Genomic DNA, 72,089 nt, shown 5'->3' with positions numbered 1-72,089 from the left:
ACATGCTTCCTTAATAGCAAAGCTCTGTTAGGGTTAGGTTTCCTTTGGTAGTGATGTGTTGTTACTGATGATACTAATTACAAAGAAAAGCTCTTAAATATATTTTATTTGATGACAAAGTTCAAGATATGAATCATATATGGTGGTAAGTTCAAGATACGAAGCATAAAATCCACGCCTAGAATATAGTATCTAAGCATATATACATTTACTTTGGAATGACTTAAATTTAGTGGTTGAGTGTTATTATATTCCTGAAGAAGTTTCATTTTTCTTGTTTGACGTGTGAGTGACATGTCCCACACATGCAAGGTGTTTTGAGAAATCTAATTTTTGCACACACAGTCTTATACTCGTCACTCATAAGAACTACATTTCTATTTATTTATTTTTTTGAAAAATCCTACATTCTATTTATAGGATATGGAAATTGAAATTTTTTTTGCTAAGCAAGGAGAAAGGACAGGCATCAGGAGACATCGTCGACATCCCAACCAGGTTGGCACCCCGAGACGCCTCCATCCTCTACCGCCAAACTCAGAGAAATTTTATTAAAAAAAATGAAAAATAATTACAGAAGGAGGGGGGACTAGGCCAAAACCCTCAGAAAAAACAGCAGAAACAACAAAAACAGAAACATACAAAAAAAAAACAGACTAAGGAAATCTGTAGTTCTGTAAACCACATCTGTCCCGAAAGAACTCAAACGAAATAGCATGAGGGAGAGTGTCAAGCCAAACCGAGCCAACCACAGAGTGACCCAAATTTGACAAAAAATCAGCACAACAATTACCCTCTCGGAAAATATGCGAAGCAATCACCTGAACCCCAAGATTTCGAGCATTGTGCCATCGGTTACGTAACAATACGGGCACCAGATGAGGTTTCGAGAAGATCATGATAGCACTAGTAGAGTCACTCTCCAACCAAATATTCCTCCAGCCATGTCGATCAGCGAATTCAATGGCAAAAATAATGGCCAAAACCTCTGCATAAAAGACCGAATGCATGCCAATATTACAAGCATATGCACCAAGAAACGTTCCCCGGTGATCCCGAAACAGCCCCCCACAAGCGGCATAACCACCAACTACCGAGCCATCCGTATTAACTTTTAACCACGGGGCGGTGGGAGGCTTCCAAACCACCGGAATAATGTCCTTAACCTTACGGCAATGGGGAGAAACCATGAAAGAATCAAGCAAACCGGAGTCCGAAGGAAGGCAGTAACCCGTAGAGATGTTACCCGACATTGTTATATATGAATGAATATGTACCTTAGCTGAGTGTAAGGTAGGCGCATGATGTAAGATTTTTCCTACATGTCATATAACTATGTACACGTGAGTATATATAGGATCGTTTCCACAGGGAGTTACGTTTAATCATAAGCATTTACACAATCGTTCACATTAAGGGTTTGGATATAATTTGTTTGTTTGTAACACTATATCCATATTTGACATTTAAGTAAAAACGAGAGGGGATCGAACTATTTCGCTTGCGGTATAAGATAACGAGCAAGCATAACAGCAGCAATCTCTCGATCGATTAACAGACTCTAGCTTTATAACCAATATTATTACAATCATTTCTACAATATCCTTCGTGTCCAAAGCGACATCGTTATTTCCAAGTTAGCGTTTAAACATTCGTGTCCAAATTCCTTAAACGATAACAAAGTCGATCGGATGACTTAATCGACCGTGTCCAGCCTGATTAAGTATCCGAAAGCATTAAAAGCTTGATTAAAAGTAATTATCAAAGGTTTACAAACTTGTCAAGAGTGATATAACATAAGATAGATTGTTATTCTAGTTCTAGATTCAAGGGTTTGTGTCCAAATCATCTTGAATCTCTTTGAAAGCATTAAAAGCAAGAATAACAACAATATTGAATCATTAAGCTAGAACCTTATATATTAAAAGATCAAAAGATTACATAATAGCTTGATTGTTACCTCAATACTACATAGAAGGTGATAGTTACATATAGACATGTAAACTAATGCAAGGAAGGAAGGAAAGATGAAGATTCCATGCCAAGATCCTTGATGTCTCAATGAATCTAGGGTTGAATCTACTCCTTAATCACTTGCTTTGTGTTTCTCTCTATGAAATAGCTCTAACCTCTCTCTAGAAATGTATAAAATGTTTCAATGGAATAGTGAATAATAGTAGAGAGAGGGAAGAATGCTATTTAAATGGGCCTGCATTTTTACACCTGCGCTAATAGCGCAACTCACGCTAATAGCGTGGTAAGGCGGCCTATAATCTGGCCAATAGGAGAGTGCCACGTTGTACTTGCCCTGCTGCTACGCTCCAGCCACGCCAATAGCGTATCTCTCTGGAGTATTTACGCTAATAGCGTATTTTACGCCAATAGCGTAGTTCTTCTTGACTAGCTACGCTCCAGGTGCGCCAATAGCGTAGCTCTCTGGAGCTTGTACGCTAATAGCTCAGAATACGCTATTAGCGTACTCTTCAAGAGTTTTCCAAAACCTACGCCCCAGGTACGCTAATGGCGTATCTCTCTGACCTTGGCCATTTCTTCTCACGCTAATAGCGTAGGACACGCTAATAGCGTAGGACATTGAACTTTGACGTTTCTTGCTCCTTGCTTGTATTTTCCTGCACAAAAAAGGGTAGAATAAGGCTCAAAAGCATAAATGACATATTTACACAATAATTGGAGTTTTCCATAGAGAATCTTGCAAAACAAGTCACTAAAATGCCTAAACTCCTATATGAAATATATCACTTTTAAACACTTATCAAACTCTCCCCAACTTGGCTTTTTGTTTGTCCTCAAACAAATCAATTGAAAAGGAAACTAACAAGGCTTTGGACAAGGTTTTCAACATGGTGTCAAACAATTCAAAACAAAAAATAAACAAATGGTGATTCAAATATGATCGCGTGGATAAGCATGAGGTCCTCCGCTACTCTAGGTTCAAACTAAGAATGCGAAAAATGTCCTAAGCACAAACTATACATCATAAACTTCAAAACATAAACATATCTATCTATGAACCACACCTAACACACTTCTTTGAAAGTAAATGCAATATAATGATAACAATGAATGAGGTAATGAACACACATCCAACAATCATGCTAACATCCTATTTAAGTTAGGTGTCCATCCAAATCTCGTCTCAAAAAGCATAAAAGCATGGATCAAAAGGTCTTGCAAGGGTTATAACTTGGCCGGGCTACAAAAGAAATGTCATATGTGGGACAATTGATCAGAAAGCCTATCAAAGAGGAACATTTTTTTTTTCACAACTTGAAATCCATATACTTCCCTACCAAGAATTAAAACCTTTGGTGATTAACAATCAAACTTATAACCTTGACAACTTATTCTCTTTTTGATTTTTCTCTTTCTTTTTCTTTTCTTTTTCAAATGTACAATTTTTTCTTTAATTCAATGTTGTCAGGTTATTTTACAACTTCACCATAACTTAACATATAATGCCTCCTTTTCCTCCCCAACTTGAATACAACAAAACTCTAATTGAATGTTCCCCTATCCTAAGGCAAGGGACAAAGTACAAAAAGGTTAAGGGTTCAACAAAGTAAAATTATCAAAGTCCTATAAGATTCAACCATGAACTGGATTTTTGAAAAATTTCAGGCAAATTCAACAAGCATTGTGCTTATGAATATTGACAGTTCATGTTTGAGGACTTGATTCATTTGGCTCAGATTGGGGTATCGGATACTCGCTCTTCTCACAGGTAGGCTTTATGTGGTCAAGTAGGTTACTCTCAATTCAAAAAGTTCCTTGATCCTTTCCATGCTTTCAAACAATTCAAAATAATTATCAGATTTAACATAACTAAAACAAGTTAGACGATGATTATCGGTCTCCAGCATATATACAACAGATTGAAGCTACCTCACATTTAGGTTAAGTACTAAGTGGTTCAAAGATATTTATGTTTACGAAAAGACTTACATGATATATATTTTGTGCAAAGTACAAGTTTCAAATTCTTATTAAAAACCTAGAATAACAGGAAACCAATACCTTGGCCTTACGCTTTCTCACAAGTAATATCATTATCACTCACCTGCTTTTGCTCAAACATGGCTCGATGGAGCACTTTAAAATTTATTGTTCATGAGCAATTTTCTTTTGAGAGACACAAGCAAGATGTAAACAAAAAATTTCATCCAAAGCATAAGTTATTAAACCAAAAAGCTAAGTTATTAAACTAAATATAAAGTAACAAAGTAACAAATCAAGCACTAAAACCACAGTGCTTGAAGAGTACAAAATACAACCAATTAAACAACTGTTCCAACATGAAATAAAAACATAGAGTTAGAAAGCAGAAAGAAAAACATCACTAAAAACCCAGATCACTGATCATCCTCTCCAGCATCATCCATATCAAGATCTTGGTACACATCATCATCACCCACAACTCCAGCATCATCAGGTGTCGCCTCATCATCAACAGCATCAGCCACCCCCACATAAGGATTTGGCCTGCCCTCAGGCCAATGAACATAAGCCTGGTACTGCTCAGGAGTCATAACCGGGTACTCAGCATTTCCCGGATGCATGTGAGCATTGTAAAGGTCCTGGTGTATGCCCATGTTGCTCCTCCAAATTGCCTCATTCTGATCCATTAAGAAGCTGTTCTGGTCCCTCACGTACTGGTTATGCATCTGCTGCTCCAGCATAAAGGTCTGCAAACCTGAAAAGTCAAAAGAACCAGCACCCTCAGATGGGCCACCTTCATCATCAGAGAAATGGTATTGGGCTGCCCTCTGCTCTGTTTTCTCCCAGGTGCGAATATGAGTGTCAGTAATGGCCCCTTCAATATCTTCATCATAGGGTCCAGAAATGGGCACTCCATAAGCCTTAAGCAATCCCATAATCAAACCCGGGTAGAACAATGCCACCTTCTTAGCACCCGTGGCAACTTTCAAAGCCACAGCCTTCATCTCATTGGCTATGATGCGAGCAATATCAACAGGCACTTCTTTTAATATGCACCAGATGAGTGGTAGAACGGCTTTTGGGGCATCGGATGTATGGGCTCTAGGAAGGGCATTGTGGACAAGGAATTGGAAAACTAAGCGGGCAGTAGCGGTCATCTCCTTGGTAAGTGCATGCCTAATCTCTCCCTTGTCATTCTTTACAAAGCACCTACCCTTGTTCATGATATCACGCTCAATTTGCTGAAATTTCCAATTGCCTTGAGCGTTTCTCTTAGCATAGGTACACAAGGTGGGCATTGTGGGGTCCTCAGATGGCTCAAGGTTTAGGGCATTTTCAAGGAAATCATTGATTGCATCCCTATCAAATGGGATTTGCTTTCCTCGGACATAAGAAGTCCAAGAGAAAGTCTCAGCAAAGGTAGCAGGTGAGGCATCAGGGACAGCATTACAATAGAACTCCTTAATCAGGTCGGTGTTAATCTCGGTTGCGGGCACAAGGAGTTTGGTCCATTTGCGACCAGTGAAAATGTGGAGCATATCAGCATGCTCACCACTAGGGTGAATGTCAAAGGTTTTCTCGTGCCAGGTTTTGTACTGTGCCATCTTCTTAAACCTGGCAGAGTGGGCAGGGGTGGGGAAACGGTTTGGGATTGCAGGTGCAGCAGAGGTAGAGGCACCTTTGCCTCGTGGACGTTTGGTCCCGATAGTTTTTTCAACATTTTTCGGTGCCATCTGCAACAAAACCAGGAAACACCAACATATTGCATAGAAAATATTAGCACAAAGCAGAATTGGTTATTTAAAAACATCAAAAATTTTGAAAATCTGGGCAAGTATGAAGATCTACGCTATTAGCGCCAGCCACGCTAATAGCGAAATTTTTCTGGGAAACTTTCGCTATTAGCGTAGGGTACGCTATTAGCGAAATTTTTCTGGAAAAGTTGCGCTATTAGCGTATATTTCGCTATTAGCGTAGTTCTTCGTACCTGCAATTTTCAAATTTTCAAAATCTTTGTTCCTGCAATTTCACAACACCAACCAGCAAATTTCAACCCTAGGTTTCATCCTATGTCTCTAAAACACAATAGAATCATGAAAAGGAATCGGAATCACAACATTGGTACACAAATCATTCAAAACCCTTATTTTTCAAATTTACAAAATGGGTCAAAATCAAAAGATGAATGTTTGTTGCATGTGGGTTATGATTATTGTTCCTTTTCCAACTATTATCAATGAAGAACAATCTCTATTCACAAATCAAAACTCTAACCCTAACCTAACCATATCTAATCATGTCAAAAACATGGATTTTTTTTAAATTCAAGAACAAAGATAGGAAGAGAAGATCAAACCTTGTTAATGCAGAGAGAAGCAACACAAATGCAAGAAGAAAAGATGCAAAAATGGATGCTTGAAACCAATTGAAACCTTGTTTGTGAATTAGGGTTATATGTGAGAGAGAAGTTGTTTTGTGTGTGAGAGTGAGAAAATGAAGGAGTGAAACCGTAAAAGGGGAAAAAGAGGGGTTGTGGGAAGTTATGGGGAGTTAATCCCCTGGGCCCACAAAATTTTTTTTCTCCCACGCCAAACTCACGCTAATAGCGTGGCTCTCTGGAGCTCTCACGCTAATAGCGCAAATTTCGCTATTGGCGTGAGGCTTCAGGATCAGTTTTTTCAAAGTCTTTCATTTCTGCTTGTAAATGTATATGTACTACTCTTATATGCAAAAAACATAAAAATACTTACAAAACTGGGTGTGCCTCCCAGCAAGAGCTTGTTTTACGTCCTTAGCTTGACGCATTTTGAAGAAATCAAGGCTCGACTAGTGAAATCGTCGTCAAACACCGATCAATTTCACCACCGAAGTAGGGCTTAAGCCTTTGCCCATTAACAGTCCAGTTGGCTTTGGTGACTGGGTCCTCAAGTTCAACAGCTCCATACGGTTTGACCTCTTTAACCATGAAAGGTCCGGACCACTTAGACTTCAATTTGCCCGGAAACAATCTCAGTCTTGAATTAAAAAGTAATACCATTTGCCCCGGCATGAATTGTCTCAGAATGATCCTCTTGTCATGATACTTCTTGGTCCTTTCTTTGTAGAGCTTTGAAGATTCATAAGCTTGATTTCTCAATTCTTCAAGCTCATGCATTTGAACTTTTCTTCTTTCACCGGCCTTCTCTTGATCAAAGTTTAGGAACTTCAACGCCCAAAAGGCTTTATGTTCGAGCTCGACCGGTAAGTGACAAGATTTGCCATAAACCATTTGGAAAGGAGTAAGGCCTATAGGAGACTTGTATGCAGTCCTATATGCCCACAAAGCTTCATCAAGTTTAGCCGACCAATCCTTCCGAGATGTAGAGACCGTCTTCTCAAGTATGCGTTTGACCTCCCGGTTAGAAACTTCGGCTTGTCCATTCGTTTGCGGATGATACGGTGATGCTACTTTGTGCTTGACTCCATAATGATCAAGGGCCTTGGCAAGTTGTGTGTTGCAAAAGTGTGACCCTCCATCACTAATGAGAACTCTTGGTGTACCAAACCGGGTGAAAATATTCTTTTTTAGGAACTTCACTACCGTCTTGCTATCGGCTTTAGGCGATGCTACGGCTTCCACCCACTTTGAAACATAATCAACAGCTACCAAAATGTACTCATTTGAATATGATGAAGGAAAAGGGCCAACAAAATCTATACCCCAACAATCAAACACTTCCACTTCAAGGATGAGTTGTAGAGGCATCTCATTTCTTTTTGACATTGATCCGGTTCTTTGGCATTCATCACAATACTTGCAATGTAAATTGGCATCTTTGAAAAGAGTTGGCCAATAGAACCTGGATTGAAGTACCTTTGCGGCTGTTCTCTCCCCGTTGAAGTGACCTCCATAGGGCGAATTATGACATTGCCATAGGATCTTCTTTGCCTCTTCATCATCCACACACCTACGCAAGAGATTGTCCGCTCCAATTTTGAACAAATAAGGCTCATCCCACACAAAGTGGTTAGCATCATGAAGGAACTTCTTGCGTTGTTGCCATTCAAAATCTTCCGGAATGAACCCGGTTGCTTTGTAGTTCACCATGTCGGCAAACCACGGTCTCACATTGATTGCTAGCAACCGTTCATCTGGAAATTCTTCACGAACCTCCGGTTCATTCTTGGTTACCTCATTGTTTGTCAACCTTGAAAGGTGATCAACTACAAGATTCTCCGTGCCTTTCTTATCCTTGATCTCTAAGTCAAACTCTTGAAGCAACAACATCCAACAGATGAGCCTTGGCTTTGAGTCGGACTTAGTAAGGAGATACTTGATAGCTGCATGGTCAGTGTAAACAACAATTTTGGAACCTACAAAGTAAGAACGAAATTTCTCCATTGCATAAACTATTGCAAGTAACTCTTTTTCAGTTGTGGCATAATTGATTTGTGCCTCATTTAAAACCTTACTTGCATAGTGAATAGCATGAAAAATTTTATCCTTACGTTGACCCAAGACCGCACCAACAGCATAATCACTTGCATCACACATTAATTCAAAATTTAAATCCCAATTAGGAGCAATGATTATTGGTGCGGTGGTCAACTTTTCTTTTAAAGATTCAAATGCATCAAGACATTCATTATCAAAAACAAAAGACTTATCTTTGTTGAGCAAGTTGCTCATAGGCTTTGCAATCTTTGAGAAGTCTTTGATGAACCTCCGGTAGAACCCGGCATGACCAAGAAAACTCCGCACACCTTTGACATTTACCGGTGGAGGAAGCTTTCCTATGACATCGACCTTTGCTTGGTCTACCTCAATACCCTTAGCAGAAATCTTATGACCAAGGACAATACCCTCGGTAACCATGAAGTGACATTTCTCCCAATTGAGCACCAAGCTAGTTTCAATACACCGCTTCAGAACGGTATCCAAGCTATTCAAACACGTATCAAATGACGAACCGAAAACCGAGAAATCATCCATGAACACCTCCATGCATTTTCCAATAAGTTTGGAGAAGATTGCTTGAACACACCGTTGAAAAGTTGCGGGTGCATTACACAAGCCAAATGGCATTCTTCGATAAGCAAAAATACCAAAGGGGCAAGTGAAAGCCGTCTTCTCGTGATCATCTGGATTCATGGCGATTTGATTGTAACCGGAGTAACCATCTAGGAAGCAATAAAAGGATTGACCGGAGAGTCTTTCAAGCATTTGATCCATGAAGGGCAAGGGGAAGTGATCCTTCCTTGTTGCTTGATTGAGTCTTCTATAATCTATACACATTCTTCATCCGGTGACGGTTCTAGTTGGGATCAACTCATCTTTATCATTAGTGATCACCGTCATTCCTCCTTTCTTGGGAACTACTTGAACCGGGCTTACCCAAGCACTATCCGAGATAGGATAGATCATGCCGGCTTCAAGCAACTTCACTACTTCCTTTCGCACCACCTCTTTCATATTTGGATTTAAGCGGCGTTGCGGTTGTGCTACCGGCTTGAAGTTTTCTTCCATCATAATCTTGTGCATACAATAAGATGGACTTATCCCTTTCAAGTCGGATAACTTCCACCCTATTGCTTTCTTGTTGGCCTTGAGAACCTCTACCAACTTGGTTTCATCATCGATGGACAAGGAGCTACTAATGATCACCGGTTTTGTACCATCTTTCTCAAGAAAAACATATTTCAAATTAGATGGCAAAACATTTAATTCTACCTTGGTGTCATCAACTTTGGCTTCTTCCTTGGATTCTTCTTTCAAATCTTCAAGTATGGCTTGATTAGGAAGAACCTCCTTCAAGGAATCTAGCTCCTTCAAACACTCTTCAATGGCACTTGCTTCGTCTTCATCAATAGCATTGAGTGCGTCCACCAAAGCACTCTCAAGGGGTGTTCTATTGTGCATTTGCTTCCGAGTAGTCAAGATGACTTCTTCGGTTGCATCCATTTTGAAACACGCACCCTTGTCTTTCGAGTACTTCAAAGCTTCTCGGATGTTGAAGGTAACCTCTTCATCATTTACCTTGACCTTCATGATGTTATCATCAAGATCAATCATCATCCGAGCCGTTTGCATGAAATTCCTTCCCATTAAGATAGGCACATCCTCATCTTCTTCGACATCCATAACCACAAAATCAGTCGGAAAAATAAATTTGTCCACTTTTACAAGAACATCTTCGGCCATACCTAATAGTTTTGCAAAGGATTTGTCGGCCAATTGCAACATCATCCTAGTCCGCTTTATACAAAGGTCACCAACTCTTTTGGCAACGGACAAAGGCATGAGATTGATGCTTGATCCAAGATCAAGTAGTGCTTTACCTACATGTGTTGTGCCAATAGCTACCGGTAGAGTGACTCTTCCCGGATCTTGCTCTTTCTTTGGCATCGTTCTTTGAATAATAGCACTACAATTGGCATCGATTTGGATCGTCTCTTCATCGTTGATTCTTCTTTTCTTGGAAAGGATATCTTTCATGAACTTCGCATAGACCGGCATTTGCTCCAAGGCTTCTGAGAATGGTATATCAATTTGCAACTTCTTGAAGAGTTCAAGAAACCTTGCATATTGCCGCTCTTTGTCTTTCTTCGATGGAGCATGTGGGTATGGTAAGTGTTGAGCCACCACTTGCTTCTCAACCACTTGTTTCTTCCCTTTATCTTTCCCCACATCTTTATTCTTCCTCTCCATCTCCACTTGTACCTCAAGATCTCTTTTTTGATTTTTTTCTTTTTCAACTAATGCTTCTTTATTCTTTATATACACTTCCTCCTCTATCTCTACACTATCCTCCTCGAACTTCTCTTTGTCCTCCTCATTGACAACTTCATCATCCTTCTCTTCAACAACAATATCATCACCTACCCCTATACCTACTACTCTCCCACTCCTTGTAGCTATAGCTTTTGACTGCTATGCCTTGTGGTGCTCCTTAGGATTTGGTTGAGTGTTAGCGGTGAAAGCTCCCAATTGCGGAGGACCTTGAGCCATTTGTTGTGCTAACTGACCAACTTGTGTCTCAAGGCCTTTGATCGACGCGTCGGTGTTTTTCTGGTTAGCCATGGACACTTGCATGAATTGTTTCAAGACCTCCTCGGTGCTTTGGGAATTGTTAGGTTGTTGGGGGTTATTTGGTGGTGGGAATTGGTATTGATTATTGAAGGGTTGTTGGAATTGGGGAAAAGGTTGTTGGTAGAAATTTGATTGAGGATATTGGTAGTTATTGTTGTAAGGTGCTCTCCACGGTCTCTGAAAGTTTTGATTGGCCGGATATCTTCCTTGAGAATTGGAAGTACCCGGATTTTGGGATTGTTGTGAGGTTCCGGCTTGTTGTGGTTGGTTAGGCCTTTGTTGGTTTCCCACATAGTTGACCTCTTCCTCTTCAAAAGAACCGGGTTCGGGACAATAGCCGGTTGGATGATCCCCCGTACAAAGTCCACAAGTATTGACTTGAGCGGTTCCTCCTTCTTGCTTGAGAGATTCAAGAATTTGTTTAGGCATAGCTCTCATCTCCTTTTGCTCCTTGCTTGTATTTTCCTGCACAAAAAAGGGTAGAATAAGGCTCAAAAGCATAAATGACATATTTACACAATAATTGGAGTTTTCCATAGAGAATCTTGCAAAACAAGTCACTAAAATGCCTAAACTCCTATATGAAATATATCACTTTTAAACACTTATCAGCGCACCATGGGAAAAGCGAACAGAATTCCGAGCCCACCAAATAGAATGTATGGTGTGTAATACCGCTGCTATATAAATATCCGACACTTGCGAAGAACATCGAGATGGTCTACAATATAGAAGAGAATCTACAGTAGAACAATCAATAAAACAATTAAGCTTATTACCTATCCAGTCCCAAAGCTGATTGGCGAATGTACACGTAAGAAACAAGTGCTCCGAAGACTCATCTGTGGCCATACACAAGCTACAAACCGACACTACAATGCATCCTCGACGTCTGAGATTTTCATCCGTTGGCATTTTATTATGGTGAAGCCTCCAGTAAATACAAGAATGAGAGGGAGGGATTGCTGAGCTCCAAAGATGTTCGGCCCAGGCATAAAGGGAGCCCGAGGTCTCATAAAATCACAAGCTTGCTTCGATGAAAGTTTCCCATCTGAACTGTGTCGCCACACCAATTCATCCGGGAGCTGAGCTGTTGGTAAAATTATGTTGTCAACATAGTTTTGAATGTCCCCAACAGCTGTGAGAGTGGGTGGCAGCCGCAAGACTCCATCATCAATAACTTCTGACACCGTTCCTTTAAGAGTAGCATGAAATAATACATTAGGAGAAAGGTTAAGGAAGTATCTATTAATCATCAAGTCAATTCATTTGATGTCTTAGTTTGAATGAGTGAAATGAATTGTCCAACCATGAATATGTCATTTTTAGGAGTTTTCATCTATTTGTAATAAAAAAATTTACTTTTTTTTATAAGAATCTGAAGAAAAAAAATTAAAAATTGTATCAAATAAGAAGTTGTTTTGAGTAGCTTCTCTTGAAGAATTTTTTTTTTTTTTATCTATTTCTTTCTTTTTAAATAGTGATTTTTAGAAATGCAAGTATTGAAAGAAAAATAAGGAAATATTTTAGAGATGATGTGCCATTAGAACCCTTATGGATTTTGAATATAGTATATATGGTGGAGTCAAATACAACAAATACAGTGGTTGATATAGTTTTTATGATTAATGGACCCCTTCCACGCTTCAAAAGGTCTAACACCTTCACCATTAATTTTCGTATTGGATTTGCAAAAGATAGTGTTAGAATTACTGTTAATTCTATTGACAAAAGTGAAAATAAAAGTTGTAACATTTTTGTAGAACTACTTGAATATCAGTTTCAATGGTGAAAATGTAAGAAGTTTGAATCCTCCAAATCAAACTCTTATTTTGTACCTTCTTCTTAGAGGTTGCTTATGGAAAGTGAAAAGGTTTGGTAAAGAATTATGCTATGCTTTCCTTTTTTACAACCAAGGAGGCATAGAATTACTTCAATCAATAGCATCATCTCTAAAAATAAAATAAAAAGTTTGTGATTGAATTCCTACCTTTTATCGAATTACTGTTTTTTCATATTTTTACTCTAGAATATTTTTAGCACTACTTGTCAGAGGTTTTTTTCAATCAATTTTTCTCCTATTTTTTTTTCTTTGGTTAACTGTTTTTCCTTTAAAAGTTGTTCATATATGAAGATAAAATCAAGTTTGATCATTCAACTTAACATGGGTATAAATGAACCAACAACTATGTTTTATAAACGAAACGAAATTTTAAATGCATTAAGGTTTATAATACCTTGATTTAGAATTTTCTAGTAGTTTTTATCTTTTCAAAAGATGTTACAAACAATTTTAAGTTTTGGCACAACACACTTACTAAATTAAATTTTACACATTAGGAATAATTTCTTGTTTTGACTCCAATTTATCTTTTAGGGTGTTCAAAATTGTGTAATTATTTTAAGTTGTTGCAAATTTTGGTTCTTGAATAAATTAACCGTATAGTTACCCTCTTTTCAAAAGACATAGCAATTTTCATGTGAGTTAGTATTCTTTTAACGTTATTCAAGATTAAAAAAAAAGCACAACACCAATTGTATCACCACATAAACTACGCCATTTCGCTACTTTAATTTTAGGATATCTTCTCTTCAATATTAAGTTATTAAATAAAATCACATTGCAACATTTAAACTAGCGTTTTGGTTTTGTGTGGTTTATGTTCTAACACATTACACATGGCAAGTCACATTTTAAGCAAAATATTTCTTTTCAAGTCCTTTTTTCTCCTAATCTTTATTTAACTTCTATCTCAATTTGAATTGTTTTTCCTTTGTAAAGTATATTATTTTTTAAGATAAAGTCATGTATGGAGCATTCAACTTAACATTGGCTTAAATGAGCAAACAATCATTTTTCGTAAACAAAACAAAATCTCATATGCCTCGAGGTTTTTGATAACTTTATTTATAATTTTCTAATGTATTTTTCATCTTTTCATAAGAGAAAGCAATTTTCATGTGACATGAGAGAATCTTTTCCCAAATTACGCTTGTATTTTATCATATTTTAAAGATTCATCATCAATTTAACTAAAAAAACACACCACTAAGTGATCCACCTAGTTTCTTCGTTTGTGTGTGTTCAAAGTTTTAACAAAATACACGTGATAAATCACATTTTACGCAAAAGCAAAAATTTCTTGTTGTGACTATAATTTTTCTTTCATTGTGTTTAACATTGTGTTATTATTTTAGGTTGTCATAAAAATGGTTCTTAATTAAATTAACCGTGTAAAATAAATCAAGCTAAAAATAATTTATATCTATAGTTATTTATATTTAGATGTATTCATGTAAAGCTAAAAGCCTCGAATCTATATTACTTTCACAGAGAATTTTCTAAGGTGGTTACATTGTTTTCAAAAGACAATGCAATTTTCATGTGGGAGGAGAAAATCATTTCTCAAATTACGTTAGTACTTTACCTTTTTATAAGGATTCATATTCACCTTTAAAATAATTGAACTAAAAAAACTCACCATTAAATATTCCACCTAATGTTAAAAGTATTTTCAAGGCACACATTTTCTGCAACAGTTATAATTCCAATCACGTTTTCTCCTAATTTTTATATAGCTGGACAATTTCTTTTAAATTGTTTGTTTGAAAATATAAAATAAAGAATGATCATTCAACTTAAGGTGGTTATATATGAACCAATAACTATGTTCCGTAAACAAAATGAAATCTCATATACTTTAAGGTTCAAAATAACTTGAATTAGAATTTATAATACCAATTATAGCTATGATAAAAAGCCATTTTTTAAGTAGTTTTTTTTTTCCTTTCAAATTTTCATTTTAGTATAAAACTATAAAAAAAAATACATTTGAAATTTTATAAAAGTAATTATTTTTTCAAAAAAAAAAATTGTGTAATCACATAAAAGTGAACTATACACATCTAAAATCAATTTCGAATCTTTCGAAAATGGAATCAGACATATATTAGAGTTAAAGCAAACAAAAATCAAGGTTGTCATCTCTTACATGTAAGAAAAACATGACCTTCAAGCTTGTTACAAAAGCTATGATCATTTCACTTTAGTTCTTATATATAGAGGTTTCCAAATCGTAGCCTTCTCATCACAAAAACAAAAAGCATAGCATTCTCACGACTTTCAAAATGAGAACTCTAGCAAAACAGTTAGTGCCAATTGTGTTGCTTCTTGTGCTTTTAATTGAAATAGAGGGAGATCTGATTTCAACAACTCCGAAAGACAACGCGAACAAAAATTTCACCAACACCAGTGTTGAAGTTGAGGTCGTTAGTGAGGATCAAGAATCACCTAACTGTGCTACACAACCAGAGATATGTGAAACAGAAGAACCTCCACCAAGACGTGTATGTTGTAGAAACCGGTGTGTTGATGTTTCTTTTGATGCAGACAATTGTGGGTTTTGTGGACTTCCTTGCCCAAGGTTTGGTAGTTGGCATTGTTGTTGGGGTGTGTGTGTAAACACAAATTTTAACCCTTTAAACTGTGGTGCTTGTGGAAGGCCATGTCCTCTTGCGACTCCATGCATTTTTGGTAGGTGTCTTTTTCCAAGACCAGAACCACCGGCACTTCTCTCCTCTGGGTCTCCTGAGGAGAACTCACCAAAGATCCCTGATCATTAGTATGATCAATATCATAAACACCCTCACCCAACATTGAGAGTGAACTTATTTATCATTTTATATCATAAGATTATTATTAATTGTTGTTATGTACTTATGAATGATGTTGTATTCTATGTTGCATTAAAGGAATGAATGATTTCTATGTTATAATTAAAAGAAGCATGTTTATGTCAATGTTATAGTATTAAATTTATATGTGACAAATAACAACAAATATAACTATGGTTTTGTTTTTAATCTTAAATTCTTATAAACGCCAACAATTAATGTTGTTCGATCTTGTTTTGCGGAAAGATAAAAAACACGAACAAGATTACGGAAACTTTTTGTTATATTAATTTTTTGGTCCTGTACATTTATGTTGAAACATCAACCTACAAGACTAAATAACATGACTCAATACTCAATATTTAAGCTCATATTCCTTTTCTAAGAATTTTATTTTTCTTCTCTAGTTCCACATCCCATCTTCATGCCAATCCTCTTCCACTTTTGTGCATCTAAAGAAGTAGTGTCACTCATTCTCGATTTCTTGTCCCATATAACACATGTAAACCATCTAAAAAAAATCATCACAAATTTGATCAAATAACGTTGATTCATAATGAGTGGAAGATGGAAAATTAACCCCCAGAAATCAATTTGATGTCATCAATAGAGGAGATGTGTAGTTCCACATCCCATTTTTATATTTTAACCATCTATGTCATAAATATATAATGACTCATCTCCTTTCTACAATCTTTAAAGCCCTTCTTAAATTTTAATTTTAATTTCGGTTGTTTGGTATATCTAATTCTCTAAGACAATGGTTCAGTTTCTCTAACAACTCAACATTAACTTATTTCTTCCATCATCCTAGCACAACATTGTTTATTTTGAGCTATTCAAACCATGAATTTTTTTAACCTTAAAACTCTAGTCTTGGTTGTTGAATTGAATATACAAACTATATCATGATGGGGAATGGTTTGGTTGATCATCTATGGCCTTTAAGAATTTATATTGTGGGAAATTGTGAATCCAAATAACTAAAAAGATCACATGGTTCTGTACATTTGTCTCTCTTATTGAAACATATAAATCTTGAGGATGACTAGTATGGATGGCTAATCCTCACATTTATGAAATTTCATGAGTAATTGATCACATGAGAATCTATATGCTCTTTCCACATTGATGTTAACCCATTGCTACAACGAATTATATTGACAAAAAAAAAATATGAATGAAATCCCATTCTAGAGAACCAATGTTTCACCCAAACCTTCTTCTGGCGATCAACTCTTAATTATGGACCCCAATCTCGCTTGCCACCATGTAAATATGTTTTAAATTCTATGTAAATATGTTTTATGGGAAAAACTCAAATATGTATTCCAATAGAAAAATTAGCAATTATTCAAAATCATGAACCTTTTATATAAATTTTCTCCATAAATATTTGTGAACTTACAATAATTCAAAATATACGTAATTTTTTTATTACCAACATCATATATAATAATTATTCAATTAAATAAACAATTATTTTCCTAAAATAATGCACATATAATATGAGATTATCAATTCTTTTTTACGAGATTATCAATTCTTGATAAATATAATGCAAAATACTTTCCTTTCAAAAATAAATAATGCAACATACTTCCAACATTGTGTAATTATCTTGATAATGTATAATTATCATAAATTGTATTTTATTGCTGGAAAAGAAAGGCAATTCCATAATTTAAAGACTTTACTCAAGCTTTTCATTCCCCTTTTCTTTTGAAGCACACTGCATAAATCACGTAACTATTCAAAATGACTTTTGAATTTTCAATTTGCATATTTGATAAATGATGATAAATGATATCTAAAAAGGTGTGAGTTTGTGTAGATATCTAATATGGATGATTAGTATGTACCAAGACGTTTCAAAAAATTTATCTCACCTGAATAATATCAATATAGTTCCATTCAACACTGATGAATCCAAGAAAGTTCTCGGTTGAATTACACCAATGATATTAGGATAGTTATATCGAGCCTTCATGGGTCCAAGTATTCTCCTCCATTAGCACAGATCTTGTCCTTTTTTCCATCTGCAAGCATAAAAAAGACCTTAAACTAAACTTTCTTCCTACAAACCAATTGCAAAATCTTGAAAAGCATCATAGTGAGATTTTCCTTGTAACAATAAACTAAAGATTTGTTTTGACAAATAAAGAAAAAAAATTATAAGCATAAAATAATAGAAAATATATAGAATGAAAAAAATAGTTGCAGAAAAGGGAACTACAATCATAATATAGATAAATCAACAAAGATAAAAATCCTATGTATAAATCAAAATAAAAAAACATTCAAATTTAAGGAAAGGAAAAATTACATACCAAGCAAAGAGTTTTGTCATTAGATGCTTCCATTGAATTTGAATAATAATAATAATAACAACAACAACGACGACGACGACGACGACGATGATGATAAATAATCACACTTCAAGATCTACAATCAAAACTCTCACCGAAAAATACACAACAAATCAAAAACAAAAAATTGTAAAATAATATAGATTGATCTATTTCAAACAACCTCAATCAATTCTTACTCATCAAACAAATGTTCTCTATTTTCACAAACATAATCATAAACATAATCAACCGAAAGAAGTTCAAAAAACTTCCAATCAAATCCCTCTTCTCCTTAATTAAAAAAGGAGAAACTCGATACCTCAAATAAAAATTTACCATTTTTTTATTTCAAATCATAACTTGAGAAATGAAAGAAATTCAAACAATAAAAAGATACAAATCTCTCTTAAAAATGGTGAACTTTAAAAAAAAAAGTTTAAATAAAAATTGGGGAAAATTAATTTAAAGGAGAAATTGATGAAGAAAACTCGCCAAGAGTAAAAGAAGAAGATAACGTAACTGCTAAAAACAACTCTGATGCAGGGGAGGAGATTTTCTACCAAGTGGTGGAAGGTGAAGTTTCTTTTATCAATAATTAAATTTTGGCGTTTTAATTCAGACCTCATGGGTGAGAAGATGGTCGGTTTAGTTTCTCAATTACGGCTTACAATGGCTAAAATTTTGTTGTGAAGGTGGTTATGTAATAAGCAAAAATGACAGTTCTATAAGATGAATGGATGGTCTTTATAGAGGATGGCGTGAGGATTCCAACGATGGTTTTGTTTATGTGCGGGGAGTCCAGGGTTGACCGTAAATGAAGTAAAAAGGTAAACGTAACGTGGTTTCGTGTGGGGAGGGATGAGTTCTCTAGTTTTATTTTTTAAGAGGAAGAGATAATGGCGAGGAAACTTACTTCCGTGAAAGATAATAGTGATGAAACATTTGCAATATGAGTTAAGAAATTAATGGAATTATTATCTTAGCCTAATTTTGATTAGATTTTTTTTTTGTTTTGAAAATAGGACATTGTAGTAACTTGATTTATGTAATGATGCGGGCTAAAAGACCCGACCCAATTATTCACTGTGTCATCCAACATCAAAGTGATCGCCTTGTCAGTCCATGTGGTGCTACATAGAGCCCGACCTCTTGCACCAGTGGTGCACAAGAAGTGATAAGCATCTATTTTGTCCTACTATAGAACCACTTCAAATATCACTAGAGCACATGTGTGCTCCACCGCCTTGACGACTAGGGTTGGGAATAGGCCAGGACGGCCTACAGGGGCCTACGTCCTGGCCTGCTTAAGCCTGACTTGGCCTGGCCTGTTTATAAAAAAGGCCAGGCTTAGGCTATCAAAAAAAGTCTATGAAGTCTGATAGGCCGACCTATTTATGCATATTATTAATATATATTTTTTATTTATATTAAAATATAATTTATATTAGAATAAAAATCAAGAAAAAACTAAAATAATGGACTTTTTAAATAGGCTTTGAGGCCTTATAGTGAAATAGGTTTTTAAGGTCTTATAGCAATAGACATGTCTTACGATGAAATAGGCTTTAAGGCCAATTTGGCCTATTTAGAAGTAGACAAAATTGAATATTTAATTACTTTAATAAGAAGTAGGCCTGTAAATAGACTTCCAGGCCATGTCAGACTTTTCAATAGGACAGGCCAGGCCTATGAAAGGTCATAGGCCAGGCTTAGGCTTGCAAATATTTTCGAAGGCCAGGCTCATGCCTATCAAAGCCTGACCTAGCCTAGCCTATTCTCATCCCTATTGACGACAATTACCACTTTCTTGGTAGCTACCAAGTTATTCCTATATACATGAACTTGATTGGCACCCCCTCCTATCTCGGGATCTGTTACACTAAACATACTCACATATATACACGAATTGTTCCTACTTATAGGGGTTTCAATTAAACCATCTTGTCAACTCCACTTATCTCAGGTTGGTTACTCAGATATCCTCATTAACATGAAATAGAACTAGGTGAAAGCTCTCGTAATTGGAGTTTACCCCAAAAAGGCAAAAAGACTCCGTAATTGAAGTTATTGGGTATAGTATATTTTTAGTTATATTTAATTGATTTTAAGATTTTTCTTAACTTATAATTTCATCTTAATTTGTGATCTGAAATGTATAAAAAACGATGAAGCTCCTTTCTAATTTCATCTTGAAGTTTGTGTCGGTGTTTTATTTGTTGGTTTTTGGATACCGCATATTTACGATGTCTTGTATCTTCTTTTTATCCTCTTGTTCATCTTGTGCGAGTGTAGTTAATATATATATCTACACCGTGTTAATTGAAATGGTTTCTTTGGTGTTACTATGAGGAACTAATTGAAACTTTTGAATTTAAAGGACTAATTTGGGAATTCTATCAAACTAGGACCAAAAGTGATATTTAAGCTAATTTGTTCCATAGTTAGCCGTGGACATTGGTTATACTTGTGATTAGCATTATCCGTAAAAAAAAATTAAAAACAAATAAATTAAATTTTGCAAAATGACTATTATGCACATAAAATTAAGGAAATCATGAGTTTTTTAATAAGAAAGATTATGAAATTTTGGTGTAGTTCAGTTTTTATATATTGTTAGTATATATTTTTTTAACAAGATATATTGTTAGTATATGTTAGTAGATGCGACAATATAATTATCCGTAATTAATGTTTAAAAAACAAATAAATCAGTTCCATAGTTATCCCATGTGATGAGCATTTTCCGTAATTAATTTTTTAAAAAACAAATAAATTAAATTTGCAAAATTATTATGCACATAAATTAGGGAAATCATGGGTTTTAATAAGAACGATTATGAAATTTTGGTGTAGTTCAATTTTTATATATTGTTAGTAGATGTGCCAATCATCCGTGATTAATTTTTAAAAAGCAAATAAATGAGTTCCATAGTTATCCCTTGTGATGAGCATTATCCGTAATTAATTGTTTAAAAAACAAATAAATTAAAGTTTGTAAAATGACCATTATGGACATAAAATTAAGGAGATCGTGAGTTTAAATAAGGATGATTATGAAATTTTGGTGTATTTCAATTTTTACATATTGTTAGTAGAAGATGCGACAATATAATTATCCGTAATTAATGTTTAAAAAACAAATAAATCAGTTCCATAGTTATCCCTATGTGATGAGCATTTTCCGTAATTAATTTTTTAAAAAACAAATAAATTAAATTTGCAAAATTATTATGCACATAAATTAGGGAAATCATGGGTTTTAATAAGAACGATTATGAAATTTTGGTGTAGTTCAATTTTTATATATTGTTAGTAGATGTGCCAATCATCCGTGATTAATTTTTAAAAAGCAAATAAATGAGTTCCATAGTTATCCCTTGTGATGAGCATTATCCGTAATTAATTGTTTAAAAAACAAATAAATTAAAGTTTGTAAAATGACCATTATGGACATAAAATTAAGGAGATCGTGAGTTTAAATAAGGATGATTATGAAATTTTGGTGTATTTCAGTTTTTATATATTGTTAGTAGACAAGATATATTGTTAGTATATGTTAGTAGATGCGACAATATAATTATCCGTAATTAATGTTTAAAAAACAAATAAATCAGTTCCATAGTTATCCCATGTGATGAGCATTTTCCGTAATTAATTTTTTAAAAAACAAATAAATTAAATTTGCAAAATTATTATGCACATAAATTAGGGAAATCATGGGTTTTAATAAGAACGATTATGAAATTTTGGTGTAGTTCAATTTTTATATATTGTTAGTAGATGTGCCAATCATCCGTGATTAATTTTTAAAAAGCAAATAAATGAGTTCCATAGTTATCCCTTGTGATGAGCATTATCCGTAATTAATTGTTTAAAAAACAAATAAATTAAAGTTTGTAAAATGACCATTATGGACATAAAATTAAGGAGATCGTGAGTTTAAATAAGGATGATTATGAAATTTTGGTGTATTTCAATTTTTACATATTGTTAGTAGAAGATGCGACAATATAATTATCCGTAATTAATGTTTAAAAAACAAATAAATCAGTTCCATAGTTATCCCATGTGATGAGCATTTTCCGTAATTAATTTTTTAAAAAACAAATAAATTAAATTTGCAAAATTATTATGCACATAAATTAGGGAAATCATGGGTTTTAATAAGAACGATTATGAAATTTTGGTGTAGTTCAATGTTTATATATTGTTAGTAGATGTGCCAATCATCCGTGATTAATTTTTAAAAAGCAAATAAATGAGTTCCATAGTTATCCCTTGTGATGAGCATTATCCGTAATTAATTGTTTAAAAAACAAATAAATTAAAGTTTGTAAAATGACCATTATGGACATAAAATTAAGGAGATCGTGAGTTTAAATAAGGATGATTATGAAATTTTGGTGTATTTCAATTTTTATATATTGTTAGTAGAAGATGCGACAATATAATTATCCGTAATTAATGTTTAAAAAACAAATAAATCAGTTCCATAGTTATCCCATGTGATGAGCATTTTCCGTAATTAATTTTTTAAAAAACAAATAAATTAAATTTGCAAAATTATTATGCACATAAATTAGGGAAATCATGGGTTTTAATAAGAACGATTATGAAATTTTGGTGTAGTTCAATTTTTATATATTGTTAGTAGATGAGCCAATCATCCGTGATTAATTTTTAAAAAGCAAATAAATGAGTTCCATAGTTATCCCTTGTGATGAGCATTATCCGTAATTAATTGTTTAAAAAACAAATAAATTAAAGTTTGTAAAATGACCATTATGGACATAAAATTAAGGAGATCGTGAGTTTAAATAAGGATGATTATGAAATTTTGGTGTATTTCAATTTTTATATATTGTTAGTAGATAATTTGTTAGTAGATAATATAATATTTTAAATAATAAACTAAAACATATATAAGTACAACTCAAATAATAAAATAATGTAAAAAAACGTTTGATAATATGGAAGAAATTGTTTGATATGCAATTCTCGATTTGGGAGTTTCTTGGCTTCATTCTTTAATTGTTTACTAAAAAGTAGAATAAATAATTTAAATGAAGTACACATACAGACATGTTTAGGAGAAGTACACAGATATATCGTTCATTCCATTTAATTATCCTTTTTCTTCTCAGTTTCCTCTATCTCTCTTCTCTTTGGAGGTTCATGATTGTAGCTTTGTTTCTTTGATTTTTCCACATTCTTCCTCAATGAAGTGATCTCTTTAATATAGTAGTGTTGCCTATCGATCATCAATCCAAAGAATAGAGAGAAACCTGTGCAATATTCCCATATTTTATAGGATATGGAAATTGAAAATCATTATATTCTTCAAGTCATATTTCAAAAAAAAAAAAAAAAAACTATTCATCAAGTCAATCCATTTGATGTCTTAGTTTTAATGTAGTAGTGTTGCATGAATATGTCATTTTAGGAGTTTTCATCTATTTCTTATAAAAAAAAAAGAATCTGAAAGAAAGAAAAAAAAATTAAAAGTGATTTTTTATAACAAACATGTACAAAATAAATTCTACCTTTGAAAAACAATCTAAATTATTGAATACATAAATTATTTATTTTTATAATCCATGATAAATGCATCTTTATGTTGTGTAACACAATAGTAATGCTAGTATTGAAAGAAAAATAAGGAAATATTTTAAAGCAATTTACCCATAAGAGATGCTTCTAAGAGATGATGTGCCATTAGAACCTCCTCTGTTGGATTAACCATGCCAACATCCATTGAACGTTTATGGATTTTGAGTATCGTATATATGGTGGAGCCAAATACAACAAATACAGTGGTTGCTATTGTTTTTATGATTAATGGACCCCTTCCACGCTTCAAAAGGTCTAACACCTTCATCATTAATTTTCGTATTGGATTTGCAAAAGATAGTATTAGAATTACTGTTAATTCTATTGACAAAAGTGCAAATAAAAGTTGTAACATTTTTGTAGAACTACTTGAATGTTGGTTTCGATGGTGAAAATGTAAGAAGTTTGAATCCTCCAAATCAAACTCTTATTTTGTACCTTGTTCTTAATGGCTGCTTATGGAAAGTTAAATGATTGGGTAAAGAATTATGTTATGCTTTCCTTTCTAACACCCAATGAGGCATAGAATAACTTTAATCAATAGCAACCTTTCCAAAAAAAAAGTGTATGATTCAATTACAAGCTTTTACCGAAATTGATTTTTAACAATCTTTATATGTTTAAAATGAAGATGATTTGTTTTTTAATATAAGTACTCTAGAAGCAAGCTATACTTAAATTTGTGTGTGCCATTTTCAATCTAACCTAAAATCTATTTTATCACTACTTGGCAGAGGCTGCTTTGAAAGAAAAAAAAAAAAAAAAAGAATTCTGATACAAAGTAAACCAAATATAACAAAATTGGAATTTGATTGTAGGAAAATCACGTTTACATTCTGAATCATGCATCAACATGTCCTAAATGAGAGGTATAAAGCGGGAACAGTTTTTTTATACAGATTTGTGGACTTAAATCAGAATCAGATTGAAATAAATAATTTGCTCATTACAAACTACTCCCTCCGTCCCTTAATGTAACCCCCCTTTGCATTTTTCACATTTCTTAAGAAAAGTTGTCAGTGTAATTAATGTGTCTGTTTTGTGTATTAATATTACCAAATTGTCCTTTGTTTGTATGTGTATTAAATTTGACTATTCATATTTCAAAACAAGTTAGTAGTATTAATTAGGGGTATGTTTAGGAAAAAAGTAATAAATGCATCTAGTAACTTGAAAAGGGGGTTACATTTAGGGACAAAAATAAAATCAAATGGGTGGTTACATTAAGGGACGGAGGGAGTATTATGAATCGCGACCAGCCATAATTCAAGATTCAAAGTTGTGAGTACTCATTATGTTATTTAAATTATACATCGTAAATTTATTTCACTATGATATATATGTCTAGTAGAATATTGAACTAAAGAAATTGTTTAGTAGAGATGTTGCTATATTTATTTTTTTTGAACCGAGTATCGTAATTGTAAAGACAAATCTCTGAGTATGACCTTTGTGGGTGGCAAAAGCTCTCCCTCAAGAAAGTTTAACACTACTGTAGGACCTCTAGCCGAGTAGGACCTCTAGGGGTGACAAATCCCTCGAGCCGAGTAGGACCTCTATGCGTGGCAAAAGATCTCCCTCAAGAAAATCTAAGACTACTGCATTCTCGAACTAGATTCAAACCCAAGACCTCTTATTAAGATGAAGACATATTTTAAAATCTCATTCAAGTGCTCTTGGATAGAGATGATCTATATAATATAAAGGAAAACATATATTTTAGGAAACTAATTTAAAACAGCTAAACTCCTTTGAGCCATAAAAATAGGAGATATTTTTGTGTACATATGAGTCTCAGTGGGTGCACCAAGTTTACATTCAAATAAAGTCCTTAAAAGAGTAACAATACTAACCCATGTTCCAATCATTTTCCATCATGCCTTTAGTTTTTATCTTTTGTCCAAAAAGTACCAAAAGGAAAAGCTATTTTAGGTAATAATCAATATTTATAGCCTTATAGGATGAGAAGAAGTCCCTAGAATGGTGCATGCATAATCTTCAACATCCAAAGAATTGTCACAAGTTCCTACAACATGTCTTTTCCCTTTTCCACTCATGAACAATACTTCAAAATGTTCAGCATCATTGTTGAATTCACAATTGAATGATTGTTCATTCTTCTTCAATCTCTTGGTCTCACTCTCACCCTCTTCAACGACTAAATCTTCACCTACAAATACAATACTACTATTGCTATCCACTTCCTTATCCTTGCTTTCTTCATTGGTTGATGATTTCCTTTTTAAACCACTTTCAACAGAGTCAATTGATACATGATTTTCTTCTTCTTCTTCAGAATATTGCTTTGCAATCATCACTACATCTAACATACAATTTTTATCAATCAACAAATCAGAATCATCCATCTTTGATTTCTTCCACCAACTGTGATATTCCAATGACAAACAAGGCTTGTAACATCTTGCAGGAACATAAAAGCTAAATTTTCCCTTGTAACTTGAACTCAAAACAGTGAACTCACTAGGTGGAACATCTTGATCCATTCCAAACTGCATTCCCACCCTCTATGGCATATACTTCTCAACACAATCCAAACCAACAAGCTCATCAGCACACAAACACACTCCAAAACACTTCAACTCTTCTGCTAATTCAGAATTTGAACCATCAACATATTGTTCATTTTCTTTGTAATGTGACACAAAGCACCAATTTTTCAAATCAACAACATAAGGACACCACCGAAAATTCTCTCTTGATTCCAAAACAGACAAAATGAATTCAATACTAGCATGTTGATGATTAGAGTTTAATTTGTGCCACCTTGCAGCTCTAGGTTCACCCTTCTTTAGTTCATTAGGACAATTAGGTCCAAGAATTGGAAACCTTTCAAATAACCATTGTTGCACAAGTTGAAATAGACCATTAACATTCAAATTCAAATCCTTCACAGAAGAAGAAACTAGTTTTTCTTTAAGCAAACTCAAGTTATGATAAATACTAGCAAGAACAGAAGGTGCAAGAGCCATTCTTGTACCTTTAGACAAATGAATGGCAATCGGAAAAACACGCGGGTCGATAATAGAATCAGAAGAAGAAGAAGGAAAAACAAACCTTGATAACCATAAACAAAGAAAACCCACATGCTCAATTTCAAAAAGTTTGTCACTTTCTGCATCTAACCCCTCTTTGAAAAATTTTAACCAAGCATTATGATCTGCCTTTTTGGACTTGCTTTTCGACACACTCCTTCGAATCTCGATTAATTTAGCTTCTATTGAAAGCAAATCAGAAGAAAGAGGAAGTGTTACCGGTTCACCAAGAACTGAAAATCCACCAAGGATCATAACATCTTCAAGTGTGATAGTTGCTTCACCCCATGGAAAAACAAAAGTGTTGGTTTTTGGAGACCAATATTGTACTAAAGCAAGAATCAAAGATGGGTTGCGTGGAAAATTGTATAGAGAAGACAAAAGGGCATCACAGAGACCTGTTTGGTTCCATGTGAAACCGTGTTTTCCTGTTAATGTTTCAAACCAATCACCCCATTTTGTTTGAGGATTTTTCCAACCTTTGAAGTTAAGTTTCTTAGGATGAAGATGGTTCATTTGAGACACTGTTTCAGAATGATGCAATGTTGGAGTGTTTTTGGAACAGGGTTTAAGGAACTTTGCTAGTGTTTTTTGTATTGAAACTAGTTCTTGTGAGTTTGGAGAAACCAATGTTGCAATACGAGAATCGTATATGCAGAAATTGTTTGGTTCTTTTGCTGACATTTTTTTTTCTTCCGGATGAACGAAGGAACACGAACTGTCAGGCAAGTACACAGAACGTGTGTTGGGCGGGAGAATGAGGATGAAAAGTGTACCAAAGAAGCTTCTTTCACATACGTCACTTTGTATTCCACGTGATACAAAACAGGATTAATAAGCCCAATTAATAGGGAAAATTGTTTTTCTCACTTCAAAAGTTGCTAAAAAAATACATGAAAATGACCAAAATATCTCAACGGAAGTTAACTACCGTTTGCTCGAAATGAAAAAATTAAGCAACGAACGTAGTTAACTACGGATTGTGTAGTTAACTACAATTGCAGGTATTAAATTCATTTCCATGTGCTTTTTAGCAACCTTTGAAGTGAGATAAACAATTTTTATTAATATCATGTCAAAAAGAGAGGCTCAATCAACAATTCAACTTTGAATATTGCACTTTAGACACTCAGTAATTGCTCACCTTAAAATTTTAAAATTACCTTCAACGATAGTTAACTGCAATTCACTATTGAACGATATTTTACTATCGTTCGGTGCAAGAATAATATTTGTTGGTAACTGCTTTCAAATGCTCCAAGCCAATGGCCAACCATGATTTCTTCACTCAACGATTTATAACTCTTGTTTAGCAGCGAACGGTAATTAACTATCGTTGGGGCCATTAAAAAAAAAATTATCGCTACGGATACTTTCTAAAATTCAAGGTGCTTGTGAGCAATTGATAAGGGCTTAAATAGCAAATTCCTTCAACACAAAGGCTAATATAAGCAACCATTAGATTTAGACAAACAAAAAGCAATTAGATTGATGCCTTGCATTTCAATCTTAGGACTTGTTTGATAAAAAAAAATAGTGGATAGTTGATAATAGAAAGTACATGAATTTATAGTGGATAGTGAATAAGATATTTGACATTGGATAAGCTAGTGGATAGTGAATAAGATATTTGACATTGGATAAGCTAGTGTGAATTGAGTTTACAATGTCAAATATCTTATTCACTAATGTGAATTAAGATATTTGATAAAACTAATGTTGCATTAATTTATAAATATGAAATGATATGAAAATATTTTGTTGATTATTGTTTTATTTTTACAACGAAGAAAATAAGAGTAAAATTAAAAGTTTGTCAAAAAAAAAAGAGTAAAATAAAAAGAGTAAAATTAAAAGAAAAATCGACAAGTTATAATTTGTACTAATAGAGCCCTAGAAAAACAGCTTGTCTAAAAACGTGATAAGCTAGTAAAAGAAAAACTCATTAAAGCAGCTTATCAACTAGAGCCTTAGTCTTGATCCCGAATTCTAGAGTATTGCAGCAGATTAGCAGCCTCAATAAATTGGGTCGTATTATTACGATAAGTTATCTACACTTGCTTTTTGTGATTTTACCACAATGTTGTGATTTTACCACTTAGTTGGGAATAAAGTAGCTCTATTAATATAGTAACTTTTATGCCTATATCTGCAAAATAGTTGTGATTTTACAACTTAGATGGTCTTACATTAGTCGAAACTCATTGAAATATATAAAATTCCTACATTAAATTTGTACCACTATTATTTTTATTAGAATTTTGTACATTGAGAACTATACTAAAATACACTTGAGTGTGTTTACGTTCTCCAATTCCCAACAAAGAAAGAGGGCTGGGATAGTATGTCCACAAAATCCAGTCAGTGGAGCTTAATTATCGTTAATAACAGAACTAGAATGCCTTAAAAAAGTAGCATGTAGCATAAAACATACCGGCACATGGAATTTAAATAAACTTAATTGCAGAAGAGGGTAAAAAAAAATTGGGTTCCATGCCATGGTTTCGTTACATTAACACCCCTTACATGAGTCATATCTGATGATTCAGGGTGTTGTTTAAACATGTTGGGAATTGTGTGAAAAAATATTTGTGAAAAGTACAAAATGAAATTAAATCCCATTATTACTTCAGGAAGAATCCCATAATATGCATCGTAGTTGTTTCATACAATTTATGAGGCAAAAATTGTGACCCTCTAGTTTTAGAGGGATAGGTGAAAAGGAAGTACAAACATGCTTTATGTCAAATAACTTGAGATTTGATCCCAAGAGCTTTGCTCAATAAAGACTGTAAATCACACCGCAAATTCAAGGCCCAAACAAAAGGGTACCCATTATGATATTAGAATTCTAAGAGTTTTAATTTACTTCGTTGCCTTTCAGATTCACTTTATATGTCGAGCAAAAGCCTGCGAGGGTCCTCCACGGTATCTTTGATCCGTCTCAAAAAGAACACTGCCTCTCTTCCATCAATGATTCTATGGTCATATGTTAGAGCAATGTACATCAGTGGCCTTGGAACAACATTTCCTCCAACAACCGCGGGACGGCTCACAATTGAATGCATACCCAAGATTGCCGACTGCCAAAAACAATAGCTGCATGAGATTTCTTTCAAAAAAAATAATTGTGTAGAATTTCTAACAATCAGCATCATTTAAAAAGAAAAGAAAAGCAATGCAATTATCCAAATCTTACTACTGGTAAGGAAAAGGGCGGAATATTTGGATAGGCATTTTTAATTTTACTGATTGTAATAAAGAAAACAAAATTCATTTTGATAAGTTACTAGTGGCATGCATCTGGTCACATGACATGACACAAAACGCATGAAATTCCAGATGGTTCGTCCTACTTCTTGTCATCAAACATATTTCATGGGGATCATTTGAAGAAGAGAGCAGCCAATGATTAAATATTACCATAAACCTAAGAATGTACTATAAAATAAAAACCATAATAAGTGACTTCTTAGCAGAACATGCAAACCTGAGGTGGGTTGATAATAGGGGTACTCAAAAGACTGCCATAAACACCACCATTTGATATTGTAAGAGTGCCTCCGGCCATCTCATCAATTGATAAAGTTCCAGCATTAGCCTTCTTTGCAAAAACATTGATCTGTTTTTCTATATCCGCAAAGTTCATTTTATCCGCATTTCGGATGACAGGCACAACAAGTCCCTGGGTAGGCAAGCAAAAAAAAAGCAAATATATACTTAATTAGCTCCTTCAATCCAACCTTAAAAATTTCAAACCAGTAATGACAACGTCAATTGACGTAAATCAATGACATATGTATGGTTATGTTTCATCAAAAGTATAATAAACCCAACACCGTGATTTTCTACATAATAAGAACTTACTCCCTCCGGTCACTATTATAAGAAAAAATTCAGTTTTCAGATTCATTGAATTGCTGATTTATCTCGTCTACATATAAACCAGATACATCGGTTATTCAATGAATTCGAAAATTGGATTTTTGCTAATTATAGTGACCGGAGGGAATAGTAAATAAGGGAAGGTTGAGGTGACTGAAGAAAACCTTCGGAGTTCCAACAGCTATGCTGATATCAATATAATCTCTGTATATAATATCATCCCCATCAATGACTGCATTTACAATTGGTTGATATTGAAGTGCATTGACAGCAGCCTACCAAAAAGATCAAAGTAAGTACATAGAAAAAATTATACAAAGAGAGAAAGATCATTTAATCTATACGTCCATAATTTGAGAACATACTTTGATAAACCCAGACATAAGTCCCAATTTGACTCCATGCTTTTCAACGAAAGCATCCTTATAATCAGCACGGAGCTTCATCAAATTAGTCCTATTATAAATTGCAGATCAATCAGGGAGAGAATGATAATAGCAATTCAATATACAAAGCCAGTATAATAAGTATAGCACCAATAAATGATAATAAACAAATGGAGTCGCCCCTTGTCTATCATGTTACTCGACATAAGAACTGGGTTTTCTCTCTCCCTCACCCAGACAAAAAAACAAAATCAATGGCAAGTCCCATGATTGAGTAGAATAAGTTTGAAAAGATAAAGTTTCACCCCAAGTGCATATGTATGCAGATGCCATCCCCACTTTTTCTGAACAACAAAAAATAAGGAACATACACCTACTATGACGTGTAGGACTTGGGAGAACGTGCAACAGATTCTACTGATGTAACATAAATATCAAGAAAATAGACAGATTCCAGACAATAGCAATGCACCATTGGTTTGGCAGGCGCATCATATGGGTTAAGAACTGTTAAATTTAGACTACTATGTAGTATGTACCACAATAAATATGCCCACAGTTTCCGATATTCTAATTCAAAGTAGACATCACAAATAATGCATACACCCTCCGGTCACTATTATAAGCAAAATTTAACATTTTAGGTTCATTCAATAAATGATGTATGTGGTCTATATTAAAGACCACATACATCATTTAATGAATGAATCTAAAATGTCAATTTTTGCTTATAATAGTGACCTGAGGGTGTAATAGGAAATATGCACACATGAAAATCCCTAAATCTTGAGGCAATACTCAAAGCTTCTGCTACAATTTGACAATCAACAGAACTTACATATCAACTTCATTGAAGGTTGTCAGCATAGCAAATGTGTTTTGGGAATCCTTCAACCGTTGAGCAACCCGTTTCCGAAGCCTTGTCATAGGAACCTTGAAAATGAAGGCAGACATTAAAATAAAATAAAAATAGTAAACATAATTTATGAAGCTATAACAATCGCAATAACTCACTCGTCTTTCTCTTTCCTTAGGAGGAAGCTGTGGCTCAGTTGGAGAGCTTTGTGGAGCAGGTGCTTTAGGCTTCTCTGTTGTAGTTTCAACTTTAGGAGCTTTCTTCTCCTCCGGCTCACTAGCCTTTGGGGCTGGCTTAGGAGCAGGTTTCTCAGGTGCAGTCTCAGATGGTGCAACGTGGGTTGTAGCATCAGCAGACCTTGAAATGATTGCTATCTTGTTACCTGGCGCAACAGTATCCCCTTCATTGGCTAGAAGCTGCACATCATTGAATATATCACATGAACAAAATTTAATAAAATAAGAGCAATAACTTTAGAATTCATGTGATGGCTTGTGGGAGTAAAAATGGTCTGAATCTATTAAACAGTACCTTCAGGATCACACCTGACTCAGGACTTGGAACATCGATTGTCACCTAATACAGCAGCAAGGAAAACAGTGTTAATGATTATTTGGGAACAAAGAAAACTGGATTCAATCATAACCATCCAAATCCTTCACAGAAACAATTGAATGTTGTTTAAACATAACACCTTATCTGTTTCAATTTGAGCAATTGGTTCATCAACATTAACCTTGTCACCAGGCCCTGCTCCCATACATCAAAACAAAAAATATGACAGTCAGTCACTAATAACCACTACAAATAACAAGTAACTGTGAACAAAATGTATATAGAGTTGGTTAACATACTCTTCAGAAATTTTGCTAGAGTCCCATCCTCGATGGATTCAGCCAATGGAGGGACAACAACATCAACATTATCTCCTTTATCACAAATAAAAAAGGATATTTAAAAAGATAAGCAATCAAAAGAGTACCATTGAACAACATAAATGCCAGAAAAAAAATTACACTAATCAAATATTAGCAATCACAGGAAAATTTGGTCCTAACTCTTACTAATTAAATAAAACTGCATTTTAGAAAATTCAAAAAACAACAAAACGCACACACAATAGAACATAACTTCACAAATGTAATATGTAATGTTGTTAAGTTAAGCAGGTTGTTTATAATTCTGAAAATTCATGATCAGACCAATCACCCAACTCCCAAGGATTGTCATTCTTCTATACCATGCTGGATAGAAATACACTTTCTTTTCAAGCAAACAATACATCCTAAATTCTATTACAATAAATCAGTTATACAGTAGCTAAATTTTAGAAATACTCTCTTGCAATACTCTACATCATAACCATGATATTGTGAAAATATTCCTCTTTCATAAAAGTTAAAATTCTTACAATAGCCATAACACATGAGCAGTTATCTTTAATGAACACAAGATAAACTTGAACTATATAGGTATTTTAAATGACAGAAAACTGACAATCTCGTTAATATCTCACCATTATCTGAAGAAAATGAACGCTTCCATGTTTGAATGGAAGCCTCTTGATGAAAAATGTCCCTGCATAGTAATAAGGTTATCAGAGCAGTACCACTGACAATAAGAAACAGCAACTACTCTTTCCATTCTGTTCACTTATTAATCAATTGGTGGCAATAAGAATAAGGAAAAAATTGTAACCATAGAATTTCAGATTATTACATTAACAGACACACACAAAAGAGTGGACGCAGGTTGAAGTAACAAAGTTGCCCTATTACTGTTGAAGTTAATCAACAAAATATGTTTGAGTGTAAATGAAAGTTTATTTCAGAAAATGCATTTTTTGAATTTCCATGTTTTCCTAAAAAGAATGACGTCTAATGTGTTTGTATGCGACACCAATGCCCCTACTAACACTGTAACACCACCAAACTTAAAAGCTTGGTTATCATCTGAGGATGAATGCATGATATGAGATGCTTATGTGCATAAGAAAAAACTACAAACATACAAGAAAAGTGTAAAAGTGGCAGCTAAGGAGTAAAGAATATAGAAGGCAGAGAAATAGTGCAAACACTTTCGATATATAATAGTGAAAATTTAGGCGTTTGCTCAATTTTGAGAGCAATTCCATATTTTCATTTTCTAATGATTAATTTTAGTACCATTTTTTCATTTTCTTCACCTGAATAGTAATAGATCAATAAAGTTGACTTATTACTGTTGCACACCAAACTACATGTGAGAAGTTAATCAACAAAATATGTTGAGTATAGATGAAAGTATATTACAGAAAATACATATTTTGAATTTCCATGCTTCCTTCCAAAACAAAAGAGCCACTAAATGTAAAAGCCTGGCTATCATCCGACAATGAATGCACGATATGATACGCTAATGTGCATAACAAAAAACTATCAACATACAAGAAAAAGTGTAAAAATGGCAGCTAAAAACATAGAAGGCAAAGAAATAGTACTACACTTTTGATCTATAATAATGAAAATTTAAGAGTTTGCTCAGTTGAGAACAATTCCATTATTTCATTTTCTAACAATTAATTTTACTACCATTTTTTCATTTCCTTCCCCTGAATAGCCTGTTTGGTTAGGAAATGGAAATATTCACAAATTATTTTATTTTTATTTGAGAAATTTATTTACGTATGTCTGTTGTTGAAGATCCAAAGTTCAAACCTGATTTTAACGTTAGATGGTTTTTGGAGTGCTTGATCTTATTTGTCATGGCTTCCGCCACTTAAATATTACTATAACTAAATATTACTATAACTGACTCATTTATCTAGTTATGAGCCAACATGTTTTTACAAAATAAATATCGTACAGTAATACTGCCTATGACTAATAAAGGAACCACTAACCTTATAGGTTTTGAATTAATCCAGCATCCTGCAAAAAGAAAAAGGATTGTTCGTGAATTGCACAATTGCATAATCATCTAACCTGTACCAGCTAACAAATTTTGTTTAAAAAAAAATAACACAAAAGTACCAGGTGTTATACGACAGAAATTTCGGATATTCCCACATCCTCCTGAGCTTAATGCAATCTCTTAAACAAAATAAAAATAGTTGTAAGAACCCACCAAGGAAATAACTAATAGGTAAATCCTAAACACAAACAAAGTACTCTGACAATGAAAATATGAGGACATACACCCTAGAGATGAAAAGCCAAAGATAAAACACATTAGCAGGTACGCTAACCATTCCAATAAATGTAATTTTTTTTATAGAAGAGAATAATTCAATATAGATATGAGAAGCAAGTGCGTGTACTAGAAAAGAACAGTAATAGGACATCCTCCACACCGAACAAAATTATCCCAATAAATTTTGTATTGTGTAGTCTGTACTCTAAGCAGTGTCTGGTTAGCGAATGTGGGAAGTTGATAAAAAATGCTTCACCACAATCAATTAGCAAATAGCATGCTTTAATAACTTCAACCAAGTAAAAGGGATGTCCTTGCACTACCATGTTGAAATTGCACAATTACATGCACAAACATCTCACACAAGAGAACCCAAATAAAAGCCAAACACCGGAGTGAACCAGTCACAGACATAATAAATTTTCACCAATTTCTTTTCAAACCATAGAAAAATCTAGAATCACGGGCAAAGACATTATTTTCAAAGAGTTGTGTTATTTAAACACAAGTTTAGACACCGTAGATGACACGGTATAGCTCTATCTCTATCTCATTTTTTCATCCTACACTGTGCTTAGACGGATTACTAAAATACACAATGGGGTGCCATATTTTTGTCAATCATCTGTGTCCATTTAACATCTCTATTTCCAGAAGAAGTTACAAAATGAAATAACTAGATGAACACAGGATGGGAGTCTTGCATGACTTAAAGTTACAATTCTTTTTTATCATATACATGACAAACTTGCATTGACTTATTTAAGTTTATTTACTGGCATCAGCACTTATTTAAGTTTATTTACTGGCATCAGCACTTGTGACAATGTTTGGAAGAACTTATTAAAAAAAAAAACAGCTAATGACATCTTCTGATGTTCATAAGTTGTTTTCAGTATATTTTCATAAGCTTTCTAAGATAGCTTATGAAAACATCTAGTCTGGGAAGCCCGGATACGAGATACGATACGGATACGATACTGCACCGATACGCCGATACGGAAAAATTTCAAAAATCAAGATACGATACGGCTGAGATACGTTAATAAAAAAATTATATAATTAAATGTACAATATAATTATAACCATTTTTTTAATATGCAACTATATTAACAAACACAAGAAACCAGGCTCGTAGCACATTAACATAAATATAAATAATATTGACGATTAAGAGAGTGGTCATTAGTCAATTACATACGCAATATATACCAAAGTCGTCCGTTACCAAGACTTCGACGGTGGCCAAAGTGGACGGTGACCACTTTGGAAGAAAAAGTTGAAACCCTAATTTCTTAGAAAGGGAAAGATGCAATTGTTTGTGTGGTGTGGTGTGGGTCGTATTGGCACCAAAGAAAGATAAAGGAAATGTATATATATTATAGTAATATAATGTTTTTATTCTTATTTTTTTAAAAAAAAATAGAAATCAAAATAATATAAAAAACACAAGTATCCGTGTGTATCGGGACGTATCGGAAAGTATCGGATAATTAATTTTTTTAAAAATAAAATTTAATATTTGGATACTCTTCGGATACGTATCGGGAAGTATCAGGCAGGTATCGGTGCAGGATACGCAGGGGATACGGTACGTCATCTATTTTGAAGTATCGGGGCTTCACAGCATCTAGTAGATTATACAAAATCAATTTAACTTTATTTTATATTGTTACAAAACAGCTTATTCATAAGCGTTTATATGATAAGCGCTTATATAAGCTACCCCATAAGTTGTTTATCCAAACAGGGTCACAATCATAAAAGTTCGGCAAGATTAGCGAGTGGCAATTTTAAACATCTCAAAAATAAAACTCTGGTAATCATCAGCATCCTATAGCAAGGAACAAAACACATTTACACATTAGGGTACAAGTTGCAAAATAAGCACTTATGCTATAAGCTGCAAAATAATTTTTTTATCCAAACATGGTCACAACCATAAAACTTTAGCAACATTAGTGAGTTGCAATTTTAAACACGCATTCCAAAAATAATAGTCAGGCAATCATTTTCGTGTATGTTTGGTATCAAAATGGCTCACCTCACACAGTGGCTCGCGTAGTGATTATGACAAAACTCACTCTGACATCAAAATACACTACATGAAGAAAAAGATAATATTAAAACATTATGGTACAGAAAAAATACCTCTTTGTCCACAATGGAAGAAACTCTAGTTGTGCCGGACCGAATTTTCAGCAACTGAAGTATATAAAACAAAGGTATCAGCTTTCACTTAAATTTTACAACTTAACAACTTCAAAATCCACAAATCAACAAGCAAAAATTTAAAAATAGGCAAAAAAAGAATAGTGAAACAGAATTCTCACTCACCGAAGATGTGCCTCCAGAAGCAACCCTTCGTCTAACAACACCAAACATGATTACTTACGCTCAATTTCAAACCTAATTCAACAAATAATAATTTCATCAACAACATTATAATCAATAAATCGATTGATTCTGTTTCGAAACAACATCAATAATACTAACAAAAAAAATTAAATTTTATAAGATTAGAACAAAAATCGGTGAATGAAAAACAGGTTAACCTGAGAGGGGAAGGAAGATCGAGTTGAAGAAGGCAGAGGAAGAGATCGGCGCCGATGAGAGAAGAATAATGTGTTGCTTACTTTTCTTCTTTGTGTAATAATAAGTTGTAATAATAAGTTTAGAGACCCGACGTTGCCCAGGTTAGATATTAAATAAGTTTTATAAGTTTGTGTGCACGAATACACGTGTCAGATTGAATTTATTTAAATTTACAATTATAATAATATCATAAAAATAAATATAAATATTTCAAAAAAAATTAAAAATAAATATAAATGATGAGATGAATGTCCAATGCAAGAATAAAAAGTGTAAATAAGTCAATAATGAATTAGTCCAAGTGGTAATAGTTTTGGGTCCTTTAAACATGAACTATTACTTTCCCACCCTATTGCCTTCTCCCGCGCCCTGTAAAATTTTTAAAAATGCCCTTGTGCATTCCGGATTTTAAAATTCGGATTCATGTTTACTATTTCGGATTTTATAATCCGGACAATTCTTATGTATAATCAGTCATCAGACTCTCATATTTCAACAGTTTTGAGTTTTCCTTTTAAAAACAACAAAAAAACTAGGTAAAAAATGCTAAAATCCTGTCAAATAAAATCATAAAAATATAAAAATAGTACCAAAAAATTCTAAAAATCAAATAAAACTAATGAAAAATTTTTCGGATTTTTCTGAGAATATGAAAAATTAATAAAAATGAAAAATGGGTCTAAACGATGGAATTTTGGATTTTGAGGGGCGGAGTCCCGTAAGAAGTCCCTTCTACGGGAGTCATGGCCCTTGAATTTTTTCTGATTTTCTGGGGATGTTTCGGAGCAATCCGATCAAGTAGCCCGAAAACCCGATTTTTGTTAAATAAAATATTGATTTTTAACAATAGAAAAAATAATAAAAATATTGAGAATGAATGTGGAAGTGACATGTGGCATAAAAAAACCTTACTTTATATATATACTATTGATTGATTGATTGATTTATTGATGTGTAGTTTGTTGAGATAAAAAATACAGAGTGCATAAGATCAAAAGTTTGTTGAGATATTTATGTTAAATAAAATATAAAAAATAATAAAAATATTGAGAATGAATGTGGAAGTGACATGTGGCATAAAAAAACCTTACTTTACATATATACTATTGATTGATTGATTGATTTATTGATGTGTAGTTTGTTGAGATAAAAAATACCGAGTGCATAAGACCAAAAGTTTGTTGAGATATTTATGTTAAATAAAATAGAAAAAATAATAAAAATATTGAGAATGAATGTGGAAGTGACATGTGGCATAAAAAACCTTACTTTATATATATACTATTGATTGATTGATTGATGTGTAGTTTGTTGAGATAAAAAATACTGAGTGCATAAGATCAAAAGTTTGTTGAGATATTTATGTTAAATAAAATAGAAAAAATAATAAAAATATTGAGAATGAATGTGGAAGTGACATGTGGCATAAAAAAACCTTACTTTATATATATACTATTGATTGATTGATTGATTGATGTGTAGTTTGTTGAGATAAAAAATACTGCGTGCATAAGATCAAAAGTTTGTTGAGATATTTATGTTAAATAAAATAGAAAAAATAATAAAAATATTGAGAATGAATGTGGAAGTGACATGTGGCATAAAAAAACCTTACTTTATATATATACTATTGATTGATTAATTGATTGATGTGTAGTTTGTTGAGATAAAAAATACTGAGTGCATAAGATCAAAAGTTTGTTGAGATATTTATGTTAAATAAAATAGAAAAAATAATAAAAATATTGAGAATGAATGTGGAAGTGACATGTGGCATAAAAAACCTTACTTTATATATATACTATTGATTGATTGATTGATGTGTAGTTTGTTGAGATAAAAAATACTGAGTGCATAAGATCAAAAGTTTGTTGAGATATTTATGTTAAATAAAATAGAAAAAATAATAAAAATATTGAGAATGAATGTGGAAGTGGCATGTGGCATAAAAAAACCTTACTTTATATATATACTATTGATTGATTGATTGATGTGTTGTTTGTTGAGATAAAAAATACTGAGTGCATAAGATCAAAAGTTTGTTGAGATATTTATGTTAAATAAAATAGAAAAAATAATAAAAATATTGAGAATGAATGTGGAAGTGACATGTGGCATAAAAAACCTTACTTTATATATATATACTATATTGATGAGGTTTTGTTTGATAATTAACTTCCCTTTAATTTCGATATTATTGTCTTCGTATATTTCGATGAGGTTTTGTTTGATAATTAACTTCCCTTTAATTTCGATATTATTGTCTTCGTATATTTCTCTTCTTATTTTCCAAAGTCAATTATTACTCCCTCCATTTCAAAATGAGCGTCGTTTAAACCAATTGCACACATATTAAGGAATGGAATAAAGTAGTCATATGTCATAACAATTTTACCAAATTATCCTAATCAACTATTAGTTTGTTTTTCATTAAAGAAAAAAAATAATACTTTGGAAGTAGTGTAACATAGTATTAATTGAAGGGTACAATTGAAAAGAAAAAGTTATTATTGCTTTGGAAACTGAAAGTGACATTCATTTTGAAACAATTTTTTTGGCTAAAACGACACTCATTTTGAAACGGAGGGAGTATTAGATATTTTTGAGAGAGAAATGTATTATTAGTAGTACAACCTAGAAAATATTCCTTTCAAAAAAAAACCTAGAAAATATTTTATTTAGTATTATGATTTTAATTATATTTTATTTTGAAATCTTAGTAAGTTGTTTTTAAGTAAATAAATTCTTTTTAGTAAGTTGTCTTTAAGTAAATAAATTATTTGAGGCACTCTTGTTTAGATATACAATCAAAGTTTGACATCTCCTAAAGGTTGATATTTCTTAAATTATCAACCATGGTCAAACTATCTGATTTTGGCTAGATGTTATCTTCAAAATCGAATCAAGCAAATAGGAAAATCGCAAATAAAACTAACTTAAATTGAAAACCCCATGGAACTCGGTTTGGTTTCGATGGGTTCGGTTTGGTTTGATGTTTTTGTTTTTCTATCTGAATTAAACTAAACTGAATCATGAACTCACTTAATTAGGGGTGTTAAATTAGTTATGAATATGCTTTTATTCAAATTCAATTATTTGTTTTGTCTAACTTTTATTAATATACTTCATACTTGATACATTCATACACTTGCTCTGATCCCACAATTGAATGAAGGACATATTGAATCTAATTAGTAGATGTTCTTAGAAATGAATGTCATGTTCAATTTTCCATTCATTTTTAAATCTTTTCATTTTTTTTAAATCAATCCAACTCATAAAGATGTATATCTTTTCTTGGTAGACAATTTTTCAACAAGCTTAGACTTTTGATTTTTGAGTTGAATCTTTCCACCGTGGTTTGTTTTGGAGTTGAATGAGACAACATTGCGACTATGATGTATAAGAGCCAACAATATGAGGATCCTTTCAAGGAGATGGTTAAAATGTTTAAGTCAGGAGGCCAATAGTTATGGTTGGTAAAGCAAATTCAACCTTTTTTTTTTGCATAAAAAGGATTTTCATTAAATGAAAGATGAATCCTTACACAGAGAGGTTAAAATCTGATCAGGAAGTTTGGAGGAACATGGATACCAAGAGGTGATGTAAACCAAACTGCCTTTTTAGCGTTACAGTACATAAAAAGATGATTTTTATCTTCTGACTTCTCATGACATAAGGGACAAAATGTATCTAAATCAATACCTTTCTTCAGCAGATTACATCTTGTAGACAGAATGTTGCGAACCAGTCTCCACAGGAAATTTTGGGCACTTTTTGGGATAGGAGTGGACCAAATCTTCTTTCATACAGTTTTGTCTCTCCCCATAGATGCTTCAGGAACTGACATTAATTTTTCCTCTCCTAGCAGATGGTGAGCGGATCGAACGGAGTAATCACCTGACTTCCCCCAACACCAAATCAATCTATCCTCTGGGAGCCTCAAAGATATGGGGATGCTCATTATTTTTTTTGCCAGAAAACAGTTAAAAGCACCGTAAATGCGAGTCCTATCCCATTGGCGAGTATGACTGTCAATTAGCTCAGCAACTGTTGCTTTCTCTAGCAGATCTCCAGCAGGCCATCGCCATTCAACCTTAGCATCCATAGAATGTGAGTAACATACAAATTCAACAAAAAAGATGCATGTTTTTTCATTTTTTTATGTCAACAAAAAACAATAACCAAGAGTAAGATACAAATTCAACAAATAGTATTTGCCTTAACTGGTACAGAAGTAGTTGAATTAGAGGGATTTTATTCAAGGTTACATGTCTTTAAAAAAATATATAGAATCGTATTACATGTATCACATTTATCCTCAGGATTAACATTAAATATCACTATGAGCAAACTCGTACTTATAAACTGTATTTGTAAGGATTGAGAGATAGCGTCAGAGAATGTAATTTTGAGGTTGTCGTTACGGTAGATTGGTTAAAACCAAATTGTATCTCTCGATTATTGGAAGAGAGTTGTCAAGTTTCAGAAGCCACAAAAGTAGCATGTATGTTATCGGTCAAGCCGTGAATAACACAGCTTTTGACGAAGCACGTGTTTAAAACAATGAAGGCAAAAGACATAAATTTACAAAAATTAATTTATATACTTCATTATATTTATCTAGATCAATATATCAATTAAATATTCGAACCTGTAAAAAGATAAAAAGTATGTTCTGCTTGACATAATTATAGGAAGTAGTTTCTTTCTGACTGCCTTAATTCTCAATTCAACTCCGTTCAGCTCCGACCCATTTCCATCAGATCATAGTGCGGGTGGAGAGTTGCTCACCGCTTCATATGCCACGCATGCCGAGAGTTGCTCACCACCAAGGTCGGGAGTTGTTTATGTTCTTATCTCCAACACAATTGTGCTTGAACACCACACCTTACATGACCATTATTATTTATACCTGCGCTTAGCCTTGGGTCAGACATACATTTCTTACCCATGTTATATCCGCATTACTCTTGGGCCGACGTCAAAGCATCCACAACGGATAAATCAAAACTCGACTCGTCCACGCAGCGGATCGACCAACCATCTCTTTAGGTCTAACCAAATCAGAGTTTGAGTTAATTTTTTCTCATACATTATTTATTGTTTTATGTAATTTTAGGTATGTATTCATACTTTAATTTACTTTTACCCTTAAAAATAAAAGACGTGTGGTTTTTTTAAGGGCACCATAGTCAATACAACATGCAACAATGAGCGTATGTAATATATAATTAATTTTACAGAAACGGTTTAAATGACATTTACAAAAAAACCCCTTTATTTAAAACTAACATAAAATACTACTTCCTTCGTCCCTAAATTGTATGTCGCTTTACAACACAAATGAGAGATTAATGCTGCTTTCCTATTATATCTTTAACTATTTACTACTATCTCTTTTTTCAATTCTTTAATTTATCTTTCCAATACTATTTATTAAGGACAATTTTGTAAAACAACCTATAATATTTCTTTTCCACACAAAATTAATTATATTTCTTAATAAGTGTGAAAATGGTCAAAATGCCATACAATTTGGAACGGAGGGAGTAGAAAATTGTTTTTTTAGTAAAAAGCAAGTGGGAGAAGATTTGCTAACTTACTCCTTTATGTTTTTATGTGAAAGTAGATTTGCTAACTTACTCTTTCATCTTTTTATGTGGGAGAAAGTTAGCGGTCTTAGATATATAAATAAATAAATAAAACAAGGGTAATGTTAACCAGTGCCCCCAGGGCACTCGTTAACAAGTAAATATAGTAATGTATTGCATTGGAAATTGTGTTTTCAATCCCTTAAAAGTCAATAAAGTGTCTTTTTTAAATTAAAATTTTTTCTTTATAGTTTTCTTAACTAGTGCCCCGAGAGCACTTGTTAACATGACCCATAAAACAATGCAAACCAAGGATTTTACATAAAACTAGGGGCGAATCTCTTAAGAGACCCATAGGTGCCATGACACCCCTCATTTTTTTTTATATAGAAAATTACTAAAATACTTTTGATATAATTTTATTTTACACACGTAATCTCTGTAACCCCTCTATTCACACATGCAAGTATTTAAGTAGGCTAGTTTTGATTCTCTAAAGGTAGGATAGGAAATCTTGTTGGTAGAAAATATATTTGAAGTTTTAATTTTGTGTTGGAGTTGTTGCGGTGACATTTTTGAATAAAATTATGTATGACTTTTATGAATTTCAATTACTATAATTTTCTAATTAATATTTGTCGCTCCCTCTAATATTTTCGCCAAGATCCACCCACCACAGCATAAAACCTATTAGGTTATGTTGGCATTGAATGTGCGGTGGTTGAATCATTAGGTTTAAGTTAAAAACTCTCTTCCTTTCAAAAATAAAAAAAATAAAATTAAAAACTCTCGTTTTATTTTGTTTGCTATATTATTAATATGTTAATGTTGCTTGGGATGAGTTGAATCACCTAGAAACTGTGATGGACATCTTGATCAAGTAAAGATTATTAATAGAAATCTTGTATATCATAATGAGTTTTAAAATGGCTAATATGCTTCTTGTGAAAATTCTCAATAATATTAATTGTATCAATAATATTAATTGTATAGTTTATCACTATAAAAAAATCACATAGATCAAAGGTCTAATGTGCAAAAAGATAAAAAAAAGAGGAAGAAAAGGAAAACATAAATGAACATACGAAGATAAATAAAAGATCAAAGAAATAATTTATGTTTATTTTCTAAGTAGTAATTGCAAGAATTATAGTTTGTCCAGAAAAAATAGAACTTTATAAAATTTACGTGAATATATATTATTTGATAGATAATAGATACATAACACATAAATGTAATAAATGTTATAATTTACAATCATTTTATATTTATAACTAACATATATAATATTCATTATCAGATTACATATATGATTCTAATATTCATATTAAATACATGAAGAATCACGAAGACATCATTCAAAATGCATTCATATAATAATTGGTTGGTGGTGCTTTTGGTGATTTATAAGCTCGTAGTTGGTGGTCGGTATTGTTTTTGGAGATTGCTATGCATGATTTCAAGAGTCATATTTAATAAATTTTTGTTTAAAAAAAAGAGTTATGTTTAATACATGACTATGAAGAAAAACTAATTCGGTATGATTTTTTCAAACGTGTGTTTTCGTTTGTTATTTTAGCAAAATTTGTAACACCTGAATTTCTAAACTTATTCTCGATCAAGAGCAAGAGTATATATGTCCAATATCTAATCTAATCTAATCATAACAATATTTCATATGTTTTACTCACCTCCTAATTGATTTTCAGATTACTTGAACCACTTTTCATTGAAAATTTGATGGATAAAATTAAACCTTAATCATTTCATCCGAACTTTCAAAATACCTGCACCATCCTTAAAAAAAATAAAAATATATACCGGCACCATCACATGCACAAGAAAAGAAAAGAAAAATGCACTTTTTCTTTCGCTTAAAAAACTGTAACAAAGACTTAGAATTATGTTTTAAATATTTTAAAATTCATCTAAAATATGATAGTTTTTTTGGGAAAAATCTAAAACACGGATGATGAAATTCTACTTGAAGAGTTAAAATTCGTTAGACATATTTTGATAGTTGAATCAAAATCAAGTTTTACAATATTGATATGTCTTGAAGATTGATAACTCATCCTCATAAGTGCTATTTTAGTGTTTTATAGAGTTTTTTGTCATTTTATTTTATGATTTAGAGGATTCTAGTTGATTTACTAATAGTTTGGGAAATGTATTGAACATATTGAAAATGGTCATCGTGAATCTCATAGTTTCCTAACTTGAAAACTCTATAGGATGTTGGCGTCTCTTTGGTTTAAACAAGCAGGTTGATCCGATTAAATTGGTGCTTTGTGGAAGTTACAGAGGTAAGATTAATCACAATAAAAAAAAAATAAAGTATAGAATATCAAAGGAAAATCTGTGTAAATATCTTAGTGTGTTTGGATGGGGGAATGTTTTGAGGGAATGTAATGTTATGAGGAAATTCAAATACTTTGCGGTGAATTTCATTGTTTGGATGGGGGAATGTAATGTAATGTTGAGGAAATGTAATGTTATGAGGGAATTCAAATACTTTGAGGTAAATTGTCTAGAATTTTAAATTCTTTAAAATTTCCAAATTACCTCATTCAAACACACTCTAAGGCATGTCAAAGGTTATTCTACATTAGAAGTTGGTAGCACATATTTCTAACAGATTGTACTATAGTAACACTAAGATACAATCTAAATTCACTCATCTGCATATGCTTTACCATATGTTAATTTGATATTCAATTTAGGCAATTTAAACCTTAAATAGATGCATAAAGATGTCAACACATAAGATGCAAAGACTTTCAACCGGTATTCAAGGAAGTTGGGAAGACTAAACTTGAAAGATCTAAGCCAATATCAATGATTGACAATGAGAACGACTTACTCCTATAAGCTCTTGCTGTGGCAGAGTTCAGGAAATATTTGAACCCATTGTGAGTCAATTGTGAATTATAATGTAGACTCCATGATGATTTCAAGGTCACACAACCAAAATTCAAACTATTACACCAAGTAACCCCTTTCAAATTAGTAATTATAAGTTCGACATTAAAAAATATTCAAATTCTATTGTAAGACATTATATTGTTGACCATCCTACCATATATAGTGTAGACTCCATGATACCTTCATCACAACCGACCAAACTACGACCTCTTTGTTGATCAAAGCCACAATAAACTGTTGAAATTTGGGGCCTAACTCATCCTTACAAAACCGGCTTGTAAGGTGAGGATTGCCTCCTCTTTATATACTCTTCTCAAGAGTCTTGTCTATCCGATGTGGGACTTGGGTTTTTCCCAATACACCCCCCTCACGCCCAGCACTCTTTGGGCTTGGTGCGTGAATAGGTTTAGGCGGCCCTTGAATTCGACAAGCTCTGATACCATGTAAGGTGAGGATTGCCTTACTCATCCTTACAAAACCGGCTTGTAAGGTGAGGATTGCCTCCTCTTTATATACTCTTCTCAAGAGTCTTGTCTATCCGATGTGGGACTTGGGTTTTTCCCAATATAAACTAAATTATGGAAAAAATTTATAACCATAGAGCAATCGTGTTCTCGCAATCGGTGACAAGATTCCGTGTCTGAAGCTAATGATCCATGCATTAACATATAAAAAAAACATGAAATTGGTAGCAGCAGATTGTAAGCATTAATATAGAATATTGAAAAAGACCAATAGCAGACTCTCTTTTTGCATACGCCGACTTAGCTGGCCTCTGGTTGACAATGACTTGCCATTGTCCTCAATCAGGTGATGCGTGCCATCTTACAAACTCCTCCAAAATACATCCGGGATTTGCATCCTACAATATTATGAAAATTAGAAATAACTCAAGACGTTTCGCATTCAAACTGGCAAGAAAAGTTTACTTCAAGGAAGAATCTAACCATGAAAGCTTGCATATCTGAGAGCAGTTGCGAGCATCCAGCATCGACAATCAAAGGTAAGTCAATAGTCAAGAAATGCCTAGTCGATAAAATTAAGGCATTACATATAATGGTTGCACATCCACCCAGCATTTGCAATACTAGTCAGTAGTCACATGAGAAACATACACATGATCATCAATGAATTACAAAATTACATTATCCAAATATTATGTTGACCAACTAGTTCATCAATTCAATTTCTATATATTATTTAAAAATACAAGAGACATGCCATATATACAACTAACAAGTCACCAGGTGATATGTTTAGATCATGCCAAAAAAAATTCAAAAGACATAATTCAATCAAAAAGAAAGATGAGATTAATTACTTAGTCGGAAAGTTTGTGATAAAAACAGTAAATTGGGAAAACATAAAATGGATTTAGAATGTAAGGTAACAAACTAGGTCAAAGACGAATCTCACAGTCGGTGCACAAACCTCCCAGTTCGCAGCACAAACTCTTCTTTTTGTCAGATTAAATCTTCGGTAAGCAAAGGTCCTACCTACTTGAAATGATCACAGATATGTAAAGCATAATACTCCCTCCGTTCCTTTTTAAATGTCTTTTTAGGGTGAATTTTTCGTTCATTTTTAACTGTCTTTTTGGTATTTTAAGGGTATGATTTGTCAATTAAACCCTTTGTCAATTACTTTTATCTTTTTCAATAAAATTAATTAATGCTATCTATTTGGAAAACTAAAGTTTGTTTTTTTAAACAAAGTTTGTTTGTTTTTTTTAAACAAAATTTGTTTCTTGTTATCTTCAAATTTAAACAAATTTTTGTTCCAAACAAGGGTTTCAAGAAGAGTTAAGATTCTATAATTAAGATGAATAGCAATTGTTAAAAAATTTAAGTGTGACTCTAGCATTGGTTGAAGTCATAGTTGAAGCCTTAACTTTAATTAAAGGAGTTGGAAGAAAGTTAATTTTTTCTTCAACTTTTCATTAATGTGAAGTTGGAATAATTTTTATATTGATTTAAAATAATTAAAAAGATGTGCACAATATTTAGAAAATTGACAATTGTTTGTTATGAGAGAGAGAGAGTGCGCAAAAAAAAAGAGGAATTTATTGGAGAAAAAGATAATAACTGACAATTGTTTGTTACGAGAGAAAGATAACATATTAAATTTATTGAAAAGATAAAGTGTGTACAAAAAAATAGGAATTTATTAATGGATTTAAATGAGGGTATAATAGGAAGAAAATGTGCAAAAATACACATGGCTATTTTGGTGTTAATTTTCTAAAAAGACACTTAAAAAGAAGTAACAAGGTAAAATAACAACCATACAGAACAGTATGTGTATATATCAAACCTGGGTGACAGAAGAGTACCGATATAGCAGAATGAGAAAGTTCACTAACTTCTAAAGTAACTATCCAAAAAAGGAGAAAAAGAATAAATAAATTTAATAGAGTGATCTAAGATGAAGATATTAATCATCCAAATCATGTGATTAAGATGAAGATATTAATTTTGTAACGAATGCACTCTATTAATAAGATCGTAAGTCCTTAAACAAAGAGTTGCTACTTAATAAATAAATATCAAAGAAAGTGTGTGATCAAAAGCACAAATAAAAACTAGATTGTCTTGCCAAGCTATTAACAGATTTTTTATATTATCTTTTTTAATAAATGGGCCGAATTATATATATATATATATATATATATATATATATATATATATATATATATATATATATATATATATATATATATAACAAACATACAACAATTGTAAAAAAAAAAAAAAAAAACATATAACAAACTCATCACCTATATTTAAGCTAAAAAATATATGTTTTCTACATATAACCCTAACTATATAATATAGAGAGTAAGGGTTCTCCATCTGTCTCACTTTTTAAAACAGGAGAAAGGGCTTCTCACTCTCTCACGTTGAGGGACACTAAGGTTTCAACAAATGGACACTAAGGTTTGCACATCAAACCTATTAGGTTCCGTTGGCAATGAATGTATGGTGATTGAAGCATTCGAGCTTTTGAAAGATGCGAACTATGGCTTTGTTCATTCAAATAACAATCTCCCTGCTCTTGGATGCAACCAAGTTTCTAAAAAAGTCACAATGAAGAAAGTGCGAAGTGAACAATTAAAGAGAAGAGATTACCGCATTCTTTCTTCAAAGTTTAGGGATGTTTTTTTTGCTACAAATATCAAGGAAAGAATAATCAAGAAACAAATAAGTAATATATTGCCAAAAGATATGAAGAATAACGAGGCTGTTCTTGAGAGTACTTCGTCCAATGAAGTTTCCAATGAGAAGATCAAGAAAAGAAAAGTAGATAATGAAAAATCAAGAAAGCCGTCAAAGAAACAAAAGAACCAGGTACAAGAAGAGCAACCCGAGCTTCCATTCGCATTTAAAGAAAAGATTGAACAAATGGAAGGAAGTGAGGTGAAATTGGTGATCCAAAAGGATCTGACCAGGAGTGACGTGAACAAAAACGAAGGCCGCTTGTCGGTCCCAGGAAGTAAGGTGGTAGAAGAGAGTGTTCTAACACCAACAGAGAAGTCGTCTTTGGATTATGTGCCTCAACAGAAAAAAGAGAGGAAGAAGATTGTTGGCATGTCTGTAGGTATGTTGGATCCTAGTCTTGATCTTTGGGATGGCATGTGCTTCAAGAAGTGGAAAATGCTGACAAATGAGGTCTACGTTATCACAGGTGGATGGTACGACATTGTAGAAAAAAATGAGTTGAAAGAAGATCAAAAGGTGCAACTTTGGTCCTTTAGAAGAAACAAAGACCTCTACTTTGCACTCGTCAAGCTTTAACAATGATCTATCAATCAACGTTGCAGGTGCTTTTATCTTATAATCATCTTAGTTTCCTAGTATTTAGACACTGTTGTTTGCACCCTTTATGTTGCTGTGTTCTCTTTTTCTGGTTTTGTTTCAGGATTAGTGCTTATTGTTTAGCACATTTGCTTGCTAGCTTAGTTGTTTGTGTTGGAGTTTGATCATTTCGGTTGTTAGCCTGCGCCTTGTGTTTTATTTCTTTTCCTTGTGTTTTATGTTGCTTTACATATGAATATCCTTGTCCCAACTGCATATATTTTCTAGTAATTAGACACTTTTATGCTTCATTCCCTTTTGTTGGTTTAATTAGTTCCCTTTTAGTATTCACTGCAAAGAACTGTTTTGTTTTCCAATGGAACAAAATGATTTGGGACACATCTTTGCAAATGATAGTTTCTATCTAATACTTGTTTGAACATGTCAAGATGTGTGTTGGGTAGGGAGTGAGATTAAGAAGCCGTATACACATAGCCATATGCAATGTCATATTATACATTGAGTTTGTGTTTTATACATAGCTATACCATTTTTAGTCTGTATTTTAATCTGGTTCATTGTTTTTATATTTTAATTTTAATCATTATTTTCCTTAAGGAATCATAAAAATGATAACAGGTAAAATAAATATGTTAATCTTCTTTTGAAGTTATTATACCTATAAGAATATCATTTGCTTTTATATATTAATGTAAAAATTACATCCAGAGTCTAGTGGTAGTGGAGGAACTTCTTGCACATTAATGAAACTTAACACTATCACGTTCCTTTTTTACCACTTTCCTTCTGTATGTTCAAGTAGCTAGTTATCTCATGTAAATTAAATGAATGTATGTCCCCCATTTTACTAACTAATTAAGATGCACACAAGTTTAACTTTAGGAGTACAAAGAACACATCCCCTTAGGCCTCCTTTAGCTTCAGTTTCTAGTTATATATTATTATTATTATTATTATTATTATTATTATTATTATTATTATTATTATTATTATTATTATTATTATTATTATTATTATTATTATTATTATTATTATTATTATTATTATTATTATTATTATTATTATTATTATTATTATTATTATTATTATTATTATTATTATTTATTAGGGTTAAATAAATTTTTGATCTCCATAAATATAGCAAATTTTGATTTTAGTTCTTATAAAAAGAAGTGACATGTTTTGGTCCCTATAAAATTCTCAGCATACAATTTTAGTCCCCGTTAAATTAAAATTTGTTTAATTATGCTTAGACTTCTAAATTTTTAAATGATTTTTTTATAAACATGTTAATAACATTATAAGAAACTCTTTTATACAAAATTATAATATATTAACATGTAATGAATTAAATATGAATTTTTCTAAACGCAAAAAATTTAAGATTAAATTAATGAAAATCTAGACCTAAAAATCAAATTTTGAGTTAATTTTTTGTGGAGGAACTTTGTATAATGTTCTAAATAAGTATGTAAAAAATTATTCAAAAATTTAAAATTTTAAGCATAATTAAACAAATCTTAATTTTACAAGGACTAAAAGTATGTGCTTAAAATTTTTATAGACCATATGTTACTTTTTTTATGTGGACTAAAAACAAAATTGACTATATTTATAGGGACAAAAAACTTATTTAACTCTTATTATAATATTGTAAAAAAAAATTATTATTATTATTACTAGTGTTTAGACGGGCACTCCATGTCTGTCTATCAGTTCTTCTTATTGCACTAAAGCGTATAAATTGTGAATTGTAGGTTTTATATAATTTTGATTAAAATTAATTTGATTTTTATTAGAATTATTATAGATAATAGATATTTTATGCTTTTATATTGTAACAATATTGTAACAAATTATTTCCCTAAAAAAACAAATTATTTTGTCAAAAACAAAAAATTATAGCAAACCACACTTATCTTTTATAGGTATAGATAATAATAGATATTCTAACAAATTATTTTGTAAAAAAAAAATATTGGACAATAATCATTGACGTTAGTCTTTCATTAAAAGAGTGTACAATCAGAGGTTTTCGTGAGCTTAGCCCAGTTGGTAAGGACAATGCATAATATATGCAAGGTCTGTGTTCAAACCTCGGCCACCTGAAAAAAAAAGTGTACAATCAGAGACTATTTTGGAATTTTGATATATTCAGGGACCTAAATGACTATCATTTTTAATATATGTTATATTTTGCAACAAACATATTATTTTACTGCGTCTTTATAACTTTAATATCGTTAAAAAATTATAATTTTGAATTTGGATATCTAAAAACCGATTCAAATTAAAGTGCATTAAATTATATAAGGTCATATGAGATTTTCTTTTGTTATCATGTTATTGATACAAAGATTTCAGTTTCACCATCTAACTGAATTTTTTTCATACGCAAGAGTTATATGACCAACACTTATTATTTGTTTAAGGGATCAAAACCCTTACGCTTGACGGATAAACTTAAAATTTTTATATTTTGTATTGATTAACAGTCCTTAATTATAAATATCTATGAGAAATAAAGTTAATGAAGATTCAATATTTATTTTATGAGCAACGAAGATTTGCTTTATATGCAGCAACGGTATGAAGATATGTTGTTACACTAGGAATTTTTGAATTTTACACCATTTTTATATGCACCAAGTGACCAACGGTAGAAAATGTATATTGGAAGATCTTAAAAATGATTTTTTTTTTTTTTATAAAGGTAAGGTACATTTTCTTTAGATATTTTCCGTGTTGTTTTTTATCGGATAAAATTTCATATTTTTTATCGAATAAAAGTTAAAAAGCAAAAGATATTCATAAATACTATTAGTTCATGGAGATAGAAATTAGGATGAACCTATAGTTTTTTTTTTTTGGTACAAGGATGACAACAATAATTTTATATATTAATAACCATAGTTGTCATTATTGTAAAAAAATTATAGAATTCATCCTAATTCCTATCTCCATGGTCTAATAGTGTATATATATATATATATATATATATATATATATATATATATATATATATATATATATATATATATATATCAAATTCACACTACGGGATGTAAACTTGGATAGATAGATTAAAAATGATATAGACATTAATTTTCATTTTGTCTTACATGCACAACGAAAATGATCTTCTACTGTATACACAATCTTTTTCATCATTGGATTAATATAAATCACATTATTTCTCATTTAACCTATTAATTTTTCATCATTGGATTACTATAAATCACATTGTACACCATAGAGTTACACATTAATTTAACCTATTAATTTTTTTTTCCAATAAATCTAATGGTTAAAATTTCACCTCTTAAAATAAATACACAAGAGAGATAGGAATAAGGTTTTTTTTTTTTTTTTTTTACAGAAGAGATAGGAATAAGGTTGATAACCTATTTTATCTTTACCCACCATATCAATATTCTTCTGAAAAATTAACTCCATAGCGCTTATATTATTCCTACCCAACAAACTCTATAAAATTTCATTTTAAATAGAGAAAACTTTAACACCTCCACTCTCAACGTGTTCCAACAAACTAAAAAATTTACATTTTATTTGAGTTTTCCGCCCCTCATTCGACAAACCTCAAAATTTTTTGTTTACCGGAAAAATAAAAAAATGGAAATTAATTTTTATTTATTAGGATGAAGGGCAATTTAAATACTTCAAATAATTTGTGGGATAGAGGTATAATTTTAAGAATATAAGGTAAATTATTATATTCTTCACGGTTTGTCCTCGTGAGCATAGCTCAGTTGGTAAGAGGACAATGCATAAAATATGCAAGGTCCGTGGTTCAAACCCCTACCACTACTAAAAAAAAAATATTTTTCACGGCTTTTGGGAATATGGAGCCAACTCTCTTTAGTAACTAGGCCCCAATAATAATAGCAAAAACTTGCCTACAACAAGCACACAAAAATAGAATAGGACCTTATGTGTAGTTGTAAATTTATAATGTATAATGTAAGGATAACATCATCTTTACTAAAATATCCTCCTCCCAAACATTATCCCAAGTGAACACAGTGAACCAAAACTATATCTTGTTGAAGAGAAGCTTTCCACGCATAACTTAACTAAGCTTCACCATGACTTGTCTCCACCTCCCCTCTTCATTGCTTCTCATGCATACAAAACTCAAACCGCAGCAGCAACATTATCTAAGGATGGAGCACAACACAAAACTACTTTGGGGAGAACCAAGCAAGACCATGCCACATAGTAAGCACTTTTCTTCAGTAAGTTCATTAAGGACCCAGGCAATTCCAGATATCATTGTTGTTGCTGCTACTTCCCTGCCACAACCCGCCGATCCATCTACTTTTCTCCCAGTAAGGTTCGGTTCTTTTCTTTCACTTGTTCATTATGTCATATTTCATGGTCATGTATAGTATTTTTTTTTTACACTAGGAGATATAACAAGCTGCAAACTTAAAACAAGGTTGTTTTCTGCTCATAATTTGTTTATACATTGCAGTGCCCTGCTTATATCAGTATACTTCATAGCAAATTTCGTCGTGCCAGATTTTATAAGCAAGTATTTTGGATTTGATAAACTAGAGGGAGACCAGAAGGTTGATGATGCAGAAGATAAATAGACAAGCATCCCTGATGTGAAGAAAAAAAGTATTACTAAAATTTGAGCTCAGCTAACCATTCCAGAACAACGATTGCTTAAGGGAATTTAATATTGTTTAAGTGTGTGAATTTGGTTTTGTATCTTTAGTTTGCATTAAGATTTATACAAGTCATCTGTATTGTTTTAAACATGGTAGCGATTTCAATCTCCTGAAACTAAATTGTTCTTGCACCATTGCTTCTGAAAGGTGGTCCTTAATGGACAGAGATTCGAAAGGAGAACTTCATAATCAGTAAGCAACAACTTTAAGGGGGAGGTTATGAGCGGGACACACGTTTATAAACAAAAAAGGGAAAGAAAACAAATAAAATTTCACTTCAAAAAGATAAATATTCAATTCCTTAAGATAAATATTCAAGGTGTTCCACATGTAAACAATTTTTCTTTGCGAGGGTTGGTGGTTCTTACACTTCCCTCTCCTAATAAAATTTGCTGATTAAAAAAGAAAAACAGAGCATTCAATAAAATTTGCTGCAGAATTCACCAACCAAGTATTGGGAAAAAGAATAAAGAAACTTTACAGTTATATGCTTAGAGGAGGAGGGCGGGTATATACAGGGAGAAGATGAAATTTGTTAAACAACTGCCCAATCGGTTTCAATTGAAGGTTTCTCCGAAGGAGACGGGCTTCCAGACCTAGGAGGCTTCTTTGAAAATAAAGATGACTTGTTTTCAAAGAAACTTGAGAAAGACTGTCGTGATGACTTTTCTTCATCATTTATTTGATCTTTTGACACAGGCTTTTTCAATACTTTATCTTTGCCGCTGAAGATAAGGCTCAGCCTCTTAAACCGGCTCTTTGGTTCATCAGTAACGGTAATTGATTCTTCTGACTGTTTAATCATCTTCAATGCTTCTTCAGGATTCATTAACATTGTCTCTACTGTTTCATATACCTGGGCAGGATTGGAAGTTGTGACCATTAAAATCTCAACGAAATGATATTACTATCAAATTGTTGTATATGAAAATAAAAAACACCCTGAACAAAGTCTAATTAGAGGAATAATCTGATCCTATGTAACTTCATAAATTAGCCGCAGTCAAAAAGTACTCACCTGGACAAGGTCATCAACTTTCTCACTCCATTTGTTGCTTTGGCATGTAGCAACTATGTACTCCTTGCAGTCACAGAACAACTTTGAGAAGTCCTTGCTACTAGACAGCATAGGTTCAGCAATCGCAAATCCTAACCCAAGCTATACAAAACAAAAGATTATGTTTAGAAAAAGCGTAAAAATGGTACAACTGTGGGGGTGTGTATGTAGGATAGTATCAATTAACATTAGGTTTTAAATTTTCATGCTTACACCACTTAATAAAATGTAAAATTAACCACTACAATCATCAAATCATGTGATACTGTCTTCATGATTACATAAATATATAATTTAAAATTATTTGAACATTGGTTAGACTTGGAGAGTTATCTAATCTAATAGTGAACATTTCCTTATATTTTAAATGACACACTGTTAAAGGAAAGTAGTACTTTGAACTGTCAATTGGGTTTTGATTTGAATGAAATTTTATATTTTGACATAAGTCATTAAGTGGTGGCGCATATACAAACGTTTGACACTTGGTAGCACATGTATGTGTCTATGTATGGACGTATTTAGTGATAGGGTATTTTTAATTTTATGAACGAATGGAGTGAAGTTTGGTTGTATGACCATATATGAATGAATACTTTAAAAAAGTCACACGAGGACGAGGTTATGTTTTAACCTTAATCATTCAAGGTTTGGTCTAATGGTCAAGGTTTAATTTGTTAACGTTCAGAAAAAATAAGCTCTCTAATTAGAAGAAAGAGCACGCTGAAGTTCTAACAAGGAGCTTTACATAAATGAAGAAAGCAATGTCTTGTCAAATGAAATATACAATTTATGTAATTATAAAAAACATGAAATAATTAAGAGTTGAGAGCAATTATGATGAACAAAAATGGATGAAATAAAAGAGCTGCCTAAATAAATGTTCAAAAAGAAAGAACTTACTAAAGAGACAAACAACTGTCCAAAAAGCTCAAAAGGATGGATGTCCTCAAATGCATGGAGGATGCCCTCTCTACAAATGAATAATGTAAAATGAGATTAGAGAGATGACATTAGGAGAGAATATAAATACAAAAAAATATTTTTACTTACACTGCCAAATCCTCATCGAAAAGAGGTGCCTGCTTAACAGCTGGTACTGGTTTAGATGTTGCCCACAATTCATGCCATAAATTACCTATCATCAACATTTAAAGAAATTCAGAGAAGTTTTTCTAATATGAAATCAAAACAACTTTATTGCTCAACAGTGCCATGTTTCTTACAGATTATGCTAAAATAAAACAAAGCAACACTCTAAATTCATTTATCTGCACATGCTTTACCATATGTTATATGATTAAATTTAGGCAATATATATCTTACATAGATGCCATAAAGATATAGATACATAAGATGCAAAGACTTTCAACCTAATGGTTTGCACAAGGCAATTGGGAATACAAAACTTGAAGATCTAAGCTAATACCAATGACTGACATTGAGAACGATTTGATGCTAAAAACTCCTGCTGTGGCAGAGTTCAGGAAAGAGTTGAACCCATTGTGAGTCTATTGTTGGTAACCCTATAATATGCAAGAGGCTGATCCTACAACCCATTTCAAACTTATGACCTCCTAATCTCACGACCAACATTCTAACTATTACCCCAAGTATCCCATTTGAAATTACTAACTATAAATTCAGCATTAAAAAATATTCAAATTCTAGTGTCAGACATTATAAGCCTAAATCTGAGCAGTTTACCACAAGTCTTCTTCCATCAGCATGCACTAAACCATTGCTTCCATATATAGTGTAGACTCCATGATACCTTCCTCACAACTCACCAAACTAAGGAGTCTTTGTAGATCAAAGCCACAGTAAACTAAATGATGGTAAAATTTATAACTATAGAGAAATAGTTTCTCACAGTGGTGACCAGATACAGTGAATAAGCTATATTTGCTTCAAGCAGAGATAATCCACAATTGTATCCGATGTTGATGACCCATTAACATTTAAAAAACGCAAAATCGTGTAGCAGCAGATTTTAAGCATCAATAAAAATCCACAATTGTATCAGATGTTGATGACCCATTACCATTTAGAAAGGGCAACCCGGTGCACTGAAGCTCCCGCATACGCAGGGTCCGGGAGACCCATTAACATTTAAAAAACGCAAAATCGTGTAGCAGCAGATTTTAAGCATCAATATAGGAAGAAAAGACCATTAGCAGACCTTCTTTTTGCATACGCCGACTTAGCTGGCCTTTGCTCGACAATGACTCACCACTGTCAAAAACATCACTGTCCTCAATACTAGCCTCATTGTCTGTCCAATCAGGAGGTGAGTGCCATCTTACAAAATCCTCCAAAATACATCCAGGATTCGCAGCCTAGAAATATGAGGAAAAACAAAGACAGAACATTAGGCATATTAAAAATTAGTTAGAACTTGGAAGCATTCATAATGGCATGAAAAGTTCACTTCACGGAAGAGCCTGACCTTGAAAGCCTGCATATCTGAGAGCAGTTGCGAGCAGCCAGCACCAACACTGACCACAAAAAGTAAGTCAGTAATCAAGAAATGCCTAATGTATGCTAAAAATAAGGTATTACAGAATGGATGCACATCTTCAGTCAAATGAACCAAGCATTTGCAACGAATTACAAAACAGCATTATGCAATTATTATGTTGATCAAGTGCTTCATCAATTCAAATTCTATAAATATCTAAGTAGACAATGGTCTTATATTTAGATTATGACAAACAATTCAAAAGGCATCTTCAATTAAAAAGCAAGATGAGGTTGATAACTTAGTCGGAAGGTTTGTGACATAAAACAGTGAATTGGGTTTTATATAACGAAAACAGAATGTAAGGTCAGAAACTGGGTCAACGATGAATCTCAGATGGTGTACAGACCTCCCAGTCCGCAGGACAAACTCCTCTGTTTCTCTGATTAAATCTTCTGTAAGCAAAGGTCCTTCCTACATGAAATGATCACACATATCTCAATTCTCAAGTATAATAACAAGTTGAAATAGCAATTATAGAGAACAATAAATGTATATATCAAACCTGGGTGACAGGAGAGTACACAGGCTCGCCAGTTTCCAGCAATGTCAAATCACCAGACCGGCGACCAGCACCAAGACGAAGAACATGTTCCCCTGTGTTTAATCTAGCATATAAAACAGGGTTTGCAGGAGCTCCGCCGTCATCATTGGCTGATTCTTTAATGTTTGAACTAGCTTGCATCATCATAGACTCTAGAGATTCAGTCGCAATGATACGGAGCCTCTTTCGAGAAATACAACAATTAATTACTTGAAAGTGTTGATACAGAAGACATGTTTTCAGATCTGGAATATCATTCTGCGGGACTCCTGGTAAATATTGTTCTTCAGACCAAAATTTTCTCAGCTGCATTGGTAAATAAAAAATAAATAAAATTTCAGCCAGAATGAAAGAAGGAAAATTAAGGAGTAGAGCATTACTGGTCAAAGTAAAGTTCATGTTACGAATTCTAGACAAGAGCTAAAATGGTATTTATTTCTTCTCTTTCAAGGACAAGCAGATTTGAAAGAGAAAGTAAGACAAACAACTTCGCAGGATCAAGACGAATTAGTTGTTTAGAAAAGCATTTCAAAGTTTACAATCTCGCAGCATTAGAATAGTTTGCCGCCTTTCCTTCACCTTTTTTTTATTTGCCAATGGAAAGGAAGCAACTGGATGCAAATTTATTAGACCAGAATAAAATATCATAAAACAACAACCGTAGACTAAAACAACAAGAGGAGTGATATGGACACTCTCTCAAACACTCAGTCTCTTATTGGGGTGAAACCCATGTGGGTCTCATACTTTGGAAATGGATCCCAAATAAAGTAGTGAGACCCACATGGGTTTCACCCAATAAGAAAGTGAGTGTTAGAAAGAGAGTGTTCCTAGCATTTCTCAAACAATAATAGCAATAAGGAAAGAAAAAAAACCACCACAAGGGCAAAATGAAAAGATCACCAACTTCTGAGATAAGCATCCATAAAAGGAGGAAAAGAATAATTAAACTTAACACAGTGATCTAAAATGAAGATATAAATTTTGTAATGACAAGGCACTCTATTACTAAGATCGTAAGTCCTTTAACAAAGAGTTAATAGATATCAAAGAAAGTGTGATCAAAATTCAAAGGCATAAACTAGATTAAATATGATGTGTTTATATGATATCATAACTAAAAGTTCTTTTTTAGTTTAACATACTTCTTCAACAACCCTGCACCAGAACAGAGCCATTTTTCGTACGGTCTTGTAGTTTCCAACAATTTCAGCCAACTTCACAACAAGACTTTCAGGAGGAGCACCGTGAATATCTCTTGGCAAAGACGTCATATCATTTTCCTCTGGGTTGGAATTGATCTTCCTTCTAAGGAAATCTCCCTCTGCGAATATCTTGCAAATATTACAATGAAAGTGAAAGATCATCACAGGATAATACATCAGAGGGAAAAGTATAAGCATAAAAAGGTTGTTTGGCGCAAATACATCATCACCAAGCCTCCTAAAATGCACATACCTGGATCAAAAAGAGAATTGATCAAATGCACAACTTTCTCATTGCTACTAAACTCAGAGGTAAGTTTATCCTCCTTCTCTCGCAACACTAAAGCCTTGACTGCAGAGAGACTTAAGCCTCCCCTCTCCTTGGCAGGGGAAGAACCTCCTGATGAAGCTATAACATCTTTCATGGACTTTGTCTTACTTCCAGCCCTAGTCAAAAGGTACAAATATTTTATGGAAGACAACAAGATAATTGTATCATTAAGCTGAAAATCTTTCTGAATGAAAGAAAAAAAATAAAAAATTAATGGTGCTTGATTATGCAGACTTGCATTTAATAATTAAGTGCCTAATAAAATAGGAGAATTTCGCAACCAGAGAAGAAGAATGTGACAACCAAAGGCAAAAGAATTGTAGACAGTGACAACTTACTCAACAGCCATAGCCAATTGTTTCAGCACAGAGGATGGAGGAATGGGATCTTTAGTTGCAGCAGTTAGGGCTTCTACAGTCGGAATTGCTTCTGATGCCTAAATCATTTTTTTTACACACGAATTATTAAACCAACACATTTGTTTAATCAAATCCACTAATCAATGAGCAAATCTCAACTGTATCTTTAATTAAGTTATTGTTAAGATGAAGTATCCATGGGACTCTTAACAAGCATACGTTACAAATTCGCCACAACCATACCATGTATTCCTATCTATGCAGCACCACCGACACCTCATATTGAAGGTGTGTCCCTGTCGGTATCTGTGTATGCGTCAATGCTTCGTAGTTTCCTATCTTAAATATTAATTACTAGTTGAAGTTGATGACAGGACACAGTATGACAGAGACTATTTTGAAAACAAAAAATGATCACAGCCCACATTATCAAACTTCGCTAAATGAAGAAATGCTAGCCTAGTTTAAAGACTTCAATCATAATCACACAATCAGAAGCTAAATCCTGCTTCATAGTTTCCTATCTTAAATATTAATTACTGGTTGAAGTTGATGACAGGACACAGTATGACAGAGACTATTTTGGAAACAAAAAATGATCACAGCCCACATTATCAAACTTCGCTAACGTGAAGAAATGCTAGCCTAGTTTAAAGACTTCAATCATAATCACACAATCAGAAGCTAAATCCTGCTTCATAGCTTCCTATCTTAAATATTAATTACTGGTTGAAGTTGATGACAGGACACAGTATGACAGAGACTATCTTGAATACAAATAATGATCACAGCCCACATTATCACACTTCGCTAACATGAAGAAATGCTAGCCTAGTTTAAAGACTTCAATCATAATCATTCAATCAGAAGCTCAATTCTCAAGTTAAAATGTTTCATATTTTCCTACCTTGGCCTCAAGATCATTCTTCACGTTCAGGATATACAAATTTTCATCATAAAATGGAATTGCCATGTTTGCATCCCCAACTTTATCTGTATCTTCAGCTTCTTTTCTTCCTAACCGAATGTTCTTAAACTTATCTTGCCAATCTTGCTTTATCCCTATATTCTTTGGCCTCCACTTTATATGCTTCGATTCACCACGAAGCTGCAATAATAATATCCCATCAAAAAAATCAAATTTGTAACTAATTACCACCCACTACATGTAAAATTCTGCTTTTGAACCAACTACCAAAAATATAATCTAAATTTAAATTCCTTTATTAATCTTCAATCAGAACCTAACAAAACAAACTAATACACTTTCATTTCATAATCCAAATCCAAATACATTACCCCCAAAGTGCGTACATTTTCACCACACTCAATGCAACAATTTCTATGAAGCACTAACACCAGACTTAACACTAAAAAATCAAATTTGTAACTAATTACCACCCACTACATAAAAAATTCTACTTAACAACCAAGGGTCTGTTTGGATTGACTTATTTTTGAGCTTATGAAAAATAGCTTATGCAAATAAATAAGCTTTTATGTTAATTCATAAGTCCTCACTAACAAAAATTGTATCTTCTTAAGCTGTTTTTTCATAAACTACCTTGACAAGCTTATAAATAATAGTATAATACATTAAAGCTTATTTATTTGCATAAGCTCAAAAATAAGTCAATCCAAACCGGCCACAAATCAAACGTGTCTGTGTCATTGCTTCATAAATCAGAACCTAACAAATCAAACTAATACACTTTCATTTCATAATCCTAATCCAAATCCATATGCATTACCCCAAATTGCATACATTTTCACCACATTCAATTCAACAATCTGAAACAGATAATTGCAAAAATTATAAACAAATTAACTAAAAAATAATAATAATTACCTTAGATTCGTTGTCGCTGTTGGGAGATTCAATTTGAGATTGTCTTGTTAAGGTATTAGGAGATTGCTTATCTTGATCTTTTTCAACAAAAAACAAATTAAGTCAATGCTAAAAATCCAAAATCCAAAATCTAAAAAACGATCAAAAAATTGAAAAACCACAAAAACAGAAAAGATAAAAAAGCATAACCATTGAAAATTAGAAAAAATGTATGACGTGGAATGAAGGGAACCTCACCTCGATCTGATTTGAAGTCGAGAAGAACACGTTCCGCTTTTGCAGCAGCGGAATTGAAGGCTGTCCTCGCTTTTGAAACGAAGGTAGGTGATTCCATATCCTGCGCCACACGGATGCGCACGTTAACACTATCTTTTTTTTCTCTTTCACTATCTATGAATTTGAAGATGAGCTTAAAATACGGTGAGGAAGTGATTATTTAGAACGTGGTTATTTGATAAGTCAATTATAGCTTGTTTAGTTTTTATAGTGTTTGAGAAATGAAGAAGTTGATGGTGATGCTGGATGATGGTTCTTACACGGTAGTGGAAGATCATTAAATTCAGTGGTCTATGACAAAATAATATTCCAAAAATGGGAACAAAAATAATTATAGATTAGATTTGATTAAAATATTGTTTTACTTACTTGCTTTTGCCAAGTGGATTAGATGGTGGCCGGCTTTGTTTATCTTTTGTTTCTGACTATACTTCTTCACTGTATCCAAAACATTAAAGAGAAAAAAAAACTTATGATATAGTGTATATTTTAAGAAATAAATTTCTAACCAATAAACTATTTGATAAAATTTGATATAGTGTATATTTGATTGACAATACGATCAACACGTAAAATTATGATGGCTCGATGTGATATTGACAAACTTCCTATGATATGAAACACCAAGTTAAATTGAGTTGAATATGAAGTGATTTATATATGAATATATGTAAAAGTAAGTTAAATAATTTAAGTGTAAAAATTATGTCTATAATCAAATGCTACAAATCACTGCTTCAATCTAGAATCCAAAAAATCAATTGGGTCTGCAATCACTTTTGATTCTCATACCATGAAATAAAACACAATAAACATCTATATAGAAACGTGTCGATAATAACGCTCTGTGTTGTACTTCTTCCGTCTCAAATTATAAGTTGTTTTGAAAAAAAATTGTCTCAATTATAAGTAGCTTTCTAATATCAATGAAACGTTGATGTTACTTTTCTTATTAAACCCTTAACTATTTATTATTCTCTCTTCTTTCAATTCTTTAATTTATCTTTCCCATACCATTTTATTAAGGACAAATCTATAAAACAACTCATAATATTTCATTCTCATATAAAATTAATTACATTTCTTAATACGGTGTGAAATGCCTATTATATAATTTTGGATGGAGAGAGTAGCTTCTACGTGCATTGGGACACAAAATCACTGCACTTTTAAACCTTACTACGGCTCTGTTTGGTAAAAATAGCGGATAGCTGATAAGCTAGCTGATAGCTTTTAGCTGATAAGCTAGCAGCTGATAAGCTAGCTGATAGCTGATAAGCTAATTAGAGTGTTTGGTAAAATTAGCGGTTGAACTAGCTGATAAATGTAAAATTACATAAAAGGACATTATTAATTCATCTAAAATTTATACCACTTTAAATTAATATTTAAGATATTTGATAATTTAAATATTTTAAATTTAATAAATGTTTAAATATTATTAAATTATTGTTTTTCGGTAAAAATTTATTTTCAATTTATTTCGATTCAGTTTCCAGTTATTATACATTAATAAAAAAAACTAAAGTTTACAAATTTATTTTAAGAATAAAATAAAAAATAATCAATTCATAAGATTAAAAAATTTTGTTAAAAAGAACGAAGGATGAAACAAAACAAACATACGTATACATACATACCCAGCAGTAGCACAATTGAAAATAAAAATTATATTGCACAATTAAAAGGACAACAACAATAGGAAAAAAAATTGTATGTGTCTTATACTGAACAATGGTTTCGCGGTAGAGATTCAGCAATCGTGTGTACATGCAGATGTAGCATCGTTTTTGTTTTGTTTTAAATTATAATAAATTAATTATTAAGGGTAAACAGGGTTTTAGTTAAAGTGGTAAGGGTAAAAATGGAATAAAACATGAGAAGCTAAAAGCTATAAGCTCAAACGCTACTTGAAGTAGCTTCTGAAAAATAGCTTATAAACTCGTGAAATAAGCTATAAGCTCATGGTGAAAAGTGTTACCAAACATGACTTTTTTTTATCAAACGAGCTTATAAGCTAAAAGCTCTTTTATGGGCTTACCAAACAGACATGCTGGTCAGTATCGACATCATGCTTTGTGGCGAGTTTAGCTTATTTATACAAGCCATGATAGAATGGAATAAGCAGCTCTTTGAAGTTAAACTAGGTTAAGCTTATTGTCTCATTTGCATATGAGACCAATTTGCGGAAATTTAATGTTAAATTTTTGTGTCACAAATTTATCTTTGACAATTTCTATGTCAAAGAGATGATAAAACCATCAATTAAACTTGGGTCTTGTTATCTTGTGCCCTTAGGGCACAAGTTAATGAATCCAAAATTAGTAGTTTTTCATAGAAAATATCAAAATTTTGACTTTAAAAAATTGACTAAGGTTGAATGCACAACTTTTAAGACCATTATTTCTATTTAAATTCCTTAATATGTGCCCTTGGGGCACATGTTAGCATTAGCCATTAAACTTTGGTTTTGGTGTTCAACTAGTTTTATTTTATTGAATCATGTTCACATTTTTCTTCATTTCTCAAAAGAAATTAAAGATACCATTTAAAGATTTCTTTTAAAAAATAGAGAGGATATTGACCTAGCAAAGACCGAAACAACTAATCAAAATGAACTTGAAACTTTAAAGTTTAAACTAGAAGTGATATGTACTGTAGTCACATATTTTTTTAACATTACTCAAGTCATCTCAATATAGAGAATTACCTATACCAAAGAAGTCTAAAGTGCCAAAACAGTAATAGACCATAATGCTGTAAAAGGAACAGAGACCCTTGTAGCAGGAAATAATAAAATTATGATTAAACCATTTTTGAGAATCATAAAGTTCTGAAAAACTGTTGACTAACTTGTTGGTTTGGTTGAATTGTAAAGTGTTACGATTATTAGTGTAGCAAGAAACAAAACACTATGTTAGCGATAACTGATAAAGTGTACTTTCTTCGCTGTTAATGACGCTTAGAAACTAAACACTATCAACCACCCAGTGTTGTCAAATAGTGACTATAGAGCCGTTATAGTTGTTATATCATAGACGAATTTGAACAAACCGCTACTGTTTTGCCATGCACTATTTAATACAAAGTGATATCAAATAGCGGCTATATAGCAGCACAACGACATAGCACCAGTAGATCAATTAGAACATGGTTATAATGAGATATGATGGTAAGACAATTATAATTGAAGATGTTATGTTTGTTCTAGATATGAAATGCAACTTGTTAAATGTAGGTCAATGATTGATAAGGGTTTCTTAGCCTTTGTTTGCGGGTTTGGAGGGGAAGGGAGGGAAATGCTTGAGAAAAAGGGAATGATCAAGTGGAAGAAATAGAGGAAAATGGGAAGGGAGGGCTTTGAGAGTTAACTTTTCTTCATAATACTAAACCCTCCTCATTTGGAGGAACTAAAAAATTGTATTGGAGGAGGGTTTATATAAAGGGTTAATTAAGTTTTTAGTCCCTATAAATATTCACAGTTTTGTTTTTAATCCCTACAAAATAAAATCACACTTTTTAGTCCCTATAAAATTTTCCATCAGCATTTTTAGTCCCTATAAAATTTTCCATCAACATTTTTAGTCCCTAAAATGCTTAAGGAAAATGTCACATGGACTAAAAAGTGTGATTTTATTTTGTAGGGACTAAAAACAAAACTGTGAATATTTATAGGGACTAAAAACTTAATTAACCCTTATATAAATTCTTCAAATTTAATCTATGTTGTTATATTATTTTTAAAATTAAAAATATAATAATCATATGCATTAATTTATCATTCTCTAAAAAACTACTCTTTTAAATTTTTTGAAAGATTTCTCCATTTTCCCTCATATTTTCCACCCCTCAAAGTCTTTCCTTCCCCTCCCCTCCAAACTCGCAAACAAAGCCTTAATGACCATTAAAAATGAGTCACTTGAGTCGTTTGATCCTGGAAATAAGTTGGTGCTGAGATCATCATTGACAAAGAATAGAACTTTTAAAACAAATATTGTGTTGCTGAAGTTCAATGCCTACAATCAGCTGTTGTAAACAAGCAACATGAATTTAGTTGTATTTTGAGTTCATGTCGTTCACTCTTAGAATATTTTTCAAACTTGGCTAAAATATGGTTTTGATCCCTGCAAAATAGGTCAGTTTTGGTTTTAGTCCCTGCAAATTTTTTTTATAGCTTTTGGTCCCTGCAAAATTTTTTTATAGCTTTTGGTCCCTGCAAAAATAGGCCAGTTTTGGTTTTAGTCCCTGCAAATTTTTTTTATAGTTTTTGGTCCTTGCAAAAATATGTCAGTTTTGCTTTTAATCCCTGCAAATCTTTTATAATTTTTTTTATAAATTAAAAAATTAATAAAAAAATTCTGGAAAAATAAAAAATTAATAAATAATTGAAAAAATATTAAAAAATTTTGGAAAATCGAAAAATTAATAAAAAAATTCTGGAAAAATAAAAAATTAATAAATAATTGAAAAAATATTAAAAAATTATGAAAAAATGAAAAATCAATAAAAAAATTGAAAAAAAATATTAAAAAATTCTGGAAAATTGAAAAATTAATAAAAATGAAAAAAAATATGGAAAAATTAATAAAAATAAAAAATGATTAAAAAAATAAAATAATCTAATAAAATGAAAAATAATGAAAAAATTCTGATTAGTATATATGTCGAAATTTCGAAATTCTGGAAAAAATGTATTTTTCGAAATTTCGAAATTTTGATTAGTATATATGTCGAGCTTAGGTTTTTTCAGTGTATTTTTTTCCCTTATTCTCTGTTTATAAATGCCCAAAAGTTCCCGCTTTATAAATACACAAAAATTCCCGGAAAAAATACTAATGAAAATTTCGAAATTTCGAAAAATACATAAAAAACCTAAGCTCGGTTTATAAATACACATATTTTTTCCCTTATTCTCAGTTTATAAATACACAAAAATTCCCGGAAATTTTTTTAGAAATACTAGTGAAAATTTCAAAAATTTCGAAAATTATTCATTAAAATTTCATTTTTCCAGAATTTCATTTTTATTTTCGAAAATTTAAAATTTCATTAAAATTTATTTTCCAGAATTTCATTAAAATTTAAAATTTCGAAAATTTCATTTTTCCAGAATTTTAATTTTTCTAGAAAATTTTCGAAATTTTATTTTTTCCAGAATTTTTTAATCTTTTTTATTTTTTTCAGAATTTTTTAATCTTTTTTATTTTTTCCAGATTTTTTTAATTTTTTAATTTTTATTAATTTTTCAATTTTTCAGAATTTTTTAATATTTTTTTCAATTTTTTATTAATTTTTAATTTTTCCAGAATTTTTTAATTTTTTAAAATTTTTTTATTAATTTTTTCGTTTTTCCAGAATTTTTTTATTAATTTTTTAATTATTTTTAAAAAAAAATTATAAAAAATTTGCAGGGACTAAAAGCAAAACTGGCATATTTTTGCAGAGACCAAAAACTATAAAAAAAATTTGCAGGGACTAAAACCAAAACTGACCTATTTTGCAGGGACCAAAAGCTATAAAAAAAAATTGCAGGGACTAAAACCAAAACTGGCCTCTTTTGCAGGGACCAAAACCATATTTTAGCCTTCAAACTTTAATATATGTTTTGTTAGGAGGCAAGTAAATTATGTTGTTGATAAACTAGAGGGAATGTCATTATATTGTATGCTCCTAGCAATATTTTTTTTATTAAAAAAAGAGAATTAGAAATACTCGCTCTGTTTTTTTAGTGTCGTTTGAGTACAAATTTTTTGTTTCTATTTAACTGCCGTTTTGATAGTTTAAGAATAGAATTTGTCAATTATACTATTTCTCACTTACTCCTACTTACTCATTTTCAATAAAACTAGTTAATGATATCTAGTTGGAAAATTCAAGTTTGTTTTTTTTAAACAAAATTTGTTTTTTATTTTCTGCAAATTTAAATTTTCCTGAAACAAATTTTTGTTACTTATAATAATGATTTCATGAAGAGTTGAAGCCTAAACTTTGATTAGTGTGAAGTTGGAATAAATTTTATTTTGCTTTACAAATTTTTTCTATAATAAATAATGTTATATTGCTGGTGTCAATGGAAATGATAAGAGTTTATATTAATACTACGATGTGAAATCAATTATAAGCTGATTTAAGAGTTGTTAGATCATATTTTAATTAAATTGTGATATTTTTTGTTATTTATTATCTTTTCGTTGTTAAAATACGAGCAATGAGTTCGGGTACGAGCTCTTAGAATACGGAGACTGACACGAAACCTGTTGCCTACTAAGGTATAGGTTTGAGTACGGAAATTTGTTATAAACGTAGATATAGATGGACACTATAGTTCCCCTGCTCAAAGGTACCTATTATCATCACTATTGATTATAAATACCCTTTCTAAAAATAAAAAAACTAAATTATCAATTTGGAAAAGTTAAGTTTGTTACGGACGGTCTTTAAAAAAAATTGTTACTTAAAAAGCGACAAAATGAAAATTTAAGTTTGTTACGGAGGGAATAACAAAATAGAAAGGAAACAACCTCACTCACCTACATATTCATTCTTTTGTGACCCAATTTTGTTAACAATCAGATCATCAAAAAATGAATCCAATATCGGCTTCCCTCGGTCGCTTCTTCTGCTTTCTTTTCAAACTCTTTTTCTACTTTTTTTTCTACCTCTTGTTGATCTTTATGGTCTATTGTATGGTTTCCATATTTGTCAATCCCTTTAAAGAACTTCCAAATTTTCAAGTTGACTCAGCCTCACTCAACTCGCTAACCATAAACAACCCCACATCAAAACTCACAGCCGAATGGACCATTACCCTCTCTATGTCAAACCCTAATCACCATTATCGAATATTATACGACAAAGATGCACTCGATGTCAAGGTATTTTACAAGAATCAGGAACATTCTTACGACGTTAACATTCTCAACACATCAACTAAGCAATCTGATTTCAAGGGCAAGATTATTGAGATGAAACTGAATATAGACAAGTATGTGGATTCCTATGTGGCGAACGACATTGACATGACCCTCAGCAAATATGGAATGGTAGAATTTGGACTCACTGTGTCGACTGCGTTTTGTTTCAAGAATAATATCCTCTTCATTCGCGCCTTGGAGAATTTAAAGGTTGCTTTTTACCCTCTCAGTTTTGCAATTTCACCTAATATCCACAACACATCCTTTGGGAATCTTTTGCATCCGTTGCCCAGAGGTATAGTTACAGGAAAGTGTGCATATGAGGGTTGTGATGTTGATCTTTTGGCAACCTGCACTTTACTTGGCTTGTGATCTTATTTTATGAATTATAATAATTTATATATTTATAGTTTTCACGACTTTAGTATATGGGAGTTATTGTAACTCTTGGGACAACTATCCGGTGTAATTTCAATATTAAGTGTGTTATTATTCATAAATTTAAGTCGTGCTCTATCATTCAACAACAAATTTTTTATATTGTCGATCAATTCATAATATTTTACAAATTTTATAAGACGTGATTATAACCAAAGTGTAAACTAACATTTGATTGGTTTATTGATTATTATTGGTATCTATAATAATTTTGTTTGAATAATGACGACGCTGCATCACAGGAGTTAGTTATAAAATAGAAATTGCCGCTACTTTCTCGCATTTTATTCTTCAATTTCAGTTCACATATTTTATTGCTTGTTCAGTATCACAGAGTACAAAGGAAGAAGAGAAGCATGCTATAAAACCAGATGACTTGCAGCTCAAGCAACCATAGTTTAAGTTTTACTAAGCTAGTTGCAGGCATATGTTTAGTTACTATGCTCCCTCTTTTCTGTATATATATGCATTGTAACCTATATTTTCATTAATGAGAATAATCATTCTATTTTCCTAATATTCAGAAACAAAATTCTCCAACAATTGAGGACATAGATGATTAAATGATTTTATTTTCTTTCTCGAACAACAAACTATTATTAGTTACGATCCACTTCCGCAATAAATTCCTGCTACTTTCTCGAATAACAAAATTTGTTAGTTATGATCCATTCTGCAGCAAATTCGTGTTTTTTTTCAAACACATTGTCTCTCTTCCATAACAAACAATTTGGCAATAACATTAATTAATTGAGATTTTATTTATTTAAAAAAAATACATGTCATGAATTTTAAAAGCAATATCTTTCCCTCATAACAACAAAATATAAACAAACTTTTGTGTTTATAGAAGTTTAAGTTTTCTTCAAGATATTCTCTCAATTTTATTAAGATATAAAATTTCTCTCATAAAAATTGCAAAAAATAAAATAAAATAAATTGTTTCATGGAAGTTTAAATTTTCAATTTTCACGTAACAAAAAAACAAACTTTATTTAACAAAAATCAAAGTTAAATAGAACCACAACATTTGTACTCAAACGATACTTAAAAAAAAATGAGTATAAAAATGATCTTGTTATTATGAAATGCCTAAGTTTGTTATTACTTTTATTATAAAAAAAAAAAAATTTATACTTCCTCACGGTAATTTTTAAGTGTAATTTATGGTGTGGTGTGGTCTTATCTCGTGCCACTGATTGAACAGTTACTAGAATGTACAAACAAATTTAGGAAGAATACGTTTCAAATTGATGACAATATTTTTATCGTGCAATAAAATGTCTTGTATAAGCTGACAAGAATTCTTAGGGTCCGTGTTGAATAAAGCTAAGTACTAAATTGTAAATTGAATTTTGAATATCGGATACAAAAACCACATGATCTTTTATGTACACTGGAAGTGAAATTTTGTGAATAATGATGTTGCAGAAAGATAGTTGAAAATGAGTGGCCAATCGTGTCAAAAACCTTGATAATTTAAAATAACTTATATCCGCTTCATTTAAACTTTATATAAAGATGTTATCGTGGAATGTTGAGATACCTCGTGTGTATTGAGAAGCAAATAAATATGTGTTGATATCTTGGCCAACACGGGAGGTGATTCTTCTGTAACAACTCTTGTTTTATAAGCTACCTCTTGTTTCAGCTTCGCTTGGCGATGGTGTTCCTATAAACCACCCAGTCCGATTAATTAGAAGATTAATTAGGTTGCATTAGTGCGTCAATAATGCATTTCCAAGCATCATACCACCAACAAGGAATATTGAAACAATGACATATAACTTCCATAAAAACATGTGGTCTAAACTCCAAAGCTCTAGCACAACTTACATAATTGTCATGAATGGGTCCAATGTTCAAAACAGTAACATACCATAATGCATTAAAAAAGAGACCCATGCAACAGAAAATATGAATATTATAATTAAAATATTATTGAAGATCATAATAT

At 32.2% G+C, this 72,089-nt stretch overlaps 6 protein-coding genes, 1 long non-coding RNA gene and 1 pseudogene across 7 annotated transcripts; 3 read left to right on the top strand and 5 right to left on the bottom strand.

Moving 5' to 3' along the window:
- Positions 1–15,139: 15,139 nt before the first annotated feature.
- LOC146925003 (uncharacterized) lies at positions 15,140–15,803 on the top strand. Its single transcript, XM_085710978.1, has one exon. The coding sequence runs from the start codon at positions 15,155–15,157 to the stop codon at positions 15,647–15,649; it is 495 nt and encodes a 164-aa protein (XP_085567104.1). The 5' UTR covers positions 15,140–15,154; the 3' UTR covers positions 15,650–15,803.
- Positions 15,804–15,965: 162 nt separating this feature from the next.
- Positions 15,966–19,301, bottom strand: LOC146925002 (uncharacterized). The gene is made up of 3 exons (XR_015011003.1): positions 18,031–19,301; positions 17,590–17,739; positions 15,966–16,211 (listed from the first exon to the last, which is right to left on the bottom strand). It is a non-coding gene; the product is annotated as an uncharacterized LOC146925002 (long non-coding RNA).
- A 3,688-nt stretch (positions 19,302–22,989) lies between these two features.
- On the bottom strand, positions 22,990–24,421 carry LOC146925001 (uncharacterized). Its single transcript, XM_085709977.1, has 2 exons — positions 23,734–24,421; positions 22,990–23,336 (listed from the first exon to the last, which is right to left on the bottom strand). Exons 1-2 carry the CDS (start codon positions 24,014–24,016, stop codon positions 23,173–23,175), a joined length of 447 nt encoding a protein of 148 aa, XP_085566103.1. The 5' UTR covers positions 24,017–24,421; the 3' UTR covers positions 22,990–23,172.
- A 1,107-nt stretch (positions 24,422–25,528) lies between these two features.
- LOC146925000 (uncharacterized) lies at positions 25,529–27,427 on the bottom strand (annotated as a pseudogene).
- A 1,875-nt stretch (positions 27,428–29,302) lies between these two features.
- On the bottom strand, positions 29,303–37,646 carry LOC146924999 (dihydrolipoyllysine-residue succinyltransferase component of 2-oxoglutarate dehydrogenase complex 1, mitochondrial-like). Its single transcript, XM_085709976.1, has 15 exons — positions 37,568–37,646; positions 37,350–37,421; positions 37,164–37,217; positions 34,853–34,910; positions 34,723–34,750; positions 33,358–33,419; positions 32,696–32,770; positions 32,536–32,591; positions 32,373–32,417; positions 32,000–32,257; positions 31,824–31,918; positions 30,965–31,055; positions 30,764–30,874; positions 30,205–30,399; positions 29,303–29,797 (listed from the first exon to the last, which is right to left on the bottom strand). The coding sequence occupies exons 2-15, from the start codon at positions 37,395–37,397 to the stop codon at positions 29,606–29,608; spliced, it is 1,368 nt and encodes a 455-aa protein (XP_085566102.1). The 5' UTR covers positions 37,398–37,421; positions 37,568–37,646; the 3' UTR covers positions 29,303–29,605.
- An 11,404-nt stretch (positions 37,647–49,050) lies between these two features.
- LOC146924998 (uncharacterized) lies at positions 49,051–49,920 on the top strand. Its single transcript, XM_085711909.1, has one exon. The coding sequence runs from the start codon at positions 49,051–49,053 to the stop codon at positions 49,918–49,920; it is 870 nt and encodes a 289-aa protein (XP_085568035.1).
- A 3,990-nt stretch (positions 49,921–53,910) lies between these two features.
- On the top strand, positions 53,911–54,769 carry LOC146924997 (uncharacterized). The gene is made up of 2 exons (XM_085709975.1): positions 53,911–54,295; positions 54,437–54,769. The coding sequence occupies exons 1-2, from the start codon at positions 54,048–54,050 to the stop codon at positions 54,555–54,557; spliced, it is 369 nt and encodes a 122-aa protein (XP_085566101.1). The 5' UTR covers positions 53,911–54,047; the 3' UTR covers positions 54,558–54,769.
- A 139-nt stretch (positions 54,770–54,908) lies between these two features.
- LOC146924996 (Rab3 GTPase-activating protein catalytic subunit) lies at positions 54,909–63,045 on the bottom strand. Its single transcript, XM_085709974.1, has 14 exons — positions 62,742–63,045; positions 62,505–62,581; positions 61,563–61,763; positions 60,635–60,732; positions 60,219–60,412; positions 59,906–60,084; positions 58,722–59,066; positions 58,566–58,630; positions 58,145–58,193; positions 57,878–58,034; positions 56,749–56,833; positions 56,599–56,668; positions 55,657–55,797; positions 54,909–55,494 (listed from the first exon to the last, which is right to left on the bottom strand). Exons 1-14 carry the CDS (start codon positions 62,836–62,838, stop codon positions 55,174–55,176), a joined length of 2,079 nt encoding a protein of 692 aa, XP_085566100.1. The 5' UTR covers positions 62,839–63,045; the 3' UTR covers positions 54,909–55,173.
- Positions 63,046–72,089: the final 9,044 nt, after the last annotated feature.

Source organism: Medicago sativa, chromosome 5, assembly GCF_051527215.1.
Source record: "Medicago sativa cultivar Bolivia chromosome 5, Bolivia_mono, whole genome shotgun sequence".
Taxonomy (NCBI): Eukaryota; Viridiplantae; Streptophyta; class Magnoliopsida; order Fabales; family Fabaceae; genus Medicago; species Medicago sativa.
Note: the sequence above shows the minus strand (reverse complement) of the source record. Positions and strands in the feature narration are given on the sequence as shown.

What these genes read in the sequence shown, in the direction of transcription:
- LOC146925003 (XM_085710978.1), top strand. Translation starts at nt 15,155, where the DNA reads ATGAGAACTCTAGCAAAACAGTTAGTGCCAATTGTGTTGCTTCTTGTG.
- LOC146925001 (XM_085709977.1), bottom strand. Translation starts at nt 24,016, where the DNA reads ATGTTACAACTTTTATTTGCACTTTTGTCAATAGAATTAACAGTAATT. An exon ending in CTTAGAAGCATCTCTTATGG is followed by an intron (nt 23,337 to 23,733) that starts GTAAATTGCTTT and finishes AATATTGCACAG; the next exon opens with GTTTCTCTCTATTCTTTGGA.
- LOC146924999 (XM_085709976.1), bottom strand. Translation starts at nt 37,397, where the DNA reads ATGTTTGGTGTTGTTAGACGAAGGGTTGCTTCTGGAGGCACATCTTCG. An exon ending in CTTCTGGAGGCACATCTTCG is followed by an intron (nt 37,218 to 37,349) that starts GTGAGTGAGAAT and finishes TATATACTTCAG; the next exon opens with TTGCTGAAAATTCGGTCCGG. An exon ending in CTTCCATTGTGGACAAAGAG is followed by an intron (nt 34,911 to 37,163) that starts GTATTTTTTCTG and finishes TTTGTTTAAGAG; the next exon opens with ATTGCATTAAGCTCAGGAGG.
- LOC146924998 (XM_085711909.1), top strand. Translation starts at nt 49,051, where the DNA reads ATGGACACTAAGGTTTGCACATCAAACCTATTAGGTTCCGTTGGCAAT.
- LOC146924997 (XM_085709975.1), top strand. Translation starts at nt 54,048, where the DNA reads ATGACTTGTCTCCACCTCCCCTCTTCATTGCTTCTCATGCATACAAAA. An exon ending in TCTACTTTTCTCCCAGTAAG is followed by an intron (nt 54,296 to 54,436) that starts GTTCGGTTCTTT and finishes TATACATTGCAG; the next exon opens with TGCCCTGCTTATATCAGTAT.
- LOC146924996 (XM_085709974.1), bottom strand. Translation starts at nt 62,838, where the DNA reads ATGGAATCACCTACCTTCGTTTCAAAAGCGAGGACAGCCTTCAATTCC. An exon ending in AGAATGATCTTGAGGCCAAG is followed by an intron (nt 60,733 to 61,562) that starts GTAGGAAAATAT and finishes AAAATGATTTAG; the next exon opens with GCATCAGAAGCAATTCCGAC. An exon ending in CAATTGGCTATGGCTGTTGA is followed by an intron (nt 60,413 to 60,634) that starts GTAAGTTGTCAC and finishes CCTTTTGACTAG; the next exon opens with GGCTGGAAGTAAGACAAAGT.